Consider the following 68,715-nt stretch of genomic DNA (forward strand, 5'->3'; position numbering starts at 1 on the left):
GGCCAGAGCAAGCCGGGGCTCACCGCCTGTGGTCCTGGGAACTCGTGGCCCGGGCTCTCTTGCCTGCCCCCAGGCAGGGTTTCTTGGAGATAACACAGACCCTCAGGCAAAGTCGCAGGTCTCAGCTGTTCCCACAAGGACGCTCTGGGCCCGAGGACCTCACTGGAGGCTTCGCCCTGCAGCTCCTGCTGTCCCTGTGCAAGCCAACAGACCCCTCTGGCCCTCCACACTCGGTGGCCGCTGGGAGGAGACAGGGCGCACCCAGGGCTTGTGGCCCCCCTGCCTCAGTGCCCGGCGCACTGACTCCAAGGGACGGCCACATGGCAGTGAGCTGCCCGGTCTGTTTCAGCCGCCTCAGAGCCACTTCTCACGTCAAGACCACACACACACACACACCACACACACACACAACACACACACCACACACACAACACACACAACACACACCACACACACACCACACACACCACACACACACACAGAACACACACCACACACACACACAACACACAACACACACACACACACAACACACACAACACACACCACACACACCACACACACACCACACACACCACACACACACACAGAACACACACCACACACACACACAACACACAACACACACACAACACACACCACACACACAACACACACACAGAACACACACCACACACACACACAACACACAACACACACACCACACACACAGAACACACACCACACACACACACAACACACAACACACACAACACACACACAGAACACACACACAGAACACACACACACCACACACCACACACACAACACACACACACACAGAACACACACCACACACACACACAACACACAACACACACACAACACACACACACACACACCACACACACAGAACACACACCACACACACACACAACACACAACACACACACAACACACACCACACACACAACACACACACAGAACACACACCACACACACACACAACACACAACACACACACAACACACACCACACACACAACACACACACAGAACACACACACAGAACACACACACACCACACACCACACACACAACACACACAGAACACACAACACACACACACAACACACAACACACACACAACACACAACACACACACAACACACACCACACACACAACACACACATCACACACACAACACACACAACACACACATCACACACAGAACACACACCACACACACACACAGAACACACACCACACACACAACACACACAGAACACACACACAACACACACCACACACACAGAACACACACACAACACACACACATCACACACACAACACACACACAGAACACACACAACACACACACAACACACACACATCACACACATACACACACAACACACACATACACACACAACACACACAACACACACACAACACACAGAACACACACACACAACCTGACCAGGCAGGGGCACAGCGGAGAGAGCATTGGACCGGGATGCAGAGGACCCAGGTTCAAAACCCCGAGGTCATTGGTTTGAGCTCACCCTTGAGCCCCAGGTCACTGGCTTGAACAAGGGGTCACTGGCTCAGCTGTAGCCCCCTGGTCGAGGCCCATATGAGAAAGCAATCAATGAACAATTAAGGTGCCACAACAAAGAATCAATGTTCCTCATCTCTCTGCCTTCCTGCCTGTCTGTCCCTATCTGTCTCTCTCTCTCTCTGTCATAAAAAAAAAAAAAGACCACATACCTTGGCCAGTGGCCAGCCTCCCAGCACTTCCTGAGAACTGCCGGGTGTGCCGGGTGGAAGCCGGCCACCGCCCAGTCTCAGCCGTCTCTGACTTAGAGGCCTGGGGGGGGGGGTCTGTTTCTCTGTTGGGAATTTGTCATCTCTGTTCCCAGGGGAGGGGGTCTCAGGCTCCCGCAACCCATTAGCCATCAGCCGGGTGGAATAGGGTTGTCCAGGGCGGCTGCTGAGGCTACCCTTCAAAGGTTGGGACGGTCATGGGTAGGGGAGGAAGGTGGACCAAGGGCTCAAGCCACAGACCAGCTTGCTCAGCCAGCCCCGTGTCCTGGTGACTCGGTGAGCATGGTTGGGAGGAAGGAGCCATCAAAAGTAGCAGTTCTGGGTCCACGACAGAGCCATTCCAAACAGAGGGCACACTGGAGGCAGGCTGTGGATGTCCAGGACATCTCCCCGGGCGATCATGCCTCGAGAACATGCTTCCTCTCCTCCCTACCCTGTTGGACGGTAGGTGGCCAGCTTGCTGGAAGGATCTCCAGAAAACAAGCAGCCTTCCAGGCGTGAAGGGGAGGCCTATACCCATGGAACAGTGAAGAGCTACAGAGCCCAGAAATTTGGCAGGGTTGAGAGTTATGCATAGTCAGCAAAGGATGAAATTCTCCAGGGGAAGAGCACGGTGGGTGCAAAGGCACTGGGGCAGAATGTTTACGATACAAGGCGGGTCCTGGCAGGGGTGGCAGGGTGGGCCGGGGCAGGGGGCAGAGAGTCAGGCAGAGGGGGTTCTCTAGCCACAGCCAGAGAGAGACACAGCCGAGGACACTAAGCCAGGGAGAGTCGGGGTCAGAGGGGCCCGTGGGGCAGAGGCTAAGTGCAGGGCAGACCACGCTGCTCCGCGGGAGAAGCAGAGACCCCGCCTCCTGCAGCCTGTGACTGCCCCTTCCAGGGAGCACACTGTCGTGAGCAGCAGCTGCAGCTCGTGGCTCCCGGGGAGGGGGCAGCCCCGGGGCGAGGATGCCAGAGGCAGGGCCTCGAGGACAGTTTGCCGAGCTTCCCAACACAGTGGGACGCCGGGTAAGGCTAAACCGGGCCGCCAGTAACTGTGGATGACATGAATGTTCGTGCCCAGCGGACTCTCGCAAGGCAACTCCAGGTGGGTGGGCCGGGCGCGGGAGCCGGGCGGAAGGCTTGACGGGGCCCGTCTGGACGCCTGGCTGGGAGGTCCCGCGGCCGCCTGGGTCCCGTGTCTGAGGCTGAGGTAATGACTCACCTACTGTGAGGTCCTTCTGGAATGTGAGGTCTCTGCCCAATGGACCTTGTGACCCCACCTCCACCCGCTGGGCAGGCCTGGACAGTACCGGGCGCCCTGTCCAGCTAGAACAGGTATTCGGCTCCTTGTAGGTGTCAGGCAGAGGGGCAGCCAGTGGGTCCACAGGGATGTCCAAACGACCCTCGTAGGGAAATGCCGGGTCTGGCTGAGGCCGGGCTCCGTGAGCCCCCGGAGACGGGCACAGCTCCTTGGTGCCACGAAGCTGCGGGCACAGAAGGGCCCCTCCCCACTCGGTCACATCTGCCTCTCCTGGGACTTAGGGTGCTCCTCGGGGCTCAGAGCTGTCTGGTCAAGCAGGGAAGTCCAGACTGTCTTCTGCCCCAACCTCATCCCCAACACCAGGCTCTGAGCAAAGCCACCTGCTCGTTGGTGGCTTCTACAGAAGACAGATACCGATAGCCGCTGCCCGCCCAGATGCCGGAGCTGGAGCCATCCTGGCGGGTGAGCCCTCAGAGCCTCGCTGTTCTCCCGGGCCCTGCTCAGCGCGGTTATCCCCTCGAGATTCATCCGTGCGCCCGTGACCCCCAGGAAGGTCTCCCCGTGACAGCATGCGGGAGAATGCTCGGGTCCGTGCGGTGGGGCGGGTTCCCCAGTTGCTGCGTTTCAAGGCGACAGAGACTGAAAAAGCCAGAGAGAGAACTGAAGCCCTCTCTCCCCAAAGCCCCGTTGCCGCGGGAGACGGCGTGAGGGACGGCAGGGACGGCTGGGACGGCTGTGGCCCGGAACGGGCTCCTCACCATTCACTGGTTGCTGGTATCCAGACCTGTCCCCGGGCCTTTGGACAGAGCTGGTCAGGGTGCCAGCCCGGCGAGGCCACCGCATCCACTCACACGAGAGGCTAGCAAATAAGTGTGGGAGGGAGCGGGAAAGGCTGTTGGTGACGATGACAGCTCACCCCGGTGGCTCAGGCACCTGTGTGCACCCACCATGGTGCTCGGCGCTGCGAGAAGGGGAAACTGAGGCCCTGGGCGACAGTCAGCCAGTGGCCATGGAGTGCTCCAGAGCTCTTGGCCACACCCTGCTCTCTGGCCACACCCTGCTCTAAACGAGCTCTCCCCTCCTCGGGTAGGGTTGTGACTTTCAGGACAGAAACACTTTTTTAACCGTCTGTGGACGACCGAAGGGGACAACACTTTCCAGTCGTCCGTGTTGTCCCCTCACTTGACAATCTGACTCCCCGGTGAAGCCCCGCCTTCCAGGAAGTTTGAACTCCCAGGTGAGTCTCTTCCTGGGACCACTCTGACCTCAGGCTCTTCTCTTCTTTGGTAAACCATGGACCCCACCGTCACCCACACCTGAACTGCACCGAGATAATCATCCCTCCCCTGAGCGTAGCATCTAATAGACTGCAACAGCCCACGCACACCCACGCTCTGCCACCCGAGGACGCAGAGCTGTGCTCTGCCTTGATCAAGCCCAACTCTCCTTAACCACCAGCAATTTTTTTTTTTTCTTTCTCCAGAACCTCCGCTGAGGTCACAGCCTCAACGTGGGGCCCGATATGTCGTCATCATTTCCAAGACTTGGCGTCCCTGGGCATCGTCATGAGGTTGAAAAGTCCATCGTGGGGAGTCAACAAAGGAAGTGCACTGGCTGTTCCCCATGACTCAACTAATACATATGCAGAGGCACCAGAATAGGAAGGGCCCCCAGACACTCCGCATCAACATGGGAGTTCTAAGCGTTCCTCACACACAGCATGGCCAGCCGGCCAAGGTCCTTTTTGGAGACCATGCCTGGTGGTTTCCCGGTTTCCTGGCCAGACCCCCAGGCTGGGAAGTCGAGTATCGGGGAGAGCCAGAAACCTGTCCCAGCCTCTGGAGAAAATTTCTCTCTCTCTTTCTCTCTCTCTCTCTCTCTCTCTCTCTCTCTCTCCTGACCTGAGGAGAAGACACTCTCCCCGAGGCAAGAGGTCCACGAAGCCAACGGAATCTGCAGAGCGAGGCGTGTCCGTACAGCCCGCACCCTTCGGTTTCTTGGGGTGCCTCCAAAGGTGATATCAGGGAGCAATGACCGTGAAATGGGAAGCGCCTGTTCTGAGCCCCCACCCCCACCCCCAGGGGGGCCCGAGATACCAGACAGGCAGCCGGATGTCCCCACGGGGCCTCGGGGAGCCAGAGGGACCTGTGTGTGGGCTCTTTCTCTCTCTCTTTCCCATCTAATTATTTTCTCTCCAGATGAAACCCCGCCGGGATAGAACTTACCAAGTTCAGAATGTTCCAGGGCGCTTAAGCGAACTGCCCTTGATCTCAGACCTGCTGTGCTCTGTGGGTGACTCTGGGGCCTCCTCCCCGCCCCTCCCGACGCCTCCGCCCTAAGAGGAAGCCTAGAGCGCAGGCTCCGGTCTGGCCCATGGTGCCCGAGCGCCCGAAGCTCAGACCTGATCCCTTCTGCCCTTGGACACCCCAAGGCTCAGCCCTGCCCCCCCCCCGAAGGCAGGTGGCACAGGGTGGGGTCTCAGGGCACAGTGATGCTCCTGGAGCCTCTCGAGGTGTCTGGGCACCAGCTTAGCCTTGGAGGGCCCAGCGCCTGTATCTTGCACCTGCTCACTGCCGGAGAGTCGCTGGGACAGGGGCGGGTGGAGGCAGTCCATGTGACAACGGCTTTGGTGGGGCTATGAGCCTGGCTCCTTGGGGACCCTGGGCCGGTGTCCCTGAGGCTGACGAGGGCCACCATGGCACGCAGGTGCTGAGGGCAGTGAGGGAGAGAGGGAGGGCTGCTTCTCTCCTTCCTCCCACTCCACAGTGCTGATCCCAGCAGAAGGAAGGCCCCGCTCCTGACAACGCGCCCTCACTTAGCACCTGGCAGGCCAGCCAACGGGAAGGAGCCGGGCTGGGACGCCCTGTTCCCAGAAGGTAGCTGTTCTTGGCTGGAACTTAGTACACTTTCTGTTCCTTCTTATCTATTTTTATGGTAGCCTCCCTAGGAAAATGAGACGGATTTGCCTTCTTTAAAAGTCCACTTACCCGTCCCGTAAAAGCACACGGAACTGTTCGTGTCACTCGAGGTTTCCAGGCATCAGATCCAGAACGACATTTGGAAACACGGAGCCCGATATCCTGCTCCTGACGTCTGACACGCTCTTACAGCTTCCCCATCAAAAAATGGGCTGGGTCTGCTCCCGTGCCTCCTCTGACGGGGAGCTCACTACCTATCCGAGGCCTCTCCAGCCGGCTCTACCGGGAAACGCTGCTTCCAGCAGGCTCCACAGTGGAGGCCAGGCCTGCAGAGCCACCCGCCTCCCTTTCCTGGTGGGGGAGCTGCACAACGCCCCGTCCACTCCTGGCCACCTCTTCTTCTTCCAGGTCCCCCCGAGCAGGTACTCAACCTCTCGGAAGGACCTTTTCCAGCCGGGACAACAATGGTGTCTTTTTCTCTCGAAAGGGCCCGTTCCAGGAACAGAAGCCGATATTTCAGGCAGGAGAGGCTGAACCCTGACCCAGCTCCCAGGAATGGAGGCTTGCACGGAGACAGCCCGGAGCCCTGCGGACATCCCCAGGGACTCCCAAGACCAGAGTGAGTGGACGCAAGCCCTCCTCTCCGAAGTGAGAGCAGTTCCTACGTAACTCCCATGTGGACATTTCTCATAGCCCCCCCCCCGGCACGGCCGGCTCCCGGCCCCCAGCCCACAGGAAGCTGCTGGGTCTCCTCTGTGTCCGTGGCTGAAGCTCTGAGCGTGCGCCCTCACCAACCTGAAGGTCCCACTCTGATCACTTCTCCCTTACCCAGATTACCTCAGGACTCAAACACACACCTGCGGCTGGGTTTTGTAGACGTCTTTCAAAATAAATTCTTTCTTACAGAAGCAAACAAAACAAACAAAACTTGCGGAATGTTATTGTGATCAACGGATAGGTTCGCTCGGCACCCCCTACGAGCCACGGACTATATGGGCTGATCTCATCCCGTTTCGTAACATTTAATGTTTTCACCGGCCCATTTTACAGGAGGCTCAGGGCGATGAAGCAATGTGTTTGGGGTCACAGGGCAGGAATGTTGGTAGGAATTCAAAAAGGACCTCGTGTTGACAGCGATGTATTGGGTACCCTTCTTGGCCTGACATCATTACTGACTTCAAAAAGAGGATCGTTTTACCCCAAAATAACAGGCAGGAAACACTGGATTCCCCAGGCGAGGGTGTTAGCCTCACAAGGCACCCCCGGGGGCTCTACCCCGCAGGCGCCGCCAGCCTCCATTGCCAGGGCCTCCAGGGAGCTCATGCGAGGAGTGGGTGGCCCAGCCTGGACTTGAGGGCCAGACCAAGGCAAACAGGCAGTGAGTGACCTTCGAAGTGGCCGCCGGGTAACCGCCTCCCACGGCCTCTCCCAACGCGCCCAGGTTCCAAAATCCGAGACAGTTGGAAGCTGAGTCGTCTCCACGGGTACTGGAGAGCGGCCTTCACCGCTCGGCGTGGCCATCGGGGGATGCTGCGTCTCTGGGGTTGGGGAGAAATTCGTCAGCCCAGACACAGGGCCCCGCGTCGGCTCTGGGGGCGCTGGTCTCCGAGGTGGTGTCCACCTGGTGTCCACCTGGGGGTGGAGGCGTCGCCTTCCCGGCCCCAGTTCCAGCCCCAGCCCTGCGCGCCGCCCGCAGCCCCTCCATCCTCGAGCCCCCGGCTCTCCGCTCCAGCTCCGCCCCCCGGCCCTCCCCGCCCTCCCCCGGCCCGCGGGCGCGAGCTCCGCAGCTGTCACTTCAGGGGGCGGTCCCGGGGGCGCGGTGGGCCGGCCCAACCCGCACGGCGCAGCCATTGGCCAGAGCCGGGGAGCCCGGCGGCCGCCTCCTCGGCGGGGGCGGGCCCGGGAGCGGATGAATGAAGCCGGAGTGGGCGGCGAGCGGCCTCCAGAGCGTGGTGCGCAGCGCGGCGGCGGGGACGCGGGAAGGTGAGTGCTGCGGGGCGCGCCGGGAGCGCGGTCCGCGCGGGGTCGGGGCGCTGCCGCGGGGGCGCTGCCAGGGGCTCGGGGTCCGGACCTGCTGACGTCAGGAGCGCGCAGGTGCCCGAGCGGCTGGGCGGGGGCCAGCGGGGTCGAGGCGGCGCGCGCGCGGCCGTGGCGGAGGCCTGGGCCCCGCAGTGCGCCCCGAGACTCTCCACGGGCGGGAGGACGGGACCGAGTTGATCCTCCGTCCGAACGTGGACCAGCCCTTTCAGCCCGGCTGCCTCGGGGAATCGGAAGCGAAAGGCACCCCTCCTCTCCTCCAGCTCTTCTGGCGGGAAGGCGGGCGGCGCGCCAGGGGACGCGCGGTGGGTGGTCGGGGCGCAGACGGCGCGGGGGCAGCGGCCAGGGCTGGGGGCAGGGCAGGTGGCGGGGCGCGCGCCCGGGAGCAGGCCCCGCGCGTCCGCCGGGGACACACGCGGCTCCCGCCGGGGACACACGCGGCTCCAGCAGCGGACGGGTTGCGGCGGGCCCCCCACCTGCGCGGATGCCGCCGCCGCTGAGTCAGGAGGAAACCGTCAGGCTCAGAAGTTTCTCGGGGGCGGTCGGGCTCTGTTCGCGCCAGCCGCCCTCGTGGATGGGAGCGCGGGCGGAGGCGTCTCGGCGGCTGGGCGAGGGGCAGGTGCAGGGGGCTGGTCTCCGCCCCGCCCCGCCGGGCCCCGCGTCCCGCCCGGCGCCGCTGGGCTGGGGGACCCAGACGCCCCCCGAGAGCAAGAGGAGGGCGGCGGAGGGTGGAGACGAGACACCGCGTGGACACCCTGAGCCCCGGGCCCGGAAACCCAAGCTGCCGCCGGGACCTGGTCTCGCGGAGGGCGCCTCGACCTGGCGGAACCGTGCTGGGGAAAATCCGCTGGGGCGGTGGGGTCAGCGCCGCAGGGGGTCGAGGAGAGGGGCGCGAGTGGACCCCAGACCGCCAGGCCCCTCCACCCCGAGCGCCTCGGCTCCCTCGTGCGGCCCTCCGTCCGGTATGGCAACGGAACCTGTAGGAACCGCAGTAATTTTCCACGGGGTTTAACCAGCTCCAGCCCCCAACTCCTCCCGGGCGGCTGAAGAGCCTGGATTTCCTCCGACTGATCAGAAACCGGCTCTGGGGAGGGGCCGGGCGGTACCCAGCGAGCCGTGGAGGCCCCGCCGGTGGCCGGTGACGGGTCTAATCATTCTCTGTGCAGGGTGGGGCCAGCGGACCTCGGGGAACAGAACGCTCCCGGTCTTAGCTGGCTGGGTTCGTGAGCCCTTTCCTGAGCCCTTGGAATGTGCCGGCCGGCGCTAGCCGCCCTGAGCGTCCACTCCCTCCTCCTCGCGACTGCGCTCACTGTCGCACCCACTCTCCTGATGAGTAAACCGAGGCCCTGAGTGGTTAAGTGACCCACCTGTAGTCACATGGCTAGTCTGGGGTGGAGCGGTTTGAACCCAGATGTGTGTGACCCCAGGCATTTTATAGCTCTTGTTCCTGGGGTCAGGGGGGCCCAGCCTGATGCAGAGCCCTGTTCCAAATGGTGCCCCCCCCCACGCTAACAGGACCAGGGTCTCTGGCCACGGGAGACAGGGAGACTGCCCCTCAGGAGTGGGTCAGCACACCCAGGGTTTTCCCTGCGTTGCTGGAGGGAGGCAGGAGGGGCGTTGCGGTTGAACCCACGCTCCTGACTGTCCCTGCCTGTCGATGTGTCCTGTTTCCTGCTGGGCAGGGCTGAAAGCCCTACCTGGAAACTCTCCATGGGGCTGCTTCCCTGCTAGGCGGCTGGCTCGGCGGCTGTGACCTAATCGGTGGTTCCCTGGGTGTGCGTCCTGCAGCAGGTGCCAGGCAGGTCCCAACCAAGTCCCTCCCCTTGCCACGGCGAGGTGGACAGACGCCTGGGGCCGGGCAGGATGGTGGCTGTGTGAGTAGGGGTTTTGGGGTTGACTTGTCCCTGTTAGAGCCCCTGATTCCGACGGACTCGTGTCAGAGCACCTGGCTGCCCCCAGCCTTGGTGGACCCTCACCCTGACAGAACCTGGCACAGCGTGGGGTCTTGGTCTATACCTGATTTCCAAACAGCCGCAGTTAACGTGTGGGCTTAGCCTCTTCTCTGCCGTGCCTTCCCATCCAGGGGTCTCCTGAGGGTCGGGGAATCCACGCCCCAGGTCAGCGTGGCCACCCGCGAGGGCTTCGTGGACTTCATGTTCTGGGGGAAGTGGCCACCACCGCGGCCAGTTTGGGTCCCTGACGCCTCCTGGTGGGTGATGTGGGTGATGGGCAGGGAGCCAGGCCAGCGCCAGGTGCCAGTGGACAGGAGGGAAGTTGAGCTGGGGCAGCCAGTGCAGTGCGGGACCCGAGGAGGACGTGCCTGGTCATTGTCCACTGTGTCGTCCAGCTGAGATGTGGACTCGGACCGCGAATCACGTGGTCCCCAGTGCTCGGCGGGGTGAGAGCCTGTCGTCTGCTTTTAGAAGGAGACAAACAATAATCCTCCAGGCCGCTCCTGTTCTGGGACATTCAGCAGCTCGCCGGGCCTGGTGCGGTTGGCGTGGGGAGGGGGCTGCAGTGGGCAGGTAATTGGACAGGCCCTCTGGGATTCCACTGAGCATGGGCACCAGCTCGGCCTCAGCTGACCGGGCCCCACTGGCAGAGGTGGAAGACACCGGCCCGGCTGTTCGAACACTGGACCCCACCTGCCTGTGTCTCCCCTCCTGGGCTGGCCATGTCTCGGCCCTCAGCCTGCCTGTGACACCCTCCTGGGCTGGCCGTGTCTCGGCCCTCAGCCCGCCTGTGTCTCCCTCCTGGGCTGGCCGTGTCTCTGCCCTCAGCCTGCCTGTGTCTCCCCTCCTGGGCTGGCCGTGTCTCTGCCCTCAGCCTGCCTGTGTCTCCCCTCCTGGGCTGGCCGTGTCTCGGCCCTCAGCCTGCCTGTGACACCCTCCTGGGCTGGCCGTGTCTCGGCCCTCAGCCCGCCTGTGACACCCTCCTGGGCTGGCCGTGTCTCGGCCCTCAGCCCGCCTGTGACACCCTCCTGGGCTGGCCGTGTCTCGGCCCTCAGCCCGCCTGTGACACCCTCCTGGGCTGGCCGTGTCTCTGCCCTCAGCCTGCCTGTGACACCCTCCTGGGCTGGCCATGTCTCGGCCCTCAGCCTGCCTGTGTCTCCCCTCCTGGGCTGGCCGTGTCTCGGCCCTCAGCCCGCCTGTGACACCCTCCTGGGCTGGCCGTGTCTCTGCCCTCAGCCTGCCTGTGACATCCTCCTGGGCTGGCCGTGTCTCGGCCCTCAGCCTGCCTGTGACATCCTCCTGGGCTGGCCGTGTCTCGGCCCTCAGCCCGCCTGTGACACCCTCCTGGGCTGGCCGTGTCTCGGCCCTCAGCCTGCCTGTGACATCCTCCTGGGCTGGCCGTGTCTCTGCCCTCAGCCCGCCTGTGTCACCCTCCTGGGCTGGCCGTGTCTCGGCCCTCAGCCCGCCTGTGACACCCTCCTGGGCTGGCCGTGTCTCGGCCCTCAGCCCGCCTGTGACACCCTCCTGGACTGGCCGTGTCTCGGCCCTCAGCCCGCCTGTGACACCCTCCTGGGCTGGCCGTGTCTCGGCCCTCAGCCCGCCTGTGACATCCTCCTGGGCTGGCCGTGTCTCGGCCCTCAGCCCGCCTGTGACATCCTCCTGGGCTGGCCGTGTCTCGGCCCTCAGCCTGCCTGTGACATCCTCCTGGGCTGGCCGTGTCTCGGCCCTCAGCCTGCCTGTGACATCCTCCTGGGCTGGCCGTGTCTCGGCCCTCAGCCTGCCTGTGACATCCTCCTGGGCTGGCCGTGTCTCTGCCCTCAGCCTGCCTGTGTCACCCTCCTGGGCTGGCCGTGTCTTGGCCCTCAGCCTGCTGTCCTCAGACACCCCTCGCTCGCCCTCCGTGGCCACAACGCAGCCCTGTTTCTGCCAACACTACACAGAGTTAGCCTCTCTGACCACACTTCTGGGGACAGGTGGACATGTCCACAAACCACACGCCATCTGCAAAAGTCACTCACAGCGAGGCCAGGTGAGGCCTCCCGAGGGCCAAGCTCAGGGTGGGGCTTGCCGACTGTGGCTCGGCCGGCTCCGCTGAGGGGTGTCCAGGGAGTCCCCCAGGCCGGATGGCTCCCGATAGGTGTTCTCCGCATGAGCACCCCTCGCCTGTGGGGACCGCCTCTTCCCAGTGGCTGTTTTATCCAACAAACCTTGCAGTTATCTGAGGTATCACCCCTAGGCCTGAGCCACAGAGGGCTTGGGGTGGACACCCCAGCCTCACCCTGGGCTCGCTTGAGCCATTGCATTCTTGTGAACATCTCACTCTTGGCAGGTTCCAGGGCCCTGATATTTGGACCCGTGGGTTTAAGAGGCCCCCCTGGAAATGGCCAAGCCCAGCCTGTGCCTGGGCAGGCTCACCACTGTGGACAGAGCCTGCGCCCCCCACCCCACCCCAAAACCCCATGAAGACCCTTCTGCAGCTCTGCATTTCTCATGAGCCTCCAGTGGCGCTCGGACCCACTGAGAGTAGAGAGGCTGGGACCTTCCCCTCGGGGACTCCTCCCCACGTGGTCACACCCCTGTTCCAGGAGGGAACCTGAGGGTCAGAGGGGCCGGCCCGAGGCGGAGCGCCTGCCTGGCTCTGGGGCCCGAGGCGCAGCGCCTGCCTGGCTCTGGGGCCCGAGGCGCAGCGCCTGCCTGGCTCTGGGGCCCGAGGCGCAGCGCCTGCCTGGCTCTGGGGCCCGAGGCGCAGCGCCTGCCTGGCTCTGGGGCCCGAGGCGCAGCGCCTGCCTGGCTCTGGGGCCCGAGGCAGAACACCTGCCTGGCTCTGGGGCGGCCCCTCTGTGGCCCCTCGCTGCCTCTGCGCTGCCCTGGGGTGGCAGCAGGTGGCTTGTTACTATTACTATTATTTTGATCAGACGTTATGAGTTAGCTGGAAAGAGGAGTAAGCACCCTCAGCACCCCCCCCCCCGCCCCCAGCTCACCCCAAGCTCCTCACGCTGCAGACTTGCACGCCGGAGACAAGGGTGGAAACAGGAACGTCCGTGCTGAGACCACAGGACACTCCCTGAGGGACAGGCCATTCCCGCTCGTCCCGGACAAGCCTTCATTGTTGGCTCTTAGGCAAAGCAGCTCCTGTGGCCACCAGGTATGCAAATCAGGGTTACCAGGCAACAGCGTCGCCGCCCCAGATCTTGCCACCTGGACGTCTGTGCTATAAATAGGTGTGAGCCTCATCCTCAAGAAGCGAAAGCCCTCCCCACCCCCACCCCGGGAAGAGGCACCGGGACAGGTGTGGCAGAGAAAGCAGCAGCCACGGGTCCGTTTCGTGCAGCAAGGACCACGAGTGCCAGGGAGTGACCCAAGTGCCATGGGGGACGCGTCACAGGGCTGTGGGCGTGGCTGGCGGCCTTAGTCTTCAGTTGCAGCCCTGGGAGGGAGGGGTGCAGGGGGGTTTCCTGGCCGGCATGTTGGCAAAGAGAAAGAAGAAATGAAACCTGTGATTCCCCGGTGCCAAGTTCCCAGCAGGGCTCAGGACGGAGCCCCGGGAGTGCTTGTAAGCAAAGGCCTCCCTGGGGGCCTCAGCTGGGCCGGAACCCTGCACCACGGAGGCTTAAAATGTCACTCTGGGTGATGCCCCCAAAGTCCTCCCTGCCCACTCCACTTTGCCTAGAGCCCCCCACGGGGAAGCAGACGCAAGAATGGGAGGAGCCAGGCGAGGGAGTCCAAACCTTTCCAGCCCCCGATGGAAGCTGGGGTTGCGATTCTCAGACAGGGCTCTCTGGGCTCTGACTTTTCACAGTGCGGTGGGGGGGGGGGGTTGTGGTAGGATTTCTCCACAGCGGGCGGCACCCATGCCTCAGGGGCAGCTGTTGGGTCAGGGCCAGCAGCACCCTGAGATGGCATTGGTGCCTGAGAACACACACACACACACACACACACACACACTCACTGACCTGGCCTGGGAGACTCCTGCTTCCCACCTGACTGGGGACAACCCCCCGGCTCCCCCCATCCTGTCTCCCCCACCCCGTGAGCTCCCTGTGGAGCAGCAGAAAGGGGCTGCTCTCTCCCTCTCTCAAGGGGGGACAGTGTCCCTGCTGCTCCAGGCCAGGAAGCCAGGAAGCCGGTTAAGGATTCCACAGGACTTCCGACCTTGGAAGTCCTCCCAGGAGGATGAAGGTCGCAGAGCAGCAGGGAGAGGACTGCCAGGAGTTGGGCAGTGCCTGGGCCCCGTGGCCGCAGGGGGGCTGGGAGCACCAGGCAGACACCAGGTCTGGGTTCACGTAGCTGGAACAGCTGGGGGAGACCTTGTCCCTCATCCTGGGTCAGCCGTGGAGTCCAGGGCGTGGGGACCGGCTGTTAGGTGGGAGCCAAGGACCCACCTCCATCACAGGAGGGAGCTCAGCCAGCCACGGGGCTATCTACAGACCGGGAAACTTCCCCTGGGGTTCCCAGGAAGGTGGGACCCACCCTGCGGCCGGCCATGAGATTCCAGGTGTCACAGCCCTGGCCTGTCTCAGGGTCCGGCTGACGGATTCCAGACGTCCGGGGTCCGTGTCGGGGGTTGCAGCCTCCCTTGCCCCTCGGCGCCTGGGTCACTGGGAGGCACAACTCCTTCCTCCCAGCCCAGATGCGCCGATGAGGCCCAGAGCCCTCCAGAGAAAGAACCCCGCAGTCAGCCAGGAGCAGGACCCCTGGAGCAGAGCTAGGGGCGGGGCTGCGGGTGGGGCGGGGGGCTGATAGGATGGGGAGGGGGACGCCCTCCACCTCCCAGCGGCTGTGGGTCTTGGCGTAGTGGGAACCGGGTCCTGAGGGCCAGGGAGGAGGCCTCCAGGGCTGAGGGAGGCAGGCAGAGCATCGAGTTCTCATCCTGTGCTGCCTGGCTAACATCTACAATGCGCTTTTCTTTTTTTCTATTTTTTATTTTATTTTTTTAATTCAGTGAGAAGTAGGCCCTGGCCGGTTGGCTCAGTGGTAGAGCGTCGGCCTGGCGTGCAGAAGTCCTGGGTTCGATTCCCGGCCAGGGCACACAGGAAAAGCGCCCATCTGCTTCTCCACCCTCCCCATCTCCTTCCTCTCTGTCTCTCTCTTCCCCTCCCGCAGCCGAGGCTCCATTGGAGCAAAGATGGCCCGGGCGCTGGGGATGGCTCCTTGGCCTCTGCCCCAGGCACTAGAGTGGCTCTGGTCGCGGCAGAGCAACGCCCCGGAGGGGCAGAGCATCGCCCCCTAGTGGGCAGAGCGTTGCCCCCTGGTGGGCGTGCCGGGTGGATCCCGGTCGGGCGCATGCAGGAGTCTGTCTGACTGTCTCTCCCCGTTTCCAGCTTCAGAAAAATACAAAAAAAAAATCTCTAATTCAGTGAGAAGTGAGGAGGCAGAGACAGACTCCTGCATGCACCCGGACTGGGATACATCTAGAAAGCCCATAGGGGGCAATGCTCTACTTATCTGGAGTGTTGCTCCGTTGCTCAGCAACCAAGCTCTTCTTAGTGCCTGAGGCAGAGGCCATGGAGCCATCTTCAGTGCCTGGGGCCAACTTGCTCCAGTCGGGCCATAGCTGCAGGAGGGGAAGAGAGAGAGAGACAGAGAGAGAGAGAGAGAGAGGGATAAGGGGGAGTGAAAGGAGTGGAGAAGCAGGAACCTGGGACATCCATACACTGGGCAAACACTCTACCACTGAGCCAACTGGCCAGGGCCTACAAATGATTTTTCAAATCATTATATGCGTGTGGTCTGTAAGAGTCTGGCTTGACCATTGCCTGGCAGAGATCCACGCCTCTCAGTTCAGGTAAAACCCGACCTCGGGCTTGGGGCTGTAGGGACCGCCCACTGCTGGAAACGGGAAGTTCTCTGTTTCACCATGGCCATCCCTCATGGCAAAAGCTGGCAGCCCAGTCTCCTTGATCTGGCTGAAGCCCTGATCCTCCCGCTGCCTGAGCAAGCCAAGCCCAGAGCCCGCGGGCATGTGTGGCAAGCGTACCTGGGGGCAGGTGTTTGCCAGCACCAGATCTTGGTCCTCGGTTTGCAGGTCACTTACTAGAAATAACTGCCCCCAAATCATTTCTGGGGAGGGGTGCAACAATGACCTCTAGTTTTCACAGGTCACTGGGCGGCTTCCGTGGGCAGTGCTGGCCCCTTAGCCTGGCTGGGATCCTCCTCTTGGGGGTCCAATCCACCCGGGAATGTGGCCCAGGGCCACCTTGTGGCTTGTATGTGCATGCATCAAGAAAACAGATGCCCCGGCCCTGGCCGGTTGGCTCAGCGGTAGAGCGTCGGCCTGGCGTGCGGGGGACCCGGGTTCGATTCCCGGCCAGGGCACATAGGAGAAGCGCCCATTTGTTTCTCCACCCCCCCACTCCTTCCTCTCTGTCTCTCTCTTCCCCTCCCGCAGCCAAGGCTCCATTGGAGCAAAGATGGCCCGGGCGCTGGGGATGGCTCCTTGGCCTCTGCCCCAGGCACTGGAGTGGCTCTGGTCGCGGCAGAGCGACGCCCCAGAGGGGCAGAGCGTCGCCCCCTGGTGGGCAGAGCGTCGCCCCTGGTGGGTGTGCCAGGTGGATCCCGGTCGGACGCATGCGGGAGTCTGTCTGACTGTCTCTCCCCGTTTCCAGCTTCACAAAAAAAGAAAAAGAAAAAAAAAAGAAAACAGATGCCCTGGCTGGGTGGCTCAGTGGATAGAGTGTCGACCCTGCATGCCAAGGTCACAGGTTCAATCCCCAGTCAGGGCACATACGAGAAGCAACCAGTGAGCACACAACTCAGTGCAACAAGGAGTTGGTGCTTCTCTCTCTCTCTCTCTCTCTCTCCCTTCTCTTCCTTCCTTTCTTTCCTCTCTCTTTCTCTCTAAAATCAATAAGAAAATATATATATATATATTTTAACTAAAAAGAAAAAGACACCAGGTGACTTCTGAGCCTTTGGAGTTTCAGGTGCCATCACACCTTTTCCATGTTTCTCCGTATTTCTGTTTGAGCAGCCGTCTGAGTTGCAGGGCGGGTGGGCGGCAGGACCTTCCTGGTCCAAAGGCTCGAGCTGGTCACTGTCCACACTGTCCCCCGCAGCCCGAGTGCTCGCCTCCGTGGGCGCACCGGTGTGGCCTGAGCCTCCGCCAGCCCGGGCAGCTGCCTGCAGCTCCTCTGGGAAGCTCTGACCCCCCCCCTCCCGCCCCCACCCAGGCCTCCTCCCTCAGCCTGGCGTCTCAGCGTGTGCAGGGACAGCGGCACTATAAATAAATAAATAAAACACAGGCCCGGGAGTAGCCCCGGGGAATGACTGGTAAAAACGTTTGCTGTCTGCCCACTGCCCACACAGCTCACAGCCCCCAGCTATAGCCACTGAGGGCCTGTGGGCACCGGTTTCCAAAGTAAACAGCTGGACCTTTGTGTAAATGCCACTCAGGTGGTCACAGTTCTTTCAATAAGACGACAGCGAGAATTCATGCACACGGGCTCTGTAGCCAGCAGTGTGGGGGAGCTGTTTGCCATTGGCCGGCTGTGTGGCCCCGGGCACACTGCTGACCGCTCTGGCCCACGTCCCTTCCCTGTGAGCTGGGCTGTAGCCAGGTGTGCACAGGTGATAACCACGCATAGCTTGGGAATGTGTGACGTCACCGTGAGGTGCAGTGGGATTCTTCGGAGCTGACCGTGTTCCACGCCCATTGGCACTCACCCCGTGCCCAGCCCTGCGGAAGGCTAGCCAGGGGCCTAGGGAGAGGCTTAGATGACTGTTTTTAAATTTTCTTAAGTGTTTAAAAGTTTGTTGTATTTATTCATTTTTGAGAGAGAGAAACATTGATTTGTGGTTCCATTGATCCGTGCATTCATTGGTTGACTCTTCTTTGGGCCCTGACCGGGGATCAAACCCACCAACTTGGTGTATTGGGACCCATTCCCACCCCCGGTCCCCAGCCCAGCTGTGGCCGGAGACAGGCTGCCCTGACCGTGTGGGTCCAGGTGGGACCCTGCCTTCGGGGAGGGAGCCGGTCAGGAAGGGTCAGTCCACCAGACCAGGCACCAGCAGGGCAGACGGAGCCGTGGACGCGATCGCCCGGGGGCACGCTCGCCCGTGGGTGGAGGGACGTCTGCTCACCAGGAATGTTTCCCGCAGGACGAACTGGCCGCGGGGACACCGCCGCTGACCCCTCCTGGGCGGACATGCCGCAGCACGTGATGGGGGACAAGGCCTTCGCGTCCATGCCGCAGCTGGTCTTCCCCGGCCTGCCCGTGGCCGCGGGGGACGGGGGTGGCCACACGCCCCCCAGCAGGCGGGCCTCCCTGGGCCCCCTGTGTCCGGCCGCCCACAGCCCCCTGGACGCCTGCAGCCAGCCGCTGTGCCAGCCGAGGACCCCGAAGCGCGGCGCCCGGGCGGCCCGCACGGCGCACTACGCCCCGGCCGGGCCGCCGAGTTCCGAGTGCGGCTGGCGGGCCTTCGCCCCCGCGTGCCTGCAGGCCTTCAACACGCCGCGGGGCGTCCTGCTCTTCCTGTGCGCGGCCTCCTTCCTGCAGGGCATGACGGTGAACGGCTTCGTCAACACGGTCATCACCTCCATCGAGCGGCGCTACGACCTGCGCAGCTACGAGAGCGGCCTCATCGCCAGCGCCTACGACCTGGCCGCCTGCCTCTGCCTCACCTTCGTCGGCTACTTCGGGGGCCGCGGGCACAAGCCCCGCTGGCTGGGCTGGGGCGTGCTGGTCATGGGGGCCGGCTCCCTGGTGTTCGCGCTGCCGCACTTCGCCGCCGGCCCCTACCAGGCGGCGGGGGACGAGGGCCGGGGGCTGTGCCGGGCCAACCGCAGCGCGCAGGCGGCGGCAGAGGCGGCGGCGTGCGGGGGCGGCGCCTCCGGCCTGTCCGGCTACCAGCTGGTCTTCATGCTGGGCCAGTTCCTGCACGGTGTGGGCGCCACGCCGCTCTACACGCTGGGGGTCACCTACCTGGACGAGAACGTCAAGTCCAGCTACTCGCCCGTCTACATCGGTGAGTGAGGCCGGGGAGGGGGCGGGGCAGCGTGACGATGGCCCCTTTGGTGCACTTCCCCGCTGGCCACACGTTGTCACCGGCGGCCCCGGGTGCTGCTAGGTGAGGGAGAAAGAGTCCTCACTGGTGGCATCCGGGGCTCGTTGGCTTTGAGAGAAAGTTTTTTAAATCCCCTTAAAAAGTTGACCCTGGCCGGTTTCAGATGCAGTGGACACTGCAGAAATGAAAACCCTGATTTAAAAGGGTCCAGGCCTGGGCCCTGGCCGGTTGGCTCAGTGGTAGAGTGTCAGCCTGGCGTGCAGATGTCCCGGGTTCGATTCTCGGCCAGGGCACACAGGAGAAGCGCCCATCTGCTTCTCCACCCCTCCCCCTCTCCTTCCTCTCTGTCTCTCTCTTCCCCTCCCAAAGATGGCCCGGGCGCTGAGGATGGCTCTGTGGCCTCTGCCTCAGGCACTAGAATGGCTCTGGTTGCAACAGAGCGACGCCCCAGATGGGCAGAGCATTGCCCCCTGGTGGGCGTGCCGGGTGGATCCCGATCGGGCACATGTGGGAATCTGACTGCCTCCCCGCTTCTGACTTCGGGAAAATACAAAAATAAATAAATAAAAGGGTCCAGTCCTGGGCTGGGGGACAGACAGACAGACAGACAGAGGCTGAAGAGCAGGTGTGGGGCGGGGCTTCTCCCAGGTGGGCCCGTGTGGCTTCTGAGCGCCACCCGCTGGTGAGCCCCGCGGAGACCGGGTGTGTCCACCGCCCAACCGCTCCGCCTCCCTTGCAGCTATCTTTTACACTGCGGCCATCCTGGGACCCGCGGCTGGCTACCTGATTGGAGGCACCCTGCTGAACATTTACACGGAAATCGGCCAACGGTGAGTGACCTGGGCTCTCTCTTGCCGGCACAGAAATCGCCACGCTGTCCAAGCAGGAGGACTCGGTGCCCACGGGGCAGGGAGTGAGGTGGCACATGGTGCAAGCCCCTAGCCTCGCTGTGGCCGACCTGCTGGTCTGTGCGTGACTTTGAAAACAGGCCGGGGTGGGGGGGAGGTGTAGGGGAATTGGGGAGGACAGTGTGGCCAGATGGCTCCCCAGAACCACGCCAGAGCAGGCCGCAGTTTCTCTGATGCCCTTTGTAAGGAACCGAGAGTAGGTTTTCCTGCTGCCGGCGTGAGATTCTCTTCTGCGGGGTTTTCCCACACCAAGCCATTCCCCAGACACTGGCTGGGTGTCCCAGAGTCAGCCGTGTCCTGACCCTGGCAGGTGAAGGGCTCCATCCCACGAGGCCACCCCAAGCAAGAACACCCGGCTGCCTACCCACAAGCTCCATCCAACTTGAGCACAGCACAAGGGTTCCCACAGCCCCTTCCTCAACTCACTAATTTGCTCGAGTGGCGCAGAGACCTCAGGAAGGCCCATTACCTGCCAGAGGACACCGCTGGGGAACAGGCAGACGGCAGAGGGCATGGGGTGCGGTGTGGGAAGGGATGGAGCTCCGTGCTGTCCTCGGGTGCCACCCTCCAAGACCCTGGACGTCCACCGCCCTTCGTAGGTGTGGTCGGCCAACTCACTGGCCATCGGGGTCAACAGACTCCCCCGAGGCTGGGCTTGGGTCTGGAAGTTCCAACGCGCTGACCTCATGGTTGGTCTTTCTGGTGACCTGCCCCTGTCCCCTCTCCCCCTGCCCCAAAGCTCTGAAAAGGGATCCGCCAAGAGGGGGTTCAAAAGACGCTGCTGGCGCCCAGGAGGTGGCAAAGCATTAGGAGCTCTGTGCCAGGAACCGGGGCAGGGACCGACCCTGTGCTTCTCGTGTGTGTCCCTAATACGCTGCCTTTATTTCCTTGTGTGTTTTGTTTGTGATACTAGTGTTTGTAAATTAGAGAGAGAGAGAGATGGAGAGACAGAGACAGAGAGAGAGATGGAGAGACAGAGACAACGGGGAGAGGAAGGAGGTGTGTCCTCCTGACCAAGTGGGGCTCTGGAGGTGGCCCCAACCTCCAAGGTGGTCTGTCACCCACGCCTGGGTGGTTTCCTTAGCTCGCTCCTGAGACGCATAGTGGGCAAGGCTGGTTACCCCTGGGTTCTCTCTGCAGATGGTGGGCCTCTCTGGTCGAGAGTGTCTAGTGCTCTGCCCTGGTACAAACACCACCTGTGGCCTCGGGTTGACTAACCTGAGGCGTCACATGTGCACGTTCTGTGCGGTGCCGGAGGTAGGTGGGGCCGTGTCCCTCACTCACCCTCTACACCCTCCCCCTGGCCTGCGTGGACCGGCCAGCCGAGGGGCGCCCGGCTCACGTGCCCTGGACGCTGAGCCCTCTGCTTCTTCCCGCAGGACCACGCTGACCACCGAGAGCCCGCTGTGGGTCGGTGCCTGGTGGGTGGGCTTCCTGGGCGCCGGGGCCGCCGCCCTCCTCATCGCGGTCCCTATCCTCGGCTACCCGCGGCAGCTGCCAGGTGGGTGCCCCCACACACAGGCGCGCACACACACACGGGCGCACACATGCACAGGCGCACGCACACAGGCGCACACATGCGGGTGCAAGCCCCTCCTGGCTCTGAGGGCTGCTGAGGAGCACAGGAGAGTCCAGATACTCATGTCTGGGGGAGGGGGGCTGCCATCCCACAGGGCGGGGCCGGCCAGCTGTGGACCCCTCCCCTCCCCCCGGGTTTGTTTCCGTGAGGGGTGAGGAACACCCTTTCTCTCCCCTCTGGTCCCAGGCTGTGCTGCTGGCACTGTCCCCCTAGTGCATGCTCGCGCCCTCTGTCCCACAGATGTCCCCAGACCCGCAGGGGCGGGGCCTCCAGGCCAGCCTTGGGCCCCGCCCCCTCGCTGACCTCTCTGTCCTTCCAGGCTCCCAGCGCTACGTGGTCATGAGAGCCTCTGAGACGCGCCAGTTGAAGGACAGCAGCCAGAAGGTGGCCAGCAGCCCCAACTTCGGGAAAACCATCGGAGACCTGCCTCTGTAAGGAGCTAGGGGCAGAGGCGGGGGTGGGGGTCCCTGTCCTGTGCCCGTGTGTCCTGGAGACCCTGGGGGGGGGATCCCACACCCTGAGTCTTGGCCTGAAACTAGGAGTGTCCGAGCGACCCTCCGGGGCCACATCCACATGGTGAGCACACGGCCCCCAAGCCACCTTCATGGGTCCTGGTCCCCAGGGAGGCACACCGGACCCTCTCAGACCATTCCTCAAGGGTCACCCCCTGACTGGCCCCAGCCCCTCCCTCTGCAGCGTCCTTCAACCATTTCATTAGGCGTCTCCTGCGCGTGGCCACGAGCTCTGGCCGGTGCCGCCCTTCCTGCCGCGGGCTCTCCGGGGGCCCCTGCCCTCGCCGCCTGGCGCCTGCCCCTCCTCCTGGCACCTGCCCCTCCTCCTGGCGCCTGCTCTCGCCGCCTGGCCCCTGCCCCTCCTCCTGGCGCCTGCCCCTCCTCCTGGCGCCTGCCCCTCCTCCTGGCCCCTGCTCTCGCCGCCTGGCCCCTGCCCCTCCTCCTGGCGCCTGCCCCTCCTCCTGGCCCCTGCCCTCGCCGCCTGGCACCGGCCCCTCCTCCTGGCACCGGCCCCTCCTCCTGGCACCTGCCCCTCCTCCTGGCGCCTGCCCCTCCTCCTGGCACCGGCCCCTCCTCCTGGCACCGGCCCCTCCTCCTGGCACCTGCCCCTCCTCCTGGCGCCTGCCCCTCCTCCTGGCCCCTGCTCTCGCCGCCTGGCACCGGCCCCTCCTCCTGGCACCTGCCCCTCCTCCTGGCGCCTGTCCCTCCTCCTGGCGCCTGCCCCTCCTCCTGGCCCCTGCCCTCGCCGCCTGGCGCCTGCCCCTCCTCCTGGCGCCTGCCCCTCCTCCTAGCCCCTGTCCCTCCTCCTGGCCCCTGCCCCTCCTCCTGGCCCCTGTCCCTCCTCCTGGCGCCTGCCCCTCCTCCTGGCCCCTGCCCCTCCTCCTGGCCCCTGCTCTCGCCGCCTGGCCCCTGCCCTCGCCGCCTGGCACCTGCCCCTCCTCCTGGCGCCTGCCCCTCCTCCTGGCGCCTGCCCCTCCTCCTGGCCCCTGCTCTCGCCGCCTGGCCCCTGCCCCTCCTCCTGGCGCCTGCCCCTCCTCCTGGCGCCTGCCCCTCCTCCTGGCCCCTGCTCTCGCCGCCTAACACCGGCCCCTCCTCCTGGCACCTGCCCCTCCTCCTGGCGCCTGCCCCTCCTCCTGGCGCCTGCCCCTCCTCCTGGCCCCTGCCCTCGCCGCCTGGCGCCTGCCCCTCCTCCTGGCGCCTGCCCCTCCTCCTAGCCCCTGTCCCTCCTCCTGGCCCCTGCCCCTCCTCCTGGCCCCTGTCCCTCCTCCTGGCGCCTGCCCCTCCTCCTGGCCCCTGCCCCTCCTCCTGGCCCCTGCCCTCGCCGCCTGGCACCTGCCCCTCCTCCTGGCGCCTGCCCCTCCTCCTGGCGCCTGCCCCTCCTCCTGGCCCCTGCTCTCGCCGCCTGGCCCCTGCCCCTCCTCCTGGCGCCTGCCCCTCCTCCTGGCGCCTGCCCCTCCTCCTGGCCCCTGCCCTCGCCGCCTGGCCCCTGCCCCTCCTCCTGGCGCCTGCCCCTCCTCCTGGCGCCTGCCCCTCCTCCTGGCCCCTGCCCTCGCCGCCTGGCGCCTGCCCCTCCTCCTGGCGCCTGCCCCTCCTCCTGGCCCCTGTCCCTCCTCCTGGCCCCTGCCCCTCCTCCTGGCCCCTGTCCCTCCTCCTGGCGCCTGCCCCTCCTCCTGGCGCCTGCCCCTCCTCCTGGCCCCTGCCCCTCCTCCTGGCCCCTGCCCTCGCCGCCTGGCGCCTGCCCCTCCTCCTGGCGCCTGCCCCTCCTCCTGGCGCCTGCCCCTCCTCCTGGCCCCTGCTCTCGCCGCCTGGCACCTGCCCCTCCTCCTGGCGCCTGCCCCTCCTCCTGACCCCTGTCCCTCCTCCTGGCCCCTGCCCCTCCTCCTGGCCCCTGGCCCTCCTCCTGGCGCCTGCCCCTCCTCCTGGCGCCTGTCCCTCCTCCTGGCCCCTGCCCCTCCTCCTGGCGCCTGCCCCTCCTCCTGGCCCCTGTCCCTCCTCCTGGCCCCTGCCCCTCCTCCTGGCCCCTGCCCTCGCCGCCTGGCACCTGCCCCTCCTCCTGGCGCCTGCCCCTCCTCCTGGCCCCTGTCCCTCCTCCTGGCCCCTGCCCCTCCTCCTGGCGCCTGCCCCTCCTCCTGGCCCCTGTCCCTCCTCCTGGCCCCTGTCCCTCCTCCTGGCCCCTGCCCCTCCTCCTGGCCCCTGCCCTCGCCACCTGGCGCCTGCCCCTCCTCCTGGCCCCTGCCCCTCCTCCTGGCGGTGCCAGCCTCCTGTCCACAGTCTCCCTCACTCTCTGTCGGGGAGGAAGCGTGGTCTTGCTTTGTCATCCCCTAACTGGCCAGAGGAGGCTGGGGGGGCCGTTAGCGGCGGGAATGGACCTGGTCCCGTCTTTAACTGGGGGGGGGGGGAGCCGCAGGGCCCAGGGCGCCTCCAGGGAAGCAGGACGGGAGGACCAGCCGTCTCCACCCCATTGAGTGCTTTGTTCTCCCCTTCCCACTTCCTGTCAGACCCCCGAAAGGGCCGCCCACTCAGGAGGGTGTGTGTGTGTGTGTCCCCCATGCAGAGGAGCCGGCCCAGGACCCACGCTGGCGGGGGGGCAGGGGCGACGTCTCCTAACATCCGCTCCGCGCTGGGACGGGGGCTGCCAGTTCCCCTTCGCCCAGCACTGGGCACTGACCCGTCCACGTCCTGGCGGTCCCCAGCATGTGGGGCGCGGGCCGGGGACTGCGGGCTGAATGCCGGAAGCTCATGTCCGGGTCCGGTTCCCCAAACCGGTCGCTGGTAGGCAGCAGATAAACATCGTAGACCGGGCACCTTCCGTTTTGGTCGTGACGTTCTCTGACCCAATTCAGCACGAGCATTGCAACTGAGCGACCTGCAGGACGAAGGGGGGAAATGAGGAAGTTTCTCCTGCCCAGCCGCGGCCCGCAGGGTGGGCGGGTCTGAACAAGGCGGGAGAAGGGGGAGGACCGGCCGCACCCGGGGGTCCCTCCCAACACACACACCCCCCCCAGGACCCGGACCTTTCCTGGTGGAGGAGGTCTGGGGGTGGGGTCCCGCTGCCTGGAGCCCGCCCGAGCCCTGGGGACTCGCACCGAGCCTGGCCTGGCACTGAGCCCCAACACTGTGACATGGGGACGCCTCCACCCCACTCTGACGGCGTTTTGTCCACAGCCTTTCCCACACTCGGTCAGAAAGCCCGTTCTGCAGGAACCGAGCTCCCACCCACGGGGACGAGGAGGTCTGGTGTGGGCTGCTCTGCAGAGAAGCTAGGCGGGTCACTCCTGTCTGACAGGACGAGGGGGGGTGTCCTTCACTAGTCGGTCCCCCCTCCCGGCTGCCGGCTGTGGAGATCGGGGTGCCCAGGCTAATAATCACGGCGACCCCGCCCAGGCCTGCATCTCAGAACCCCGAGCCGGGCTGGCCTGCGTCCTCAGCATGATGACCATTTGAGAGTCACAGTGTTCCACGTGGCTTTGACAAGCGCTGGGCAGTCCGCCGCTGGTGTCGGGGTGACCGTGGTGGGGGGTGTCTCAGGGCGGGTGACCCACAAGGACAGCCACGCCCTCACCGGCAGCCCGGGAGAGCCCAGGGCGGGGACGCTGAGAACATGAGCTGTTTCAGAACCATTCAGCCTGTCACACCTTAGTCACTCATGTATCACGGGATCCACTTTGTTGTGCATATGCAACCGTGAGCCTGTCCCACCCCCAACCCAGGTCCCTCACTTCTGGGGACAGGGGCACAGTCCCATCGACCAGCACTGCTGTGCTGGGCTAAGGGGCCAGGAGAGTGAGAAACCCAGGGTGCAGTGAAGCCACCTGCCCTGGGGCCGCTGGCTGCCCGCAGGGGTCAAGCCCCTCAGGGTGGTAACTTCCGTGTGTCCCATCCCGGAGGGCTCTGCTCAGTGCCCCTCACGGCACCGCAGTCCCTGAGCGTCTTACACGTGTGACCAGGGTGCTGGGGCATGTGCACAGCCAGCCCCAGCCCCTCGCGGAAGCAGGGTCGCACCGAGCCTGGCCTGGCACTGAGCCCCAACACTGTGACATGGGGACGCCTCCACCAGGAAGTTTCAGGGTGTGACCTCGGCACCCCCGGCTCACAGCCACGTCCGACACTCCTGAGACCCATTCTGCAGAGTTGGCTGTGGCCCCTCCCTCGACCCCACTGCTGGGTCTGAGGCCAAGTGCCCCCTCCCCAGGCTGTGTGGGGCCCTGAGTCTGCTCAGTCCTTAAAAAGGGGTCCATGCGAGTCCACCAGGGAGTCAGCAGGTCAGGTCCAGTGGAACCAACGCCAACGTCCTTCCTCGGGCCCCTGGCATCGGCCCTCTGAGCGCACACCAAGCAGAACTGGGGAACAGTCACACCCACCCGGGCAGATCCTGGAAGGGGCCCACTGGTCCAGATCAGCAGGGCTTCCTGTCCCCCTTCCCAAGGGCTGCTGGTTGAGAAGGGGCCCCACCCCTCAGTGCCTGGTTCCCCACTTCTGGGGGCCCATCCAGTCCAGGGCTTGGTGACAGCTGCCCCCAGAGGTGATTCAGCAGGGACAGGGGTCACTCCTGCCCGCACCTCACACCGAAGCCTAATGAGGTGACAGCGGCTTTTACAACAAGCCGCAGGGTCAGAGTCCTGGGGCCGATCCACTGCCAGCCACACCCGGCCTCACACTCCCTCTCGGTTTCTCTGGAATGAACGTGGAGTGCCTCCCAGCTCGTTGGCAACCCACTGTGTTCCTTATGGAACTGGGCGATGCACTCGGGGGAAGGGCCCCGGCCTCGGGAACTGTGGCTTCCGCACAGCCTGGCTCTGGCCCGCTCTGACCCTCTGTCTCTCCTCTCCGCCTGCCCAGCTCCGTCTGGCTCCTCCTGAGGAACCCCACGTTCCTCCTGCTCTGCCTGGCCGGGGCCACCGAGGCCACGCTCATTGCTGGCATGTCCACGTTCGGCCCCAAGTTCCTCGAGTCCCAGTTCAGCCTGAGCGCCTCGGACGCCGCCACCTTGTTTGGTGAGAGAAGCCTCTGCATCTTGGGGGTTCCTCAGCTTTTTCGGTAGTTCTCAATCAAGGGGCCTTTGAGAGTACCTTCTAGAAGGCCCAGACAGCGCTGCTCCCCGTGTGGCCCAGCCCACGCTGGGGGTGGGGGTGGGGTCCCAGAGCGAGTGTCTGGGGCTTTTGGACGAGGCGGTGTCGCTCACGGAAATCCGTTCTTCTTGAGGGGTTTTGGGCGCACTGACCAGCATGCATGGTGTGCTGACTGGTCTCTCTGAGGGCCCCGTGGAGCCACGCTGCCCTCCTGGTGGAAGCTTAGTCCAGCTGGGGGGGGGCGGTGTGGAGTCCAGCCTGCCTGCACCTCTCCCTGGCCAGCTAGGAGCTAATCCTGCATCGTCCCCTGTCCCCCGCCCGGAGCCAGGCGTCCCAGGTCCCAGCGTCTCAGAGGACCATGTGGCTGGAGCCCCTGGACCTGCCCGGCTGCAGCATTCTGTGGCCAGAACAGGCCGGCCTTCCCGGGAAAGGGGGAACCCTCTTCCGAACCCTCACGGGGAAGTTCTGTGCTGTGAGGGCAGCTGGACTCACTGAGACCGCGCGGGGCAGGGGAGGTCGTCCCAGGGCAGGAGGTCAATGCCGTGTGAGCCCTGCGGGGCGCATCGGAGCAGCACCCAGGCCATCTGGCCGTGTGCACCCCTCAGGGCTCCATTCCCAGCACGCCAGGGGGGCCGTCAGGGAGACACCCCCCCGTCTCTGACTAATGCCCCAGACACTCTTCCCGACCAAACCTCCACCCACAACCTCCTCCCTTCCTCCAGCGGCCCCCTCTCCTTGAGCCGATGTCCCCCTCTTAGAACGTCCATGTCCTGTGGGGTCCCCGCGCCCACACCCAGAGCTGGGTTTGCTCAGCTGGATTTGGGTGGTGGGCCCACTGGGTCCCCGGGCTGTCCGGTTGCCATGCCCTCGGGGCCCCCAGACCCACCTGGGGAGCCCATGCCAACTGATCTCAAGTTCATATTAAATAGCCAAGGCTTCCGGCTTCAGATGTCCCCCCACAGCTGGAACGGGCAGGGTGCCGTGGGCCTCTGCTCCTCCCCCAGGGGCAGGGCAGCAGCGGAGAGCTCCGGGCAGTGAGCTCTGGCACACTGTGAGCCCGGTGCCGCCACCCAGACGGGGCTGGCTCTGTGCCTCGGTTTCCCCATCTGTGCAGCGGGGACAACCAGCTGCAGAGGGGTCCCCCGAGCCCCTGACGGAGCCCCGCCCTCCCCCACAGGGTACCTGGTGGTGCCAGCGGGCGGCGGTGGAACCTTCCTGGGCGGCTTCTTTGTGAACAAGCTGAAGCTGCGTGGCTCGAGCATCATCAAGTTCTGCCTGGTCTGCTCCCTGACCAGCCTGCTGGCCACCCTGGTCTTCTTCACCCACTGCCCCAATGTGCCCGTGGCGGGCGTGACGGCCCACTACAACGGCAGGTGAGGCCCCGCCCGCCTGTCGGGCTTCGTGGGAGCGAGGTCGCCACGAACACCCCAGGGGACGATCGTCACCGGCGGTCCCCGGGTCCCCGCCTGGCTCTGAGCCTCAGCTTTCTGGCCTGTACGATGGGGCCGCGGCCCGGCCTGTCTCTGCGTGTGGACGCGGGAAACGGCTGAGGCTTGGGCGTCGCTGTGTCTTGGGAACATGAGGGAACACAGCTGTCGGGCGGCGATTTGGGAAAATCTCAGACAGACACAGGGGACCTGCCCCAGGACCCCCCTGCGGAGAGGGCAGGCTCTGCCCAGCGCCGTGGCGGGAGGACCCACGAGACGGTGGAGAGTGGACTGGCGGAACCACCTTCCCCGCACGGAGGGCTCAGCACCACCAAAGGGCGGGGACGCTGGAGCCTGGGTCACCTCCGAGGTGCAGCGTGGGGTGGGGCAGGACGGGGGGGGGGGGGGGCAGAGCGGGACGGGGGGGGGGGCGCAGAGCGGGAGGGGGGCAGAGCAGGACAGGGGGGCGCAGAGCGGGCAGGGGGAAAGCGGGGGGGGGGCAGAGCGGGACGGGGGGGCAGAGTGGGAGGGGGCGGGGCAGAGCGGGAGGCGGGGAGAGCGGGGGGGGGGCCAGAGCGGGACAGGGGGCAGAGTGGGAGGGGGCGGGGCAGAGCGGGACGGGGGGCAGAGCGGGACGGGGGGGGGAGAGCGGGACGGGGGGCAGAGCGGGACGGGGGGGCAGAGTGGGAGGGGGCGGGGCAGAGCGGGACGGGGGGCAGAGTGGGAGGGGGCGGGGCAGAGCGGGACGGGGGGCAGAGCGGGACGGGGGGGGCAGAGTGGGAGGGGGCGGGGCAGAGCGGGACGGGGGGCAGAGTGGGAGGGGGCGGGGCAGAGCGGGACAGGGGGCAGAGTGGGAGGGGGCGGGGCAGAGCGGGACGGGGGGCAGAGCGGGACGGGGGGGGAGAGCGGGACGGGGGGCAGAGCGGGACGGGGGGGCAGAATGGGAGGGGGCGGGGCAGAGCGGGACGGGGGGCAGAGCGGGACGGGGGGCAGAGTGGGAGGGGGCGGGGCAGAGCGGGACAGGGGGCAGAGTGGGAGGGGGCGGGGCAGAGCGGGACGGGGGGGGGGGAGAGCGGGACGGGGGGCAGAGCGGGACGGGGGGCAGAGCGGGACGGGGGACAGAGCGGGAGGGAGGGCGGAGCCACGCGTGCAGGGCGCTCGGTGTGCGTGACAAAGGGCAAGGGCGTCTGTGGTCCCCGATGTGGGCGCGGATCAAGGAGCCGTGTGGGCGTGCGGGATGCGCGGAGGAGGCCCGCGTCCTGGGGCCTTCGCGCCTGACACTCGTGACTTCTCACGCTGAACCGTGCATCCACCCCTGTGTGAAAAGCAAGCCATTGGGCTCGTGCATGGCCCCGTGGCTGGATGGATTCGGGGCTGGGCTCGCTCTGGTGTGAGAGTCTCCAAGGCTCCCCCGTGATCAACAGGCGAGGTCGGAGGCGCTAACCTGTGGGCAGAGCACCCCGTAGTGGGCTGTAGACCCGCAGACGTGGGCCGTGGGGTCGAGACCGCGTCCCTGTGGCCGTGGGACGCCCCTCCTCCTGGCTCTGGCCTCCGCCCCACCTCCTGCATCTCCTACCTCGCAGCCTCGTGCCCGAGGGCCACCTGGAGGGCCTCTTGGGGCTGACGGCCGCCTGCAACGCCGCCTGCGCCTGCCGCCCCGAGCACTACAGCCCCGTGTGCGGCTCCGACGGCCTCGTGCACTACTCCCCCTGCCACGCAGGGTGCCCGGAAGCAGCCGTGCCCGGCCCCGGCGGCCAGAAGGTGAGTGCGGCCGCGGCCCACGCCCCCGTCCGGCCGCGCCCTGGACCCTGGGAGGGCCCCTGTCCGTTCCTCCTGTAACCGGCGCTGTTGTTGCGGTCCTCAGGTGTACCGAGACTGTAGGTGTGTCCAGAACTTTTCCTCTGGTTTTGGCCACGCTACTGCAGGGAAATGCACTTCAACTTGTCAGAGCAAGCCCCTCCTTCTGGTTTTCATATTCGTTGTAATTATCTTTACATTCCTCAGCAGCATTCCTGCGCTGACGGCCACGCTACGGTAAGCACGGCCCGGGTTTCACGTCAATCCGGAACCTTCCCTTGCAGCGCGCTCGGGTGGAGCTCTGCAGAGCCCGCGGGGGTCCCTGCCAGGGGCCCCCCGCACCCCGACCTGGGGAGGCCGCCGGCGTGCGGCCTGGGGCCCGGCCTCAGGCTTGGGGGTGTGACTCGGCCGAGGCCCCATTTCCCTGGGCCTTGACGCCGGGTCTTTCCTTTCCAGGTGTGTCTGCGACCAACAGAGGTCCTTTGCCCTGGGAATCCAGTGGATCGTGGTTAGAACTCTAGGTACTGCGCAGTGTGAGGATGCCACGTGTACAGCCTGGCAGGGGGCTCCCTGCTCACGGGGCACCCAGCTAGGGGGCTGCGCCCACCCTGGGGCAGGGCGCCATTCCCAAACCGTCCACTAGAGGGACCCAGGGTCACCTTCTGCTTAGGACGCCTTGTCCTCACGAACACAAAGGCTCTGCGGGAGGGGTGGGGGGGGACGACACGACACATGGACACACGTGGAGGTCCTGGGGAATGTCCCACCTGAAACCCAGTCCCCAGAGAAGAAACATTCAGGTCCCCTTTGCACCCCCTGAGTCCACCGGCAGCCGAGGTCCACTCTCTGAGAGCCTGGCCGTGGCGGGGCACTGAGTGGACCTCTCTCCGCAGGGGGCATCCCGGGGCCCATCGCCTTCGGCTGGGTGATTGACAAGGCGTGCCTGCTCTGGCAGGACCAGTGCGGCCAGCAGGGCTCCTGCTTCCTGTACCAGAACGCGGCCATGAGCCGGTACATGCTCATTGCAGGGCTGGTATACAAGGTGAGCCAGTGGGGTCCCCGTCCGCTCCCCGGGGGGGCCGAGGGAGGCAGGGAGCCCCGGAATCTTCTAGGAGTGAGGGGGTCCGGGCACTCCACCGGCACCTCCCGACTGTTAAACCCAGCGTCTGAGGACGTCCCTCCTGCAGCCGGATTGGCAGAAGCTCATTCTTCCCCGTTTAGAGCTGTCATTGGGACACCCCCTCCCCGCAGTGTGGTGACCGGGGAAGACCAGGCCCGTGCCACAAACCACCTTCCCCCGGGGGTGTGCCACCTTCCCCGGGGGTGTGCCCTGAGGCTTTGGAGGAATCAAACCAGCAGCCCTGGGCACGGTCAGGCCCGAGTGACGGGTTCATGAGCAGCATGACTTCAATGCGCCTCCCTAGTTCTTAGCCTGGCCCTGTGCCTCACGCCACCCGCACAAACTCCCTGCCGTAGCTCTTAGCACAGGCTCCTGGGGGGGGGGGGTGAGCGCCCCCCGTGGTGTTTGAACGTCCCCCTGTTGGGGGAGGAGGCACAGGCCCGTGCAGAGAAAACGGCATCGTGGGGCCAGTCTTTTCTGAAGGGCCTCAGCTATAACCCCGGTTTATATCTCCCTGCGGATGAGTGTGAAAGTAGCCACGTGTGACCTGGGATTTGTGGGGCTGGGATTTCTGGAGGAGAGCACCAGACTGGTTTTAAAGAGACAGACCCCCTCCAGGGAGCTGGCCCTGGCCTTTCTCTTTCCGTGTGTGTTGTATGGTCCCCCTGCCCAGAGCAGCCGGCTGGCACCGGAACACCTGTCTGCCCGGGTGCTGACCCTGTGACCTCTGCACAGCCAGCCTGAGCACAGTGGTTAGATTGGCTGGCAAAGCACGTGCCGATTTTAGCAAGGGGGTGGTCCAGGGGGCAGGCAGCTGTACCCCTAAACACCACGCACGCAATCACTTCCCCACAAAGCACGGTGGGCATCTCCGCTGAAGCCGCGTTTACGAGTTCAAGGTTCGCAGGTGTGCACAGAGGCGGGCGCACGGGCTCAGTCCTTCATTCCCCAGGCTGCCCGTCAGTCCCGCGAGGTCAGGGCACTCTGCTGACCAGCTCCGAGCTAGGTCCCTGGGGTCCCCTCCCCGTGACAAAGGCCCGCAAACCGGGCTGCTTACCACAGTGGGAAACCACTGTCTCAGTTCTGGGGAACAGAATCCATGGTCAGAGTGTCACAGGGTCAGTTCCTTCCGGGGGCTCTGGGGGAGGGGCTCTGGGGGAGGGGCTCTGAGGGAGGGGCTTTGGGAGAGGGGCTCTGAGGGAGGGGCTTTGGGAGAGGGGCTCTGAGGGAGGGGCTCTGGGGGAGGGCCCCCCCAGCTCTCAGGAGCTGCCGGCAACCCCTGGCTTGCAGACCCATCGCTGCGTCTCTGCCCCCATGTCCACGGGGGCCCCTCTGTGTGTTTGTATCAAACTCGTCTCCTCTCTTGTAAGGGACACCAGTCTTTGGACTGGGGGGCCCACCCATCCTGTACGCCCTCATCTCAGGCTGCTCAATTACATCTAAAGGAGACCCTGTGGACAAATCAAGGTCCCGTCCACAGGTTCCGGGGGTCAGGACTTGGCTGTATCTTTGGGGGAACACCATGCGGCCTCCCCCCTCCCCTTATCTGGTGCCTCTGCTTTTCCGCAAACGGCATTTTCATTCCTTCACTGATGGTGTTGCTGTCCATGCCGGGGGGCTGGCAGTGCAGGAAGGGGGTTCGTCAGAGGAGCCGGGGACGAGTGCGGGAAGGGGGTTCCTCAGAGGAGCAGGGGGACGAGCAGGGGTGGCCCCGGGGCGGGAGGTACAGCGACTCCTTTCTCCCCAGGCCCTGGGTCTCCTCTTCTTCGCCACCGCGTACTTCCTGTACAAGCCCCCACTGGCGTCCCCCCACGGCCTGGAAGCTTCTCTGCCCAGCCAGTCCTCCGCCTCGGACAACCCCTCAGACAACCCCGCAGACCTCCAGCGACAGAGCAGCGTCTGAGGCCCACCCACCCGCTCAGGCCCTGGACCCGCCCGGCAAACACCAGCCAGCGTCTCCCTGGACTGGACGGGCCCTCGCCCACCGCTCACCCAGCGCTGAGGACCCTTCAGAAATCTCCCATTCGGTGCTGGGGGGCTGCATGCGTTGGAACCTGGAGGGACCCAGTCGGGATCAGCCTGCAGGTGGTGGAGGAGGTGCCCAACGACCCTCTCTGCGTCTGGGGAGGGGCTGGAGGAAGCACCACCCCTTCCCTCTTCTGGCCATTTCACATCCTGTGGCCTTTCCCCAGTGGACACAGCCGGTCAGCGGACAGCGTTGATGAAGGCCTCAGGAACTCCTGGACACGTGAACAGCCGAGCTTTTAAAACAGACTGTGCCGTCTTTTATTTTTAATTTAAAAGATATTTTTTTATTTATTGATTTTTAGAGAGAGAGAGGGAGAAAGAGAGAGAGACAGAGAGAGAGAAACATTGATTTGTTGTTCCACTTATTTATGCATTCATTGGTGGATTCCTGTCCCTGTCCTGACCGGAGATTGAACCTGCAACCTTGGCCTACCGGAATGACTCTCTAACCGACTGACCCACCCAGCCAGGGACCCCGACGGTGCCGTCTGGACTCTGGCAGGTGTTATAAAACACGCAGGACCACCCGCGGACTGAGCTGAGCCGCGGCTGACGTGTGAAGCTGGCGGCTGCCCCCAGTTCACGGGTTGTGACGGCTGGACCTTTGGTGTGCACGCGGGACCTGCTGTTCTGAAGGAGACGCTGCTGGGGCCCCGTGGAGGGAAGTGGGGAAGCGCCGGCCCCACGTGGCCCTGGCGGCCAGGTGTGCCTCTGACCACGCCCATGGCACGCCCCCACTTCCTGTGTCTGGGCTGAGGGTGGGAGGCCGCCTCCCGGTGCAATACCCAGGAGGGAGCCTGCTGCTTGTTCACCGCTGGGGTCCTGCCCTGTTCTCTGTCCTCACCACACAGCGCAGCGGGGTCGGGAGCGCCTCATCATGTATCTGTTATATACAAAGCATATAGTTACAGACCCATATTTTGCATAAACACTTATTTCTGGAACCTGTTTCTTACCTGCGTGTGGGAGGGCGTCGGGCTACCACGCACGTGTGTTCCCTGGTGTCCTCCGTCAAAATCGTGTGTGTATAAATATATTTTAGTATTTAAAACGTGTGTTCCTGTCCGTATGCTTTCTTTCTATGAATTTGCAGAGTTTGGTGGTTTGCACACCCCTTGGGTGGGTTTCTGTGAGTCTGCCGGGGGGCTGCCCAGAGAGCCCTCTCTTGGCCAGGAGCCCCCCACCCCCACCCCCGCCCCTGCCGGGCCCCTCCCCCATTGTGAGCAGGACTCCCCGCCCTCCAGGGTCCAGCACCCACCTGGATCCTCAGCCCGGGGTCCCACATCCTGTCACTGCCACTGGCACAGGAAGAGTGTGTGTATGTGTGCACGTGTGCATACGTGTGGTTCAAAACAAGATGCAATAAGCCCCAACACTGGGTTACTTTGTCCCTAAACGTCCAATTCTGGCAGAGCGGTGGCCAGGCTGGGCAGTGACCGGCTGGCTGACAGGCCCACTGTGTCTATATCTGGGTCACTATACATATGATGCTGTTAACACGTCATTCAGAGGCACGGATGCAGGAGGTGGCTTTCTGCTCCTCGCTGCACCACCCCCATGCAGGCAGGGGTCACCTCGGACTGGGGCTTAGCAGGTGAAAGTCCATAGTGTTGGGGTCCCCAGAGCTCCGTCCTGGCCTCACATCCCAGCATCCTGTGCTCCCCATGGTCTCACCCATACCCTGTGGCTGGGCTGCCCCAGGCTCCAGGGTGCCACTGAGCCCACCCCAGCCTCCAGGACCACCCCCCTCACCCCTGTGCCTCCTCATCCTGCTCACTGACACCTCTGCACCTCGCCCCTGGGGGCACATCCTTGTTCCCCTTGGTGTTACCCCACACTTCCCTGTAATCACTTCTCCCCTCCGGCTCTGGGAAGACTCCTGGGTCCAGCAACCTGCCTAGGTGGTCGAGCTGCCCCCACACTGCTCCCGCTGACCCTCCCCCCGCGGTCCCTCCTCCTGTCCCTCCTCCTGTCCCCCCTCCTGTCCCCCCTCCTGTCTCTCACTTCGCCAGGACGCTCTGGGGTCCCCCCTAGTGAGACACCAGCCCCTTGGTTCCTCACATTCACCCCCCCCACCACCAGGAATGCTGGGTCCCAAGGACCCCTGACCTCGCCGTGCCCTCTGTCCTCTGTCCTCCGGGGACCCGGGCAGAGTCAGTCTTTGAGGGTGACCCCTCCACACGCCCCACGTGGACCCAGCTTTCCTGGGTCCCCTCACCTGTGGCTCCCGGATGGACCCCGTGGGCTCCATCTCCTGACGGGTCAGGACGTAGCCGCCAGAGTTCTCAGCGCCGTTTCTTGGAGGAAGCAAAGCAGAAACACCTGGCTTGTGGTGCTGCCAGCAGAGGTGCCTCCAGGCGTCGGCGGTGCCCGAGGTCGTGGCAGTGATGCCGCAGGCACTCAGGGGCCCGGCTGGTGCCCTGAGCAAACTCCTTCCCATCTCATTGCACCTCTCTTCTCCCGGAACGCTCCCTGCCTTCCCAGTACAGGGCTGAGCGAGCTGGGTGTTTTCTGACTCTGCTGGGACCTGGGATCCCCTGGCACACACACACACCCCCCCCCGACACCCCCCCTGGCACCCCCCCGGGACACCCCTGGGTGTGAGCTCTGAGCTTAGCAGCCCGGCTCCCTCCCCTCCCAGAGGGGGCAGTGGGGATCTGCAGTTGCAGCCACTGGACACCGGGGGGCAGCACAGACACGTCTCAGGGGTCAGGCTCCCTGGAGGCCACAAGGCTATGGGCCAGAGCAGCCCCAAGTCCCCATGCTCAGCTGGTGTCCTCCCCCGACGAAGGCAAGCCGCCCCAGGGTCTCTCCTCCTTCCACTCCCCTGGGAGACGCTTCTGCTACCGTGGGCTGGACACCAGCCTTCCCCAAATCCTCACGCAGCCGCCTCCATTGGCCCGGACCTGGGCAGGGTGTGGGGTGGAGCAGTGAGCAACAAAGCTCAGAGGACCCTGGCTTGAGGGCCACACTGGAAAGCCTGCCCTGGGCCAGGCCCCGTGCTGGGCGAAAGGGAACCCAGGCCTGGCCGGAGGGTGGCAGAGACCTGGGATGGACCCCCAAGTAGGACCTGGGACCCTCTCAGCTCCCTGACCTCTTCTCCCTGATGCAGGACCACCCTGCCCCGGTCCCTCTCATGGGGTGGGACCTGGCAGAAATCCAAGCTTCTAGATTCACTCACTCCGCCTTTGTCCTTGAATGGGGTCCTGGCCGGGCTGGAGACTGTTGAAAGCTCACATTTTAAAGAGAGGCACTAATTAGAGAAACGTAAACCGTACGATGTATGCAGGTCAGTGGGCATCAGCGTACTCACCAAGCCGTGCAGCTGGTATTGCGGTCAGCTAGAACGTGCTCCTGACAGCACAAAGACGCTGCCACGCCCCCCAGCCCGCGGCCACCATGAGTCCACCCTTGGCTCCAGGTGGTGCCTGCGCTGGGAGTTCCTATACACGGAACCACACAGCCTGTGGCCGTTGGACCGGGCTGTGCTCACTGGGCATCACATTTGAGGCCCCCCCACGTGGTCACGGGTGTCCGTGCAGGTGAGGATTCGCCTGGGCACAGCCCCGAGGACGACCCTGGGCACGGCGGGGCTCACCTGCCACCACCTGGTGGTCCCAGGACCCCGAGGTGGCTGGCCCCTCACCGGTCTGAGGCTGGAGGCCAGTGGTCCCTCACGGAGGGTCTGTGCTGATGAGTGAGACCGCCGGAACTCGAGGTGCTTCCTCAGTGTGCCGGCTCCTCCTCGGGACACGGGGATGAGCGGTGGTGAGTGAGGGCCCCCCGATGATAAGTAAGGGGCGCTGGGTTTATTTTAATCAGCTGCACATTAGAGAGGCACATGTGAGAACCGTTTAATGACTGTTATATGGATTGCGCATTTTATTCTCAGCTGGTAATTACATTGGGTAATTACATTGGGCTGTTGAATTCGTAACTCAATCGTTTATTCTGAGTGGTACTGAGGGAACCACCACCAAAGGAGTCAGGCTCTCTGCTCCGGCTGTACGCGGCGGTGGGGTGGGGGGCGGGGGCAGGAGGGGCGGAGGGGGGCGAGGCTGGACATCCCATGGTGCTCGCCCTGCTCGTGGGGACTCCCAGCAGGCAGTGGGAACGGTGATGAGCATGGGGACAGAAAAGCGGATACATTGTTACTGAAACATCAGCTACATTGTTACTATAACCTAATAACTCAGCAGGGTGACCTGTGCCCCCGCGGCTGCCAGCACAGTGTGTCTCACAGGCTTGGGGTGGGGTTGGGGCAACCCCATGAGTCCAGCTGTGTGCATGGTCCTGGGTGTTTTGCTTACACCGGTCTGTGCCTCAGTTTCCCCACCTCCATAATGAGGAGATGTCACCGTGTCGATTTTACGGGGGTTTATGAAGACTAGAGGCATCCTCTGGACAACAGTCAATGCAGCATACATGTTTATGAAATCACTAAAGTCATCATCATCCTTGCTTGACAAGTCAGGAAACTGAGGCACGAAGAGCTGAACAACCAGCCCAGATCAGGCAGGGTTCTCCAGAGAAACGGAACCAGGGGGTGTGTGTGTGTGTGTAGGGGAGAGTGTGATGAACTGGTCTGTGATCATGGAGGCTGAGAAGTCCCACAATCTGCCGTCTATCAGCTGCAGGTCAGGGGAGCGGGACTATGAGCCCCAAGCTGAGGGCAGAAGACGGAGGAACCAGCGCAGGTGGACAGACGGGACGATCTTCCTTTCTCCGCTGCTTCTTATCCGGGGCCGTCAGCGAGGTGCACGAGACCCACCACCCTGGGGAGGGCCATCTGCTTCACTGAGCCCACCGACCCAAATGCCAGCCTCCCAGGTACCCCCAGAATAACGCCTAATCTGGGGCCCCCCCATGGTCTGGCAGGTGGACCCATAAAACAACCATCATGTACTCCCACCGGGAGTGTATACACTGCCTCTTGGGGGACTCTCGGGTCTCTCCGGAAGGTCTGCCCACTGTGCCGGTGTTTCCCGAGCTCTGGGGCCCCACATAGCCCCCAGAACCGTGTGGGGACCCCACATTGCCCCCAGAACCGTGTGAGAACCTGCTCTTCAGGAAGAGTTTGCTGCACTCACCCCGGTTTAGAATCTGGGGGTGGGCGGGTTTCTGCCCCCTGCCTTCCAAAGGAGCACCCCAGGCAGCCGGTCATTATCACCTTTAAGCTCCTGTCCACCGTTTTGTCCCCCAAAACCTTCAAATGTCCTGAGCACACAGGCCACCCAGGCCCCTCCCCCATCCACGATGTCAGTGCCTCCCTGGAGTCACCCATTTCCAGAGAGCAACAATGAGAGTAAAGCAGGAGCCCAATTAACCGCGCGCAGCCCAGCGGGCCCGGCAATCACGCACCTGGAAGTCACTAATTAGCAGCCTAATTAGCCCCCAGTCCCCCACCCCTCACCCAAAAGGCCCAGTGCCAACGGCTCCGCAGCTGAGGACTGCGTCTGCTCAGCCAGGACGAGAGTGGCAACTCCACACAGGCAGGTGCCTCTCTTCCCAGGAGGTCTCCGCGGGCAGCACGGCAGTGACACCGTGAGTCCTGCAGCCCCGGACGTCCAGGGAGAGGCCCGCAGTGACAGGGTCTGCAGATGGCCAGGCCAGGGCACACGAGGTCGGGCTGTGGGTAACCGGCCTTCGTCTTAGCAACGGCATTAAACACAGATGGCCCGCTTGGCACAGAAAGGGATGCCCGCCCAGGGCGGGGGTGGGGTGGGGTGGTCTTAAGGAGAAACAGAGTAAAACCCAGAAAGCCCGAGACCCAGCCTGGGCCTCACAAACAGTCCTGTGTGCGGACGGCGCCCCGTGCCCGGGTGGGTGGGCGTCCAGGCTCTGGGGGCCGGGTGGTACCCCCAGTGCCCGTGTCTGGGCCGAGCGATCTCTGTGTGCTGTGTGTGGGGAGCGGGGCGCCCCACAGGGAGCTGAGCTGTGTCTCCGTGTGGATCTGGCCCCGGGAGGAGCTTCCCACTCAGGATGACAAGCTCCACCTGAATAGCTCGCTCTCCACAGGGACGCAACACTCCCTCCAGGGACCCTAACCCCCCACCACGCAGCCACGCAGCTGAGGAGCCGGCAGCCGCCCCCCTGTGTTTACCAAGGACAACAGCGGAGACTCAGCGTTTCCTACTCAGCTAATGTCCCAGTTGTGACAGGGACGTCATGTTCCACAGCTTTAGAATGAAGGCAGTTCAGCTGGAAGGGGGCGGAGGTGGGGGGCAGTGGAGACAGGTGTGGCTTCACACGCCCCAGGAGGGGCCAGGAGAGAAAACACGGTTTCTGAGCTCCGGGGGCTCCATCCGGGGGCTCCACCCCCAGCACACCTCCCTGACAGCCAGCCGTCACGCCTCAGTCAGATGTTTCTCTCTCTCTCTCTCTCTCTCTTTTTTTAATTTTTTTTTATTTATTCATTTTAGAGAGGAGAGGGAGAGACAGAGAGGAGAGACAGAGAGAGAGAAGGGGGGAGGAGCTGGAAGCATCAACTCCCATATGTGCCTTGACCAGGCAAGCCCAGGGTTTCGAACTGGCGACCTCAGCATTTCCAGGTCGACGTTTTATCCACTGCGCCACCACAGGTCAGGCTCTCTCTCTTTTAAATCTTTTGCTACAAGGCATAAAGAAAAGGGGATCCTATTAAGTCTTGGCAGTCATTGACCCTTTAGCCTGAATTAGCAAGGGCAGATTTGGGTGCAGGAGGAAGGGAGAAGGTGTCAGCGCATCTCGGGCCACAGAAGAAAGGCAGGTGGCAAGGGTCCCCCTCCCAATTTTGAACCAGCCTCTGGCTCAACGTCACGACGCTGCGGAGCGCCCTGAAGACGCCGAAAGCCAGACAGCCACCCGAGACGCAAGGCGCATCGTGCCTGTGGTCAGTCAGCAAACGCATGCCGAGCATCTTCTAGAAGCCCGGCCGGGTGCTGCCGCCTAGGACAGAGCCCTGAATAACACAAGGAAGCCCCCAGACCCCCGGGGGTCCTCGAGCTACACAGGGGTGTGTGGAGATGCCCACAGAGTGGGCAGGGCTGGTGGAGGAAGTGAAGTCTGAGCAGAGACCTGGGGAAGAAGCAGGGGCGGGGGCAAGACAAACGGCACAATGATGATCGTGTGGGGCACTGGGGACACTGGGCGGTGGAGGTCCGGTGGCACTGTCCACTGTTCCCCGATAGAGTACTTACTCTGCCCCATAGGAGCCACGGGCACCCTGAAGAAAGGAGCCCTTCCCGCCCCCCCCTCTCTCGGAGACCCTGGGGGTGTTCCACCTCTCCAGCCAGACTCTGTACCCCCAAAGGCTGGCCTGGGGAGGCTCAGCCACATCGGAGGCCACACGCCGCTGGGAGGGTGCCTGCACAGAAGGACACGCCCGCCTCCCTGCACCACGTCGGACCCTCATCCTCCTGCGTGCAGAGAGAGCCCTCCGCGAGCCGCTGGGAAGCCAGAACCTGGCAGGTGACCACTCACCCTGGGCCAGAGCCACCACCGGGAAGGACCCCCCCAACACAATACCGGCAGCTGGGACCCAGGGTTCCAAATGGAAGGGGAGAGGTGACTTCCAGGGCCTTGGGGGCCGGGGGCTCCAGGCTGGCAGAGAGAGAAGCCTGTCATTTTCTGAAAAGCCCGTGAATTCCTTCGAATAGCTCAAAGCACCCTACCGGCACGAAAGCCCATTGAGTGGGAGTTCGGAAAACTGGATTCGTCACAAAAAGGTCTTTAAAAAATTAACTTCCCATCAAAACGCCTCAGACCTCCCTCTTGTCGTTGGTCCTGCCCCACACTCTCCCCTCCCCCCGAGGGGCTGGGTCCCTGCCGATGACGTCCTGGTGGTCTCGGACCCAGCATCTGTCTCACCAGCTGTCTCCTACCCGGCCATGCCAATCCGCCCCCAGCACTGTGTGCAGACCTCCTCCCGGTGCGGGGCCTACGGGGGACACATCCTGTCCCGCGTCTGTCTGGAGGGACCCCAGGGAGACAGACAGCAACAGCTCAGCTCCCCGGACATTCCGGGGTCCAGCAGCGCCCACCGCGGCCCTGGGTGGCAGGTCCACAGGGGGACAGAGCTCAGCGGAGGGTGCTGCCTGCCCATGCTCTAGAGCAGGGGTCCCCAAACTTTTTACACAGGGGGCCAGTTCACTGACCCTCAGACCGTTGGAGGGCCGGACTATAAAAAAAAAACTATGAACAAATCCCTATGCACACTGCACATATCTTATTTTAAAGTAAAAAAACAAAACAGGAACAAATACAATATTTAAAATAAAGAACAAGCAAATTTAAATCAACAAACTGACCAGTATTTCAATGGGAACTATGCTCCTCTCACTGACCACCAATGAAAGAGGTGCCCCTTCCGGAAGTGCTGCGGGGGCCGGATAAATGGCCTCAGGGGGCCGCATGTGGCCCGCGGGCCGTAGTTTGGAGACCCCTGCTCTAGGGTCCACTGGGCAGAGCCAGCGCTCAGTAGCAGGCCACCTGCGTCTCGTCCCCTCCTCCACTCAGGGGAGGTTTTTCAGGAAGCAGCGAGAACCCCCCACCCAGGGAAGTAAGCTGTGTTCCCTCCACCCTAGCCGGCCACCCAGGATGCTCAGGGGGCCCCTGCTCCTCTTACTGGGTGTCATAACTTCGGGTTCAGCGACTCCCCTCTTTTCACTGTGAGAGAAACCGGCAGGAAGTGAATGTCACTTAGGCCTGTGGCAGACACCCCATGACTGATTCCGAAATTTAGTTCCTGACGATGGAAAGGACACCCCCGCTGGTTTGCAATTCAGCGACTTCACGGGAGAGAAGGCGCTTCGATAAACACGTTTCTATCCCCCCCCACACACACACACATACTCTCTGTTCTGTTCACGTTGTTGCAGGAACCGTCAGCATGCACAGACGGCCGGAGACGGGTACCCTCACCCCTGACCCCTGACCCCCTCACCTGTTCCCACAGCACCCCACCACAGACCATCCGATTCCATTCGCAGGTCCACTCAGCCTCCCCATCCCCCCCCCAAATTATTTTTAAATGTTATTTGAGCCTGACCAGGCGGTGACGCAGTGGATAGAGCATTGAACTGGGATGCGGAGGACCCGGGTTCGAAACCCCGAGGTCGCCGGCTTGAGGTCGGGCTCACCAGCTTGAGCGCAGGGTCGCTGGTTTGAGTGTAGGATCATAGACATGACCCCATGGTCGCTGGCTTGAGCCCAAAGGTCACTGGCTTGAAGCCCAAGGTCGCTGGCTTGAGCAAGGGGTCACTGGCTCAGCTGGAGCCCCCCACCCCCGAGTCAAGGCACAAATAAGAAAGCAATCAATGAACAACAAAGAATTGATGCTTCTCATCTCTCTCCCTTTCTGTCTGTCTGTCCCTATCTGTCCCTCTGTCTCTCTCTGTCACTATCTCTGTTACACACACACACACAAATATTACTTGAAAAAGTCAAAAACTCACCATCGATCCATCAGTGAGTTGAAGATGGACTGACATGTTGGGGTCAGCTCCTCTCCCAGGACACAGGAGAGCTGCCAGCCCCCGCCCCGTGGGTCCCAAACAGGGAAGAAACCGAGCAGGAACTGCCCAGGGTCCCCGACCTTGCAGGCTGTTGGGGTCAGCTCCTCTCCCAGGACGCAGGAGAGCAGCCAGCCCCCGTCCCGTGGGTCCTGAACAGGGAGGAAACCGAGCAGGAACTGCCCAGGGACCCCGACCTTGCAGGCTGCCGGGTCTGCGGTGTTCCCAGAGAAGCGGCACTGAGGCCTGAGAATCGTTTTCTTAAAAATAAATACATGTGTTGCTTTTCCGTCTAAGTCACTCGGCCTGCCGGCAAATCAGCCGCGTGCTGTTCTGAAGCTCCTCGTCATGGGCCGTCATGGGAAGAAGCAGATTATCTTCGTACAGACGGGAGACGGGAGCATCTCAGGAGCTGACGTCTTCACCCCAGAGCCTTGAACTTTCAGAGCCGACAGGAGCCTGTTTACATGACACCGGCATCGCTTTCCAGCCATTTATAGAAAAACGGAGCCATGGGCTTCCTCTCCACGCTGTTCCGCCCTTCCTCCGTCTTCACGGACAAAGGACTTGGGAGTCGAGTGGCACTAGCCCCCACAGTGACGTCTGAAGGGCCCCTGGTCACAGCGCTTGGGTGCCGCCGTGATGGGAGCTCACTCCAAACCAGCTTGAGGAAAAGTGGTGTGAGCGAGTGGGCACGTGTCAGGTACGGCTGGATCAAGGGGGCGAGTGATGTGATCAGGGCTCAGCCTGGAGCCAGCTTAGCAACCAGGACAGGACGGACCCTTCCCAACCAGCAGGAAGGACTCTGAGTGTCCACCTTGGGTGGTACATTCATCCCCCGACCTGACCCTGGGCTGTGGGAATGACAGCTCCGTGTGTCAGGGGCAGGAGAGGTGAGGCCAGCCCTCCCCAGACCACGAGGCTGGACCCTCAGGAGCGAGACCCCATGACCCAACAGAAGAAACAGGCCTGCCTGGGGCAGGTGGGGTTTGGGCACGGGGTGTGCCTTCGCTTTGGGTCTGGACGAGCAAAACCAACAGAGGCCCCCTCAGGGCCAGCGCCAACCGCTCCTGGCCGGCTGAGCGGGGCGTCCCGCTGAGCAGACTCACGAGGGAGAGGAGCTCCCATCCAGAGGCCGGCCTGTTAAACAACAGTGACATTTGGAAAAAGATTACGGGAGCCAGACCGAACCAGAGGGCTGCTCCCTCAGGACCTGGGGCGGGAAGGAGAACAAACACACCGCGGCCGGCACCCTGCGCCTGCTCTGCCTGGGTCTGCATCCCTCGGACTGAGGGCTTGCGTGGGGGGGGGCCGTGCTGGTTCAAAGAGCCCCCGCTGTGAAGGTCCGCAGAGCAGCGCTGGCACCCAGCACCCGCGGATCAGCTCTGGCCCGGAGGAGGATGCAGTGGGGGGTGGAGGAGCATGGGTGTTCACCAGCGCTGGGGGCACCATTCCTGCGTCCTGTTTGCCCGCAGGCCCCTCGCTGCTGCCCGTTTATTCCAGGACACGTTTTCCTGAAGCCGATGCCCCCATCCCCCCAGGGATGACACTGTTCTGCTGACACAACCGGCACCCTCTGGGCGCGGACATCGGCTCCCCTCCCCACGGATGGATGGACAGTGTCTGCACAGACCCCGCCCTGCCCAGGAGACGGCTTTCCCAGGGCTGGGCTGGAAGGAAGGTCCGTGCTTGGCCTGGAAGGCCGGTGGTCCTCCCAGTGCCCTCAGGGATGCCCGCAGGCAGGGATGATTGTGACACCTTGTCCCTTCTGCCCTGCATTGGGCCTCCTGAGAATGGGGTGGCTTTGCTCCCACCTCGCACTCACTGACCGAGAGAATACAGACCCCGAGGCTGTGGCCACTGGGCACTTGCTGGACCCAGACGAGGAGCTGTGGAAGGTCAGCCGTTCCAGAGAAGCCCGTCTGACCTGCTCAGCCTCGCCCCACCCCGGCCATCTTGCAGTAGGGATGGCACCTTGGAACCCGCAGGCCACCCGGCCTGCAGCCGCCACCTCTGCAGGACCCCTCCCTCCCTCCTCTCTGCCCTGGTCACCTGCCCGCAGCCCCTCTGTCACCTGGCTTTGTTTCCCTTGAAACAAAAGTGTCGCCCTGAACGACAGAGATCTAAGTCAAGAGTGACGAAACCGGACCCCGTTCAGGGTGTTATTTTTGGAGCTCGTATGGCATCACTAGAAGATGAGAGACGTTTGTCTATTTAAATCTTTCTAGGCAACGAGAGCGGCTGCTTACAAAGGAAGCGTGTCTGGAGAAGGCGCCCCGCCCGTGTCAGTCCTGTTTATGCAGACTCCGCCCTCCCCACCACAGCCCCACCCCGGAGCGAAGAAGTCCAACAGCCAAAGGCAGAGACGACACCTCTCCTGACCTTCCCAGAGGGGCCACCTGGCAAAGACTCACAGGAAAGGCGCCAGGGTGGGAAGGGGACTCCCCGCAGCCCAGGTCCCCTCTCCGGACCCCCCCAGCCTCACACACACACACACACACACACACACACATACACACACACCAGTCACGGACACATGCCCACCCTGGACCCTGCTGTCCACAGGGGGGACGTGCTATCAAATCCAAGAGCACACCGTCCCCGCCTTCCCAACAACGGGCAGAAGAGCAGCGCTAGCTACTAAGCGTGACCCTTCCTCCACCCGCGCGTGCGCAATGGGCTCATCAGCGGGCCTGGGCCGCGGGGCCGCCAACCAGTAAATTTATAGGAGGCTAGAGGCTCAGCTTCTCAGCGTGAGAACCTGACAGGAGACCGCCTGGCCTCGGACGCTGAACAGATGGGAGTGCGTGTTCCTCTGCGTGGAGTGTGCTGTGTGCGTGTGTGTCTTTTCTCCAAGAGCCAATCTGCAAGAGAAGATAGATGCCTGGCGTGGGGGCAGGGTTGCTACTTAGGGACCCTCCTTCTTTTGTATTTTTCTGAAGTGAGAAGCAGGGAGGCAGAGAGACAGACTCCCGCATGCGCCCGACTGGGATCCACCCGGCACGCCCACCAGGGGGCGATGCTCTGTTGCATCCAGAGCCACTCTAGCGCCTGAGGCAGAGGCCACAGAGCCACTCTAGCGCCTGAGGCAGAGGCCACAGAGCCACTCTAGCGCCTGAGGCAGAGGCCACAGAGCCACTCTAGCGCCTGAGGCAGAGGCCACAGAGCCACTCTAGCGCCTGAGGTGGAGGCCATGGAGCCATCCTCAGCGCCCGGGCCAACTTTGCTCCAATGGAGCCTTGGCTGTGGGAGGGGAAGAGAGAGACAGAGGGGAAGGAGAGGGGGAGGGGTGGAGAAGCAGATGGGCGCTTCTCCTATGTGCCCTGGCCGGGAATTGAACCTGGGACTTCCATATGCCTGGCCAATGCTCTACCACTGAGCAAACCAGCCAAGGCCCTTAGGGACCCTCTTTCCAGCGACCTGACCCCAGGGGAGGGGAGCTGGGGATGGGGGGAGGGGAATGAACGGGAAGGCAATGGCCTGGGTGCTGTGGGAAGGGGGGGTTGCTTGGTGGGTTTCCAACCTGGGGCAGAGACTGTCCCTGTGCAACTTCAAAGGAAACCCTGACGAACCCCCCTTGGGTAGGCAGAAGCCAGAAATGAGTGTCGAGGTGACGCGTCCCCAAAAACAAATGTCAGGGAATGGGTCTGCATGGACACATTTTTGGAAATTGGATTTTCTTTTTCTTTAGGAGATGATCTGTCAAACACGCATCATTTCCACCCAAACACCAGCTTTCCCGAGGTGTCTCTCTCTCTGCTGGCATCTGCAAGGCCCGGACGGAGTGAAGTTCACATGTGCTTAGCCCCACCCAGCTTGTCCCCGCCCCTTCCTGCTGGAGTGGCAGAAGCTGCCCCCTCCTAAGCCAGTGGTGGTCAGCCTGGTCCCTACCGCCCCTAGTGGTGGTCAACCTGGTCCCTACCGCCCCTAGTGGTGGTCAGCCTGGTTCCTCCCGCCCCCTAGTGGTGGTCAGCCTGGTCCCTACCGCCCACTAGTGGTGGTCAACCTGGTCCCTACTGCCCACTAGTAGTGGTCAACCTGGTCCCTACCGCCCCTAGCGGGCGCTCCAGCTTTCATGGTGGGCGGTAGCGGAGCAACCAAAGTATAAATAAAAAGATAGAGTTAACTATAGAAAGTTGTTTTATAAAGATTTATTCTGCCAAACTTAGCGAAAATTTGACATAAAGTACCTGGTAAGTGATTATTATTATATGCTTTCACTTGCTGTAACTCTGCTTTATAAATTTTATAAAGTAAAATTACTTCCTACTTTATAAATCACCAGGACTGTGGAACCGGTGGGCGGTTAGAAAATGTTACTACTAACAGAGATACAGAAGTGGGCGGTAGGTATAAAAAGGTTGACTACCCCTGGCCTAAGCGGTTCTGCTCGGCAAATCTGGGGAAGGGCCCCAGTGAGATTTCTTGGATGGGGAGGAGAAGGGGCCGTGCTTCCTTCCGCTGGGGAGAAATGAGGTGACCATAGCATTGCTGTGGTCTGTCCCCTCTTCCCGGCCACCACGCTCATTACTTTGTCATCAGGAAATAGCCTATTTTTATTTTATTTTTTATATTTTTTTATTTTTATTTTTTAGATTTTATTTATTCATTTTTAGAGAGCGAGAGAGAGAGTAGAGAGAGAAGGGAGGGAGGAGCAGGAAGCATCAACTCTCATCTGTGCCTTGACGGGGCAAGCCCAGGGTTTTGAACCGGTGAGCTCAGCGTTCCAGGTCGAGGCTTTATCCACTGCGCCACCGCAGGTCGGGCTGCACTCATTACTTTGGAAGGCGGGGTTCCCCGAGGGACCAGCCCCTGGTCGGCCTCCACACGGACCCTGCGGTACTCGGGAACTAAAAGCTACGCCCGTGCTCGCTGGCCCCTCCGTCCCCACCCGGACAGCCCCAGCCCTCCTGCTCTCACACCTCACACTCCCCGCCCTGAAACTCTCCCATGCAGTGGACGGCAGGGTTCTGGAGGATGTCTGCCTCGGCTGGCGCTGGCCACACTCACTAATGCAGGACAGGTGGACGGTCGGACAGAGGGGAAGCCCTGAGCAGAGGGCGGGGCATGCCTCTCTGCTCTTCCCCGCTGGGCCCCGCCCCTCCAGCTCACTAGGCGGCAAGCCCACGGGGTCAAGCTGGCATTCACGGAGCAGTGACCCTCTGTAGCATGAGCTCACACACCTGTCACCAGGCACTCGCAGCAACCTAGCAACACAGGACAGTGTTGTCTGCATTTGACAGACAAGGAAACTGAAGGTCATTTACCTTCCCCTGGAGCCCACGACCCGGGTATGGTGGATGCGGGGCTCAAAGCCACAGCCGAGCCAGCCCCCCCTCTCCTGCAGCCCTGCAGGGGTGACTTGTCCCTCACGGGCGGCCACACCCTGTCCGTCTTCTGGTTTCTTCCCAGCGAACGCGGTTCACGTTTCCGGAAGACAGACAGCAGAGGGGACTGGGAATGTGAGGGACGCGGATGTGATCACTGAGGCTCCGGGGGGACCCTGGACGGGGCCCTGATGTGGTGTGGCAGGGCAGCGCCCCGGAGGTGGGGTGGGGTGGAGTAGCCGCTGAGGGGGGGCTGAGAGGAGCTGTGCCTCCCCCTCTGGCCGGCTGATGCTGGAGCATCGTTCACATTTGTACATGTGTGGATCTATTTTTAAATCCCCCTCGGAATACTGTACATTCTGGAACATGTACAATTTCCACGGCTGCTGGTGGGAAAACCGCCAGCTAAATGCTACAAATGATGCACATGGCCTGTGCTGAGTGTCACAGTAAAGCCCCCACGCTCCCCCACCCCCACTTCCGGGCCTGCCTGCAGCCTGGTAGGAAACATAGTAACAATACTGCGTTCTCAGTCCCTGGGCTTCGGGGGCACTTTGTTCCGCAGCAATAAATAAATAGGTAACTGGTACAGGTATGGTTGCAAACATATTTTTTTTCCACTCAGGAAGAAGTCGTCTGGGCAGCAAGGGTTGCCCAGTGGTGGAATGGAGACCAGAGGAAAGCAAGGGAACCCAGGATGCTGTGGCTCCAAGAACTAGCTGAGTTCCTGCAGCCAGAGAAGGAGAGAGCCTCTCACAACCGCTGGACGGCCAACCCCCGCCCCACACACACACACACACAGCAGCAGGTCCGTCCAGGGGCTGCAGGGAGGGGCACAGGCCCTCTGTCTCGGGACCCTCGCCAATGCCCTCTGCATCTGGAAGCCTGTTGAAAAATGACAGTGGGGCCCTGGCCGGTTGGCTCAGTGGCAGAGCGTCGGCCTGGCGTGCAGGAGTCCCAGGTTCGATTCCCGGCCAGGGCACACTGGAGAGGCATCCATCTGCTTCTCCACCCCTCCCCCTCTCCTTCCTCCCTGTCTCTCTCTTCCCCTCCTGCAGCCGAGGCTCCATTGGAGCAAAAGATGGCCTGGGCACTGAGGATGGCTCTGTGGCCTCTGCCTTAGGTGCTAGAGTGGCTCTGGTCGCGACAGCGATGCCCCGGATGGGCAGAGCATTGCCCCCTGGTGGGCGTGCCGGGTGGATCCCAGTAGGGCACATGCGGGAGTCTGTCTGACTGCCTCCCCGTTTCCAGCTTCAGAAAAATACAAAAAAATAAATTAATTAATTAAAAAAAGAAAACTGACAGTGGACATTGCCCATTTTGGCTGTGGGTTCTGTGGTCTTGTCTCGTCCTCTGGTTCAGATAAGTCCACGGAGACTCAACAAAGTGCAGGCTGAGGCTAACACAACAGCTGACGAGGGACCTGGCCCTGCCATGTCACCAGCATCTTGTCCCTTTGGCGACTCTTGGCCTGACCTCCGCCCACCCCAGGGGACAGGGAAGAGTGCCCCGCTCAGCGGCCGGAACCCCAGGCGGTTTATATTGCACAGAGACTGCGCAATGCTGGTGCCATGCCAGGCACCCCCTTTCAACCAGAATTCCTGCCTCACTCAAGGAATGAGACCCCTCGTGAACGCATCTTGACCTTCGCTGCCCCCCAGCAGGCCAGCTCCTGCCACACACGGCATTTGGAGTTTTGGGGTCGGGCAGCAGAGCCCCCCCCCCCCCAGGCTCTCCAGCTGGCCACAGAGCCCTGTTCCCCCAAAGCCCTCGAAGGGCCGATTTTACACTGGTCACCAACGACCACACCTCTCCGGATCAGCCCCCCCCCCGCCCCCACTGAGGGTGAACAACGTGGATTTGGTGTCCTGGCTGCGAACCATCTGGGGCTCTGGGTGCACGGAGGAGCCATCCGCAGCCAGCTGCCCAGGAGCCCTTTGCAGAGCGAGGCTCCCAGGTGACATTTCCCGGGTGGCTTAAAGCAAACGCCTTGTCATAACGTTGGTGCTCAGTTGCCTTTTGTGATTTTTCTAAGCTCGAAGGGAAACCTTTGAAGAGAAACCCAGCTTAGCAGAAAGGTCAGGGGTTTGCAAACCAAACAGGGAGAGGAGGTGGGCGGGCGGGACTGTGTTTCCACTGGCGGTGTCATCCTGAGCCCCGCACAGCTACTGGTCCGGCACAGCGACAGGCTCCAGCGGCCACCAGCAGGTGCCTTCTTCCCCTGAAGGGGCTCCCGACAGAGAAGGGCAGACGGCACCCTGGCTGGTAAGACCCAAGTCTCCTGTGAGTCCTGGGACGGCAAGGGGCACCCCGTGGGTCTGCAGACATGCCTCCTTCCCTGAGGTGGACGCCCAGGTCTCAGCCCCGAGATGTCTTCGCTGGTGGATTTGTCTCCCAGAGAACGAACCCCGCCAAAGCAGGTGCAGTGTTAAGGCGACCTCTGTTGGCCGGGGCACAGGCCGCTCTGGGCAGCGTTCTCTGCACAGCAGCTGGCTGGGCACAGTACTGTGTGCCCACACCGCGAGCTTCAGGAACGGCCGGGTCCCCGGGGGACTTCCGTCCATTGAGGACAAAATCGAGGCACAGAGAAGCAGCAACACTCACCCAGTGAAGGAGTAGGGCCCAGTTTGAGCCGGTGGGTCCCTGGGTCCCCGCTGTGGTGGCTTCTGGCAGGGGGACAGGCTGGTGTGCCCCTGGTGTGCCCATCTGGGCTAAATGGTTAAGCACGTGATTTACACGCGCTCGCACTCCCAGTGGGAACACAAGGTTTGAGGGGACAAGCAAGCCCAGAGCCAGCTGAAAACAGTAGTAACTTCGGACCTCAGGCTGGCCATCAAATAGCCAATGAGCCTAAACTTACCCTCCTGGGCGGAGCGGGGACGGGGCCCTGAGCTGGGCGGGGCTTCCTCGAGGCCTTGCCCCCTTTCCTTAACCGCCCTCCCCCCTGCGCCCCGATTTTTCTCAGCCCACCCTGTTTTCTATTCCCAGTACCGTCGGTGCAGCCGCCAGCCCGTGCAGGGACAGGGCCCGGGCCTGAGACGGTGACTCCAGAGCGCGCTCCCAGACCCTGCACGGGCTCTCAGCGCAACTCCTGATGACCGAATCCAGGCAGCGATGAGGCGGCCACAGTGCCCGCTTCCACCCGCAGTGGCCACCCCCGGGGAGCCGGTGCAGGAACCCAGCCTGCGTGGGGGTGGGGGAGGGAGGGGTTGCTTTGTCCCCAGCTCCCCGCCCCTCTCATGCACCCCACCTAGCTGGGCTGGAGTCCCGTGGCCCCCAGCTGCTGGCACCGTGCAGGCAGGCGCCCCAGGAGACGGAGGCGGCCCCGCCGTCCCCGCAGGAAGTCCTGCGTTGCCCCCCTCGCCCCGGCTGAGCGAGCCGCAGTCGAGGAGGTGGAGAGGAGGAGGCAGCTCCCTCCCTGGGGGCGTGAAAGTCGGGGAGACCGGGACCGGAGGGCGGTTGCCCGGGGGAGGGTGCCGATATCTCTAGGCACCTGCTGGAGTTCAGTTCTCTGGGGCGCTCACCGCAGGCGGCATTGCCCCTGGGAGCGCGCGGGGCCGAACGGCAGCCCGGCACCCAGGCGGGGCGGGGCGGGGCGGGGCGGGGACAGCGGCTGGGGCCGCCTCCGCCCGGCTCCAGCGCCCCCCAGGCTGGGCGCGCCGCCCCGCCGCCAAGCTCAGTCGAAGCGCGGAGCCCCGGAGGGCGCGGGCGCGGCGAGAAGTGTGCGGGCGGGAGTGCGCGGGGAGCGGGGGCGAGGGAGTGAGCGCGCCGGGCGGCGGTACGTGCGCTCCACCAGCGCCACGGGCTCGCCCGGCAGCCCGAGCCGCCCGGGAGAAGCCGAGGAACCTCGCGGTCGGGAGACCCGGGAAGCCGGGGTCGGAGCGGCGCCGGAGGGAACCCGCAGCTCCCAGCCGGGAGTCGGAGGAGGAGCAGAGCCCCGAGCCCCAGGTGAGCGCAGACCTCGTGCGCTCCGGGTGGCGCGGTCCGGGTCGAGCACTCCCGGGCGAGAGGCGCGCCCCTTCGCTCTCCCGTGCCTCCCCTCGCGTTTCCTCGGCCCTCTTCGGGCCCGAGAGGCGCCCACCCTCCGGACTTCGATCGCGGAGGCGCTCGCCGAAGCCGCGGACCCGGACCAGCGCGGCACCCCGCCCAGCGCGCCCACCATGCGCCTCAACAGCTCGGCGCCCGGCTCCCGGGGCGCCGACCTCTTCCCGCTGCCGCCGTCGTCGGGGCTGGAGGCGGTTCTGCTGGCCCCGAACTTCGACAATGGCTCGGGCAACGCGTCGGAGCTCCGGCCAGCGTCGCCCACAAGCGATCTGGACGTGAACACGGACATCTACTCCAAGGTGCTGGTGACTGCCGTGTACCTGGCGCTGTTCGTGGTGGGCACGGTGGGCAACTCGGTGACGGCGTTCACGCTGGCGCGCAAGAAGTCGCTGCAGAGCCTGCAGAGCACCGTGCACTTCCACCTGGGCAGCCTGGCCCTCTCCGACCTGCTCATCCTGCTGCTGGCCATGCCCACCGAGCTGTACAACTTCATCTGGGTGCACCACCCCTGGGCCTTGGGCGACGCCGGCTGCCGGGGCTACTACTTCCTCCGGGACGCCTGCACCTACGCCACGGCCCTCAACGTGGCCAGCCTGAGCGTGGAGCGCTTCCTGGCCATCTGCCACCCCTTCAAGGCCAAGAGCCTCATGTCCTGCAGCCGCACCAAGAAGTTCATCAGCGCCATCTGGCTGGCGGCCGGCCTGCTGGCGGTGCCCATGCTCTTCACCATGGGCCTGCAGAACCGCAGCGCCGATGGCCAGCACCCCGGTGGCCTGGTGTGCACGCCCATCGTGGGCACTGCCACCATCAAGGTGGTCATCCAGGTGAGCAGCCTCTTCCGGGGGTGGGGTGGGGAGCGAGGGCTGGGATAGAAACGGGGGTCTCACCCGGGGCCAAGGTTGCTAGGCAGCCCTTCAGGAAGAACCCCAATGCGTCTCTTTCCTTCACCCCCCAAAGTCGGTCCTGTCTGCGTACCCACGGGATTCAGGGAGCTGGAGAAACGGCCTTGAGAAATGTTACTCCGGGGAAGCTGGAGAGAGGATGGGGGAGGCAGGGGCCCGGGGGGGGGGGGCAGCCGACCCCTATCGTCCCGCCTTTCACACCGGGGTTGCCAGGTCTCAGCCCTTTACCGCATCCTTTCCTTCGTCAAAGGGGGCAGGAACCTCAGGTCATGACCTCCCTGGGGGCCCCAGAGCGGCCTCGCTGCCTCTAGATTCCCTGAGCTGTCAGATAAACTTGTGTGCTGCCCACGCAGTCTTCCTGAAGAGAGTCCTTCTCCTGGGCTTCTCAAATAGCCTCGTGTCCCCAGAAGGCTGGGTGGGTCTGTCTCCTCCACAGCAGACGCCCCCGGGCTGCTGCCCCGTGCTGCTGCCCCGGGCTTCCTGGCTGCCCTGCGGCCCACACTCGGGAGACTGGGCCAGCATGGCGCTTGGTTTAGCCTGAGTTTCTTCACCTGTGTGATGAGTGGTGCAGGGCTCTGATCTCAGCGGGCAGAGGGCTGGGGGGGGGGGGGGGACTGGACGGGCCAGCAGGCTCCTGGTGCAGAGAAAGAGGTCGGAGCACCATCATTGATGGTGGTGGTGACCGTGTCGTCCCTGCTGGGAAGATCCTGAGGTGTCTGGGCATGGTGGCAGGTGGGGGGAGAGGGGGGCTGTGAGGTGAACAAGACCCCAGCAACCAGGTGCCTTCCGAGGGTCTGAGCAAAGTGCCACGGAAAACCAGCTGAGACCCCACCTTGGCAATGGGCTTGAAGGAGGGGCCTAGCAGGGTGGGAGATCAGCCCCCTACCCCCAACAGAAGGCTTGTCAGGCAGGGACCACAGCCATGGTGGTGCGGGGAGGGGTCGGAAAGGCCAAGGGGCAGAGGGTCCACTGTCCCTGTCTCGCTGTCCTCTCAGGCCCGAGTCGGACCTGCCCCCCAGGCGTGTTGCTGTGCATCTGAAGCCCAGGGGGCCACGTGCGGGGTGAGGGCAGCAGAGGGGGCCGCGTGCGGGGTGAGGGCAGCAGAGGGGGCCGCGTGCGGGGTGAGGGCAGCAGAGGGGGCCGCGTGCGGGGTGAGGGCAGCAGAGGGGGCCGCGGGCGGGGTGAGGGCAGCAGAGGGGGCCGCGGGCGGGGTGAGGGCAGCAGAGGGGGCCGCGTGCGGGGTGAGGGGCAGCAGAGGGGGCCGCGTGCGGGGTGAGGGCAGCAGAGGGGGCCGCGGGTGCTGTGGTCTGCACGTCAGTCCCTGGGCTGTGGCCGTGGGGGCCACTCACGCTGCGGGTCCCCCTCGCCTGCGCTGAGGACTTGTGGCTGCAGATGTCCCTGTGTGGACAGCCCCCTTTCCCCAGTAGCCACACGGACCAGGGATGAGTCAAGACAAGGCTGACTCGCCACACTCCCTGTGCGAGAAGCACACAGCCCCACGCAGGGTGAACCCAGTGCGAGCCACCCTTCCCCTTCTGTGGGTCCCCATTTTCTTCCCCGAGAGGTCTTTGACTGGCTGTGCCCCGGGGCCTCTCTGGTCGGCGTTGGGGGAACCGAGGGGCAGCAGCAGCCATGCCATCTGCCCTTGAAGGTGAAACGTGGCAGGTTCAGGTCAGCAACGCGCTGCCCACCCAGGGGATGTCTCCACGCAGACCCCCCAGGGCTCAGCCATCATCAGAACCAGAGCGGAGGGAGCACAGCTCCCCAACCCAGGAGGCATCCTCTTCTGCTTCCCCGTGGACCCTCAGTCAGTCCCACAGATCAGACACCTCACTGGCATCTCTCCAACCTCCCGAAGGGCCATTCCTCTGAGTCCTGGGGCCACAGGCCGTGACACCGGCAGCCTGGGGCACGCCCCGGCCACTTGTCACTCAGTGACGGTCTGCTGAGTGTTGACCACGGACTGGCCCCACATCTGAGCCCACAGGTGTGAACATTTGTGAGCTTCCATTTTTCCTTAAGGGCCTCAGCTGCGCACAGACGGGCCGCTTAGGAGACGCTGGTCCATCCGAGTCTGACAGCCCCCACGGGGCTGCCACAGCTGGCTGCTCCCTGCGCTGGGACGATGTCCCTTGCAGGGACGTGGCCTTGGGATGCCGCCTGCCTCTCTTCTGTGCCCCCATCCGCCCTCTCAGGAGAGGTTTCTCGGGGAAGGGGCTATTATGTTCCTGCTTGGCCTTCCTGACCACTTGACTGGTCTGGGCAAACTTCCACTGTTTTCAAAGTGACATCTGGCCCGAGAGGTGCTGGGTGCCTGCATCTGTGCGTCTCCCTCTCGTCCTCCGTGTGTGGAGGTGTCGGCCAGTCCCATGGTCCCCTTGTTCCACCACGAGGCTTCTCCTAACCGCCACACAGTGGGTCCCTCCCGGGTGCTTGCACACAGGTCCTATTTAGAAATGAGGTGGCTTGGCGGGCAGATTTCTGAGCCACTTTGAATAATCCTGGGCTTTTCCTGGGCGTAGCCACAGCTGAGCGGCGATGGTGGGGGAGACAGAGCTGCCCCTCGGCCAGCAACGGCTCTCCAGCCCCCGGCCGGGTCAGCACGGTGACTGCTGCACTTCCTGGTCCAGTCTTCCCCGCACCCACCCCAGCCCCCATCCTTCCAAACAGACTGCTGGTCACAGGGCCAATTGCAGAAGTGGGTGGCACTGCGTGGGTGGCCAGCCGCGTGCTGGTCCCGTGAGGAAGTTCCTCGGAGGGCGTCTCCCGACCGTCCACCCAGGCGTCCCCGAGCTGCTCACCGTCCACGCGTGGCCCTGCCCCCGTGGGCTGAGTGAGTCACGCTGAGTCCCCTGCAGTTCCGGCCAGCCCCTGTGCTCTGACCTTGGCTGTGTGACAGGTCCAGGCTTCCAGTGGGGCAGGGCCCCGTGTTGGGTCACACCGTGGCTGTCCACTGTGCAGCTATGGGTGGGGAAGGCAGTGAGCTCAGACGGGCAGAAGCCTGGGGAGTCTGCACATCCCACTCAGACCCGACCTGGCCAGGTGCTGTCCAGCCTCTGGCATCACCAGGCGGGAGCCTGTGAGACCTGCTGTGGAGCAGCTGCTGAGGGCTGGCCGTTTTCCAGGGCCTGGGGCTTCGCAGCAGGTCCATGCCGGTGCCTCTCCTGGGGCCCTTTCTCGTCATCTGCCTTTGCAGAAAACCTCTGTCAGATTCAGTGCAAACGACACGCCCCTCACTGACAGGTGGGCCGGAATGCACAAGGGTCCCTGGGCGGGGTGCCCCTCCCCTGGGGGGAGCTGAGAGTGTCCCACGAGGGGCTCATGACCCACACCCACCTGCTCAAAGGCCACTGGCATGTTGGCCCAAAGCAGCACCAAGGGTTCGTTAGAGTCTGACATGGTTCTGCAGAAGCAGAGGCAGCAAGACAAGACCTGTCTCCGCAGAGGGGAGAAAATCGGTTCCCATGAAATCAGGCCATCGATCTCCCCCCACGGGTCCCTGCCCTGCGCCACCAGCAGCAGCCATCGATCTCCCCCCACGGGTCCCTGCCCTGCACCACCAGCAGCGGCCATCGATCTCCCCCCACGGGTCCCCTGCCCTGCGCCACCAGCAGTGGCCGGCGGCCTCCCCCCACGGGTCCCTGCCCTGCACCACCAGCAGCGGCCAGTGATCTCCCCCCACGGGTCCCTGCCCTGCACCACCAGCAGCGGCCAGCGATCTCCCCCCACGGGTCCCTGCCCTGCACCACCAGCAGCGGCCAGCGATCTCCCCCCACGGGTCCCTGCCCTGCACCACCAGCAGCGGCCTGCGATCTCCCCCCACGGGTCCCTGCCCTGCACCACCAGCAGCGGCCAGCGATCTCCCCCCACGGGTCCCTGCCCTGCACCACCAGCAGCGGCCGGCGGCCTCCTCCCCACGGGTCCCTGCCCTGCACCACCAGCAGCGGCCGGCGATCTCCCCCCACGGGTCCCTGCCCTGCACCACCAGCAGCGGCCGGCGATCTCCCCCCACGGGTCCCTGCCCTGCACCACCAGCAGCGGCCAGTGATCTCCCCCCACGGGTCCCTGCCCTGCACCACCAGCAGCGGCCAGCGATCTCCCCCCACGGGTCCCTGCCCTGCACCACCAGCAGCGGCCAGCGATCTCCCCCCATGGGTCCCTGCCCTGCGCCACCAGCAGTGGCCGGCAGCCTCCCCCCACGGGTCCCTGCCCTGCACCACCAGCAGCGGCCAGTGATCTCCCCCCACGGGGCCTCCCCCCACGGGTCCCTGCCCTGCGCCACCAGCAGCGGCCGGCGATCTCCCCCCACGGGTCCCTGCCCTGCACCACCAGCAGCGGCCGGCGGCCTCCCCCCACTGGTCCCTGCCCTGCGCCACCAGCAGCGGCCAGCGATCTCCCCCCACTGGTCCCTGCCCTGCACCACCAGCAGCGGCCAGCGGCCTCCCCCCACGGGTCCCTGCCCTGCGCCACCAGCAGTGGCCGGCGGCCTCCCCCCACGGGTCTCTGTCCTGCGCCACCAGCAGCAGCCAGCAGCCTCCTCCCTGCACGGCACCCCAAGAGCACCCATCTATCTCCCTGTTCACTCCCCTCCTGTGCCAATGGAAGGGCATTTGTTTCCAGGCGTGAGCTGTAAGTTTGCACACGCAATGTGAGCGTACAGTGTCATTTATCCTGAGCAGAGACAGGAGTCAAGATGGCTGGGACGTACGGTGAACTCAGTCCTGGGGTCACAGAGATTTTCTTCTCTGCTGTCTTCTAGAATCTTTATGGCTTTATGTCTTATATTTTAGGTTTAGGATCCTTTTTTTTTTTTTTTTAGCAAGAGAGACAGGAAGGGAGAGAGATGAGAAGCATCAATTCTTTGTTGCAGCACCTTAGTTGTTCATTGATTGCTTTTTCATATGTGCCTTGACCAGGGGCTCCTGCAGAGCAAGTGACCCCTTGCTCAATCCAGTGACCTTGGGCTCAATCCAGTGACCTTGGGCTCAAGCCAGCGACTTTGGGCTTCAAGCCAGCGACCTTTGGGCTCAAGCCAGTGCCCATGGGGTCATGTCTATGATCCCACGCTCAAGCCAGCAACCCTGCGCTCAAGCCCGATGAGCCCACGCTCAGTCCAGAGACTTTAGGGTTTCGAACCTGGGTCCTCTGCATCCCAGGATGACACTCTACCCACTGCGCCACCCCTGGGCAGGCAGGATCCATTTCGAGTTAATTTTTCTACAGGGTGTGAACTATGAGTACCTTTTTTGTGTGTGTGTGCACAGAGATAATTACACGGTCAGTGCTCCTTGTGAAAAGACAGGCTCCTCCCAGTGAATGTTTTCAGCACTTTAATCAAAAACGAACTGCTCTCCTGTGTCCAGACTCGCCCGTTCCTCTCGTCACTGTCTGAACTGTCCCCAGAGTTGATTCCCGTAGTCCTGTAGTCTTTCGAGGACCGTGAGTCCTCCAACTTCCCTCTTCTTTCCCAAACCGCCTGGCTGTCCTGGGCCCTTCGCTTCCCATGCCAGTTTTAGAATCAGCTTTTCAATCCACGCGTGCAAGAGGCCGGCAGCGGTTCCGCCTGGGCCATGCTGACCTCCGGGCCCACCGGCAGTGGTTCCGACTGGGCCGTGCTGACCTCCGGGCCCACCGGCAGCGGTTCCGACTGGGCCGTGCTGACCTCCGGGCCCACCGGCAGCGGTTCCGACTGGGCCGTGCTGACCTCCGGGCCCACCGGCAGCGGTTCCGACTGGGCCGTGCTGACCTCCGGGCCCACGAGGGAGACACGGTGTGTAACGCGGAGCCTGTGACCCACGAGGTCAGGCCGGCGCTCTGTGTGCTCGGCCTCTTCCACTGATCCCATCAGACGTTGCCCGTGTGGAGCCTACGTGTGCATAAACCCCTTTGTATGGTTCCCGTGACGGGAACCGTGCTCTCGCCGTGGACACACATCCTGGAGCCTCCAAGGCCCAGCGTTCCCATGCAGGCTGGATACCCCCCCCACACACACACACACACCTTCCCTCGCTGTTCTCGTGGTCGACTGATCCCCCCTGCTTAATGGAGTCCCCCTTTTCTATTTCTTTGCAAACCTAGGGGGTCTTATTTATACTGGACATTGTGAGTGGCATGTTGAAGAGGCTGTGGGTCTGCTGTCTTTCTCTGAGGAGTGAGCACACTCTTGGTCTAGCTGGCCGGTCCATGGCAGACCGATCTCTTGACCTTGGGCAGACTCGGTTTTGCTCCTCAGGGGTGCAGCCCCCTGGAAAGCCAGGCCCTTCTGTCTTGTGAGGGCTCCTCTGTGGATTAGTGTCACTTTGACGTAGGTTTCCAGGGGCGGGGGGGGAGGTATGGACTGTCCCCTCGGGGGTGACCCTTACTCCTCAAATATGCACTTGCTGAGGTCTCAGCGGGACACTTGGGGTGCCAGTGAAGCCTCTCCCCTCCAGCTCCGCCCGATGGCCAGCTGCCCTCCCCAAAGCCTTTCAAGGTTCCGTCCGTGCACACAACCCTGCCAGCCCACAACCAGAGGCGAGCCCCTCACAGGCTTGTGAACACCCCCCCATCCCACAGGGGTCCCCCCTTCCGGTGCCTTGCTGTACGGGTTCAAGCCAAGCCCGGTCTCCCATCTCTGCCCCCCTCAGCTAGAATAGCCAAGCTCTACCAATACCCCAGCTCCTAACGTCACAGTGGGACACATGTCCCCAAGAAGAGAAAGGGGTGACTGTGGGGCTCACCGCATGCGTCCCCCGCCCTCGGGGGCCACAGTCTCGCAAGGCGGCTTGTCTGTAGGAACAGCTGTTTATACAGGAGACACTGTCCAGGACCCCAAGAGGGAGTCTTGCTGTGGATTCTTAAACACTGCCCACTTTCAAAAATATTCGAGGTAGTTTATGGTAGGAGACTGGTTCAAAAGAATTATTAAAACAATGTTGCAAAAAAGGATACAGAACAAGAAACACTGTCACCCCCAGGAACAAAGCAGAAGGTAGCCAGCACCAGTGTTTGGGTTAAATCTTAGACTGAGACTTAAGAAAAAGAACAACATTGTTTACACTGAAACATTTTTTTTTAGTGCATCCTCTGTTAAAAGGTGTATTTATTGTACATTCCAGCCACTCTCCCTGGACCTGGTTCATGGTTACGAGCGTTTTTCAGACAGCTTTGTGTTCTTGTAACTCAAGAATGGCCCCGAGCTTTGCAGAGTCCCAGGCTGGGAGGGAGGGAGCGAGCCCCTTTCAGGGACTGTTAGGTTGTGACTGCTCTGGGTGGTAGCAGGCGCGGAATGCCAAGTCTGGAGCGTAATTCTCCGGCTGTTTGGCAGGCCCACAAAGCCTCTGGCTCCTGCGGGTCAGCAGAGAACGAGAGTTTGTCTGGGTCATGTCATTTGGGAGACCCGTGTGTCGGGCCATCCAGAACCTGCTGGTCTGGGGCCAAGCTCAAGGACTGGCTGGGCTGTGAGTCAGTCGGCCCAGGCTGCGTGCCCAACAGGATGTGCTTGGTCGGAAGCCGCTGTCAAAGGGTCAGTAATTTATCCCCTGGACGAGGGAGAAGCGATTGCCTCTGTACTGACCACTCCTCCTGGGACCTTCAGATCTGGGTTCACCTGCCTCTCCCGCCGCCGTCGGTTACTTCTGGGAGCACTTCACAGGGAGGGGTCCCCAGGAGGGGGCGGGGGTCCAGCCTGGGGACCCTCTCGAACACACCGCCTGGAGACACCACCCCCTCTGGACCATCCTCGGTGTGGGGCGCCTCGTAACTTCCCCTGTGTACTCCCCCACTCCAGCCGTGGGCCTGGGGCGGCAGGACCAGCCCACAGGGAAGCACTCGGCTTCCAGTGAGCTTGTTCTGCTGGCTGCCAGGGGGCCTGCCCATCTTCCCGTGACAGCAGGTCAGAAGCTCAGGCACCAGCCATCAAGGCTGGGGACAGAACAGGGAGCCTGTGAGCAGGGGCTCGGGCCGCTGAGTCTTGGCCACCCTGTGCCCATCTGACTTTGGCAGGAGGCGGGAGGGAGGGAGGCACCCAGAGGCCCCTCTGTGGGCACAGGCTGGCACCCTGACTGACTCACTCCAGACTCTGCTCAGCCCCGGGGCCCCTTTCGTGGAGGTGGACTGTCCTCTCTGAGAGCTTGAGCCACCCCAGGGGACGTCTGCCCCCCTCCAGGCTGCGTGGAGTTTGGAGGAGGAGGGATAGGTTTGCAAAAGCCCCAGGCAGCCGCAGTGAGCTGCTGAATGGACACTTGAATGGTGATCCGGGGCCAGACAGGGCCGCAGCCAAAGCAGCTTCTCTGAACCAGGAGGTGCCTCTGAGGTCCCCACCCGTCAGGCCCGCCTGCAGACTAGACGTGGACAATGGCGGAGTGCTTAAACAAGGTCAGCCGTCTCGTGCTTCCTGCAATCCATCGTCCTGACAGCTGGTTCAAAGGACCCCGGACCCAGAAACACTCAGAAAACTTCATGCAGCACCCAGGGTGGGTCCTTGTGTTTTGAAAACCTTCTCACCCCAAACACCTTTGGTCATTCAGGACACTGGAAACTGCAGGGGTCTCTTGAGCAGACATACTAGTAGCCTGGGGTTGTGGTCACAGAGCCTTGTCCCTGCCCCAGGTCTGACCAGACAGGGGCCAACAAGGAGCTCTCCTCTGGCCTGGGACCTACCACATTCCACTGAGACTCAGCCGGGACAGCAGCCCTGGGACTCACGCCCCTGGCCACCATCCCACAGCCTAGGGGGGGTGCCTCCATGGTGGACATTTAACGCATTTAGAAACAATTTCAGCTCTTCCTGGTGGGACCTCCTATTGAGTTCTAGAAATTCTCCCCTGACCTTTTAAACTACTTCACAAAAGAGATGGGACACCCTTGGTTCACCGCCTCTCCTCAGAGTTGTGAGCTGGGGTCACGCCTCGGGAGCCACAGTGAAAAGCAAAGCACGGATGTGCCAGGAATCAGACATGTGTCTCTGGGGAAGCCCCGGTTTCCAGGGGCCAGACCCCCGGCCACAGCTGTCTGGGAAGGTCCTCTTCCTTCGCCAATAAATTAAACTCACTTTCATTTCTCCTGTCCTGCGGAAATGGCTACAGTCAGAGAGGACGGGCTCTTGATGACAAAGACCAGGGAGGGGCCTGACTCTGTGGAACCCCTCGCTCTGCATTCATATTCTACCTGTAAAAAGGGTCCGGTGTCCCCGCCTCCTGCACGCGGTGGTCCCAGGAGACCCCAGTGGGCCTTTCAACACAGGAAGACGCTTCACAAGCACAGACGGTTTTCTTCATCACAGTTACCGATCAGGTTCCGAGCGGTGCCATCATCTACCAATAACAGGGGACCGGAAACACAGAATCAGGACGCCTGCTTGTCACCTCACGGCATGGGAGGCTGCAGGGGCCGTGAGATGCTCGGGGCCCACGTGTGTCGCTGCCGCCAGCGCTTTGAATGTGACACCGTCCGCATAGGGGGTTTCTTGGAAGCCAGCAGGCCGCGCCTGCCTCTGTCTGTCCCCGGAGTCTGGTTGGGAAACTAGCTACCCCGAGGGCTGGGGGAAGCATAGAAGGAGTGGGCTTAGCCTCTGCTGTGCTCATGGGTCCTAAAGCCTCCAGGTGCCCCTGGATGGGGAAACGTTCTTTCTCTGAAATCAGCTCAGGTCACACCAGTGCCCACCCCCCCCACCCCCGTGCCAGGGTCAGGTGCAGACCCCACAAACTTGTCACTGCACGTGGTGGGCTCTGCACTCTGCCTCAGCCTCTGGCACCTGATCCCTCTGCCCCAGCCTCAGATCTCCACGTCAAGATGGCAGTATGGGGTGGGGTGGGGTGGGTAGGGCGGGGGGAGGCAGATCTGGCAGAGGGAGCCGGTTTCAATGAGGCTTGGCCAGGAGTTTGCTGGGAACAGGTGGGTCTGAGTGTCAGAGTGCAGTGTGTTGCAAACAGCTTGTCTCTGCCACCAAAAATAAACAAGGCTGTCACCGCCTGGGACAGCGGCTTCCTTCCCCGAGATGGACCGTCCAGCAGGCGGGTCTGGGGCCCACGTCTGCGCTTGGCGAAGGCTGCAGGCGCTCAGCGGGAGCGGCTCTGACGGGTGTCCCCGTGGATGACCACCGGGCGGTGGAACAACTGTGCGGGCAGCACAGACAGGGCAGCCAGACATGAACTCCACAAGAACTCGCGGCCAAGGTGGCTGGAGGGAGAGCCTTGGGCTGGACGTCGTGGGCCCTGGGACAGTCGTCATCGTCTCTGGCCCACAAGCTTTTACAGTAGACGGCCCCTGCGTTGTGAGGATTCGCACAGACAGGGCAGGCAGGGGCCGTATCCTGCTCAGCCTGTGCCCCTCGACCCAGGGCGGGACCCAGGTCTGCCGGAGCCCCTTGAGGCCAGCGTGGAGCTGAGGGAGGGGGCCCTGGGCCTGTGCCAGACGGCCACACAGCCACCTCCGATTGAAGATGAGTCCCCTCCCTGCTCCCCACTCCCTGTCTCCAGTTCCCTGGCTCGTCTCCGCTCCCGCCCTCTCTCCTCTCCTGGGGTCGCGGTGGCTTGAGGACAATGCTGACATCTGGGTGGGGCAGTGGTCAGACTTGTCACATCATGGCGGAGGGCGCGGGGCCACAGCCGGCTGCATCTCCTCCCAGGAACCATTAAGACAAACCCTCGCTGCCGCCGTATCTCATGTCATGAATATTCATACATCATGAATATTCATGTAGGTATGGGACTTGCAGATTCTGGTGATTTAAATGTCGTAAACAGTGTGCGAGCGTGTTTTCGGGGAGAAGATCTGTCAGAGAAAATGAACCTTGATCACCAGTCATAACGGGGAGACCGCAGCCCTGGTCCCAGCGAGGCCGCCCCATGCCCCTCCCCACGATCGTCTTGCAAGGTCATGGCTCTGGGGGCTCAGAAACTAGCACCAGCTGGGCACAGGCGGAGTCACGCCTCCCAGGTGGTCCCCTGGCACAGCCTTGCCCCCCCCACCATGGTCTGCGAGTGCAGACCCCACACACACACACACACACACACACACACAGGGGAGTCAGGCCAGGATCCATTCTAGCTTTCCAGGTCGGGTGGAAAGTTCTAGAAAACGCTGGGCTTCAGTAGACAATGCTCAGGGCTCTTCCACCCGACCTGAAGCGGGGGTCGTTGGGAAGAGCAGTGCGTGGTGGTGGTCCGTCCTACTTCTTGGGATGGGAGAGTGAGAGACGGAGAGGGCGAGGGAGGGGACACCACCCTCTGATGGTCCCCTCACGACTTCGGTCTCAGCTGAGGAGGCAGAAGGTTCCCAGCAGGGTGGGCAGACCGGCGCGAGGAGTCATCCCTGTGAAGAGCACGGGCGTGATCGGTGCCCCATCTCAGGGAGGCGGTGGCTCCGACCCCTGGGCGGCCGCACCAGCTACACTGTTTCCAGGCGTTGGTGATACAGCTGCCGGAAAGTTCTACATCTCACTGGCGGTTAGCGCTGTGTGCGTCGGGCTGGTCTGCGGGGGACGCCGCCCGGCTGCGTGCGCACGGGTGTGCGGGGTTTCGCGCGTGTGCGGTGGGTGGTTGTGCAGAGCCAGCCCCCCCGCGGTTCAGGTTAGGCGCCCTGGCTTGGGACCGCACATCCCCCCCCCTTTGCCAGCTGCTTTGACTGTGTGTGTGGGTCCCCCAAATTCATGTGTTGAAATCTAAGCCCCCATGTGATGGTGGGTGGAGAGAGGACCTTGGGAAGGTGATGAGGTCATGAGGGTGCATTCCCCATGATGAGGTCGGAGAGCCCCCGGCCCTCCTTCTGCACCAGAACCTGTCCCCGCCAGCACCCCGACCTGGGATTTCCCCTCCAGCGCGGTGAGGAAGGGGTGTCTGTTGTCTGAGAGTCACTGTGTCCCGGGCGCTTTGTTAGAACGCCGGAGCTGAGACAGCAGCCGTTCATTCATGTATTCACCCACACAGTATCTGAGTGACAGGCTCTGTTCCCTGGCAGCCAACTGTGCGGTGTGCGTGTAGGGAGGGGGGAGAGCCAGCAACCAGGAGAACAAACCTGTACCCTCGGAACGAAAGGGGACAGTGGCCGACCCGCCCGGCCCTCCCCGCGTGCTCAGGTGACAGCTGGCTCTCTGGGTCTGGGCAGGGAGGGGCAGCAGTGCCGGGCGCTGCGGAGCCTGCCCGGCTGTGCCAGCGAGGTCAGCCTGTCCCCACATGGTCCTGGCTTCCCGGCCAGCCCCATTCACAGGTCTGCAAACTGCCCCTATTTCAGGACTTCGGTGGCGGAAGGGGCGGGGAGCCCACAGAATCCCTCATTTGCTTTTCTCAAAGGCTGCCGGGCGGCTGGGCCAGATTGTGGCTCTCGCCAACAAAAGAACCCCAGCGATACGGGCTCGCAGTGCTCCGCGTCTGACAAATGAACCAATTATGTCTTTGTGACAAACCGTTATTAGGAGGGAGATTACATTCCTTCCGTGGGTGTTGGAACGGTGCAGATGGGAGTGGCCCTGGGACAGGATCAGACAGACGCCTGGCTGGGGGGGGGGAACAGCCTCCCCATCGCACCCCCCAAAGCCGGAGCTGGTGGCTGAGGGCCAGGAGCAAGCCCGTCGGCCTGCAAGGCTGCCCTCCCTGCTGAGGGTGGGGTCCTCTGGGTGGACCAGCCCCCTCCCACCCCCTTTGTTTATAGGCAGGGAATAACAAGGACCAGGACGCTGGCCCACCTTCCTCCTCACTCCAGGTCTAGAAACACAGCGCTCTGGGCCCTGCCCCCACGGTGACCCGTCCGGAACGCACGTGTGCAGAGGACGCTGGCTGGGATCCGCTGGCCTTGTGTCTCGTGGAAGCCTGTCACAGGGCAGAGAGAAGCATGACCTTGAAGTGATGTGTGTGTTGTGCCCAGGATGTGCCCCGGGGCGATGCTGACACCATGCGGGCCCTCCAGCTGCACCTGTCTGTCTGTCCCTCTTCCCTTCCAACTCATTCTGTCCCGTGAGCCCGGCACAGCCAGGCTCACCGGCACCGTGGGGGCTGAGTGGGGGAGGGGGCCGTCGTTTCCGTCGGACTCGCTCCTCATCGCAGCCGTTCCGGTGAGAAGCCTCCAGGAGGGGGTGTGAGCTGAAGGAGCTCAGTGTCACATCCTGGGGTGTTAGCCCAGAGCACAAGGTCCCCTCCATGACCTCCATGCCCAAAGGCGGGTCAAGGGGAAGAAACAGCCAAACGCTGGCTGAGTTGGGGTGAGTCCCTTCTTCCCCCCTTGGGGGTCTCGGGGGACGCGGGTGGCCCTGCTCCCGGCCCTGGTCCGTCGGCCACCGGGCTCCGAGTTCACCATAACCAGATTCACCTGAAGCAGGGATGGAGCGCTAATTCCACTGCAAGGAGCTGAGGCGCTGGGTACAGAGCCAGACGTCCACAGGGAGCCGGGCACCGACTCTGCCGGTGGACGGTGATTCGAAAGCGGGAGGAACAGGATATTTGCTAAACCGCCCACACAATTACATGGCAGAACAACACTGGAAATCGTGGGGCCAGGACTCAGCTGCTGGCCGTGGCGGGCATGGAGAAGGGCACACAGGCGGGCACACAGGAGGGCACACAGGAGGGCACACAGCCCCCAGGCCCAGCTGGCTTCAGCTGCACGTGGGGGGGGGGCACTGCTCTTTCTAAACAGATTCTGAAGCCCGGTGTGTTCCTGCTCGGGACTCACGCCCGAGGGCACAGCGTGTCCCGGATTTGCAGGACCCCGCTGTCCCACAGCGGAGGGATTTTGAACGACTGCCTGGATATACCCCCTCAGCCCTGTGCAGCCCCCTGGCGTGGCGAGGAGCATGCTCTCCGTGGCTGGACTCTGTCCAGAGCACCTGCGAAGCCTCCCAGACATTTTGTGCTGAGGGAGTTGGCACCACTTGGATCTCTTGGACTCAGATTTAGTGCCCGACACCTTAGCAAACGGCTCAGCAAACCCTGGTCCTGTCAGCTCGTATCTGAGTGGCGGGATAAGCGGCAGCCGGTGTCGATGAACAGGGAGCCAACCCTCTAGACAGACGTGGTCACAAGCGAGAAAGCAGTCACTATCCCAGTGTGAAGTGTGGGTGGGCTGTGGTCTCAGGCTGTTAGCTAACCACTGAGCTTCCTTCTTGCCCCCAGTCTTGCCTCACCCACGGGGGTGAGGGCCGCGTCCCAGGGACTGGAGTCCACGCCCCTGCTCTTGCTAACTGCTCTGACACTTGTCCTTGCCAAAGATTTTTCTTAACACACACCCCCTTTGTTGCTACTGGGCAGATGTCCCACTGATCTGAACACGGTCGTGGCTTTCTAGCCAGCAGATACTTAAAAACATGGCAAATAGGCCCACACCCTCAGTGGCCTGCCGCTCTGTGCAGACGGCTTCCACGCAGTTCTGAGAGGTGCTGGCATGGCCGAAAAGCGACTGTCCACCCAGCTGCTGCGTCCGGAGCAGATAACAAGCCCCACCACCCACCCAAACTGTCGGCCACGGCTGGGCTCTCCCCCAGTGCCCATCCTGTGTCCTGCCCCTCCTGGAGGACACCTCCTCGGGCATAAGTGGAGGGGGTGGACAGGCACATTGGGAAGGCCCTTTTCCTAATCCGATTGAGGGTCTCCCAGCAGCCGGGCTGGTGCCAGAGGCGCAGTCCAGCCAGGAGCAGACAGGATGTGGCTACAGAGGGGCACGCTCAAGCTGTGGCCTCTGTGCCAATGGCACTGCCCGGTGTGTGTGGGGGGGGGGGGAGACACCCTTGTATGAGGGCTGGAGGGGGCACGTTCCTGCAGAGATCACAGGCTGCCCACCTGCCCCTCACCAGAGGACAGGAAGGGTCTGGGGATGCAGTGGAGTGGCTTCTGCTTCTGGCGGGCTTGGTCCCTCCCTGCCCGTCCCAGGTCCCCTCCCCCAGCCCAGACGCCTCTCCACCCGGGCAGCCCCGGCCGGTGTGACGGTCACTGTCCGTGGTGCTGAATCCCGGGCCTCCTGGGACTTGAGCGTTCTCTCTCTGCACCGAGTCCGCAGGGACTCTGGGGCAGCCTCTCCCTGACGCTGCAGACAAACCAGAGGGGAGCCCAGCCACCAGGCGAAGCAGAGGCTGGGAGGAGAGAGAGGTGGACAGAGGTTCGGCCCGGAGAGGTCACTGAAGAGTAGAAGTTACTCTAAAAAATTTGCAGTTACCTCCCCCCTCAAAATTGTCCCCTCTGGGAAGCTGGGGGTGGCAAGCACTCAGCAAAGCTTCACTGATAAGGACGGGTCCCTCGCCCTGGTCTGGCTGTCACCCGTGCCCTGCACGCTCCTTGCGCTTGTCCTCTCTGCTGTAGACTGGCCCGAGATGTATGAAAGGAGCGTTCCGCCGTGGTTCCGACCGAGTCTGGGCTCAGAGCCCGGTCCGCATTTGTTCTTCTGTAAAGACGAGGATGCCAGTAGCTGCCGCCTCGCAGACTCGAAGAGCCTGTCCACTGTGGAGACAGGGGAGCTCTGAGTGTGGCGTCTAACTCGTAGAAAGCACCCCGTTACTGGTTAGCTAGAGGCTGCGTGCCAGCTGGAAAGGGGGGGGGGGGTTGAGAACAGTGTTTTTCAACCACCAGAAATGTCATGCCAACCCAC

General features: G+C 63.1%; 2 protein-coding genes across 5 annotated transcripts in view; both read left to right on the plus strand.

Annotated features, from left to right (window-relative positions):
* The first annotated feature begins 7,713 nt into the window (after positions 1-7,713).
* On the plus strand, positions 7,714-34,449 carry LOC136308733 (solute carrier organic anion transporter family member 4A1-like). Of its 4 annotated transcripts, XM_066236378.1 has the most exons (13): positions 7,886-7,950; positions 12,959-13,101; positions 18,057-18,923; positions 19,702-19,792; positions 21,250-21,371; positions 21,769-21,880; positions 26,801-26,955; positions 28,208-28,403; positions 30,041-30,218; positions 30,322-30,491; positions 30,711-30,775; positions 31,148-31,296; positions 33,122-34,449. In XM_066236378.1, exons 3-13 carry the CDS (start codon positions 18,104-18,106, stop codon positions 33,275-33,277), a joined length of 2,214 nt encoding a protein of 737 aa, XP_066092475.1. In that variant the 5' UTR covers positions 7,886-7,950; positions 12,959-13,101; positions 18,057-18,103; the 3' UTR covers positions 33,278-34,449. The 4 variants fall into 4 exon arrangements, with proteins under 4 accessions (XP_066092476.1, XP_066092477.1, XP_066092474.1 ...); XM_066236377.1 differs by lacking the exon at positions 12,959-13,101 and having other exon boundaries at positions 7,716-7,950; XM_066236379.1 differs by lacking the exons at positions 12,959-13,101; positions 33,122-34,449 and having other exon boundaries at positions 7,714-7,950; positions 30,462-30,491; positions 31,148-31,285.
* A 17,523-nt stretch (positions 34,450-51,972) lies between these two features.
* LOC136308344 (neurotensin receptor type 1-like) overlaps positions 51,973-68,715 on the plus strand; it is a 24,874-nt gene continuing 8,131 nt past the window's right edge. Inside the window, exon 1 of the mRNA XM_066235681.1 lies at positions 51,973-53,088. Coding sequence (XP_066091778.1) covers positions 52,381-53,088 — 708 coding nt within the window. The 5' untranslated portion in view covers positions 51,973-52,380. The remainder of the gene's footprint in view (positions 53,089-68,715) is intronic.

This window comes from Saccopteryx bilineata, chromosome 6, assembly GCF_036850765.1.
Source record: "Saccopteryx bilineata isolate mSacBil1 chromosome 6, mSacBil1_pri_phased_curated, whole genome shotgun sequence".
In the NCBI taxonomy this organism is placed as follows: domain Eukaryota; kingdom Metazoa; phylum Chordata; class Mammalia; order Chiroptera; family Emballonuridae; genus Saccopteryx; species Saccopteryx bilineata.

Coding starts and splice junctions, on each gene's coding strand:
- LOC136308733 (XM_066236377.1), top strand. CDS start 7,881: ATGAAGCCGGAGTGGGCGGCGAGCGGCCTCCAGAGCGTGGTGCGCAGC. Junction 21,881..26,800: donor ACCATCGGAGACCTGCCTCT/GTAAGGAGCTAG, acceptor CCGCCTGCCCAG/CTCCGTCTGGCTCCTCCTGA. Junction 30,492..30,710: donor GCGCTGACGGCCACGCTACG/GTAAGCACGGCC, acceptor TTTCCTTTCCAG/GTGTGTCTGCGACCAACAGA.